We start from the raw sequence: 72,089 nt of genomic DNA, 5'->3' as shown, positions 1-72,089 counted from the left end.
AAAGTTGCTATACAAAAACAACTAAAAAGTACAAGCGAAAAAACGAAATCAAAGGAAGAGGCAAAGCCAAGATTTCGAAAACGCTTACTAAAAAGTTGCTATACAAAAACAACTAAAAAGTACAAGCGAAAAAACGAAATCAAAGGAAGAGGCAAAGCCAAGATTTCGAAAACGCTTACTAAAAAGTTGCTATACAACTAAAAAGTACAAGCGAAAAAACGAAATCAAAGGAAGAGGCAAAGCAAAGTTTCAAAGCGCTAGCTAAAAAAAGTTGTTATCCAAAAACAACTAAAAAAGCATAAAAGCGGAACAAAAAGTCAAAACGCGAATAAAACACCGCATAATAAAGCTAAAAAGTTACTACAAGTAGCTAAAAGCAAAAAGGTGTCCAAAGCGTTCACAGAAACCATCCAAAAGCAAAAGAGCCCACAGGCCGGGCAAAACCAAAAATAAAAACATTACAGAGGATCAAGGTCCTTTCCGGACTCCACATCAACAGAAGGCTGCGGAGGAAACATAGAAATCGGGACTGCATCAACGGCACCGTCATCCCGGCTTGAAACCTCCACACCAGATCCATCCCCGGCCAAAGGTGAAGTCGGGTCCGCAACCGGAACCTTAAGGTCGGACACCGGAACCTTGGGATCGGACACCGGAACCTCATCCTCATTGGGAGCAGGAACAATCTTTCCCTCCACAACAACGTTATCCGTACTAAATAAGCTCAGATCCAGGTCAGGAGCAAGAACCCGGACCTGAGCCTTCAAATTCTCGAACATAGCATCCATACCCTTAGCCACATGGCCTTCCAGCTCGTAAAAATCATCCTGAGCAGATTGCAACTTCTCCCTTGTCTCCACAAGCTCGGCATATATCCGAGTATAATTCTCCGTCGCCGCCTTCGCCATCTCCTCGGACGCTTTCGCTGCCGCCACAGCCGCGGTAGCTTTAGCTTTCTCCTTCTCCAAAGAGGCCTCCAGCTCTGTAATCCTAGCAGCCTTCAGCTCACTAATCTTCTCGAACTCGGACTGAGCCTTCTCAAGTCGGGAGCTGGTCGCGCCAATGGGGGATTTCTTGAACTCCCGGGCAATAGCAGCATGAAGACTGGCCATCCGAACACAACTCCGCGCCATATACTGAAAATGATGCTCCATAGACACGTCATCAGTAGAGATAAAAGTCTGAGGGAGAATATGCTGTTCAATCCAACCGAGAGCATCGAAATCCTTATCGTTAAAACCCGCAAGCCCTTGAGAGGTCTTCTGCTTCTTGGGAGGAGGACCCGAGAACGGGGGAGGAGAAGAAGTAGCAGGCCCGGAGGTCGGAGGGTCTTGACTTATAGCTCTGAACTGGGGAGTCGGAATAGTCTTCGACCGAGTCTGAACACCCACGGTAGTCTTCTGCGGAGAAGATCGGGCAGAAGCATCCCCAGCCTCGATATTTCGAGCAGCCACAGACTTCTTCGTCCGACGAAGGAACTTCATGGAATCCGCCTGAGAAGACATCTCTGCAGAAATAAAAGAAAAGGATTACCACAACAGAAATTCCACCAAAAACAAGCAAAACCAAAATACTAAAAAAGAAGAATCTCAGAGAGGTCGGGAAACTACCTAACTCGGAACGGAGAAGGCTTGGATCTCCCAACATTTTCTTCGTATCCAAGTGAGGTGCCCGACCCCATAAACTGCTAACCACACCCACAAAAGCCTGCTCAACCTCATCTAGACTCTCAAAAGTATACTTAGCAGACACTACATTCTCCTGCCAACAAAGAGGAAAAGAAGGCTCCCCACTCTCATCCAGAAAGAAAGGTCGGACGTCTCCAGTAGCCCGGTCCTTGAAATAAAAGTTCTTGAAATCATGAAAGGACTCATCATAAAGGGTACAAAACTTCCTCCCCTGGTTAGCCCTAAAAGAAACCCAAGACACCTTACCTCCACCCGACCCCGGCTTCGTCAACACAAACAAGTAGGAAAAAAGAGAAATAGAGGGAGCGACGCCCAAAAACTGACACAAAAGTTGAAACAGCTTTAAAAACGCCCAAGAATTTGGATAGAGCTGCGTAGGGGCAAGGTTACAAGACCACAACACCTCGGACTCCAGGTCGGTAAAAGGAAGTCGGACACTCAGCTTAGAGAAAAAACAATCATAAGCATAAAAGAAGAGCTTCTCGGAACTATCTAAAGGCGGGAAGCAAACTCTCTCCTCGGAATCCGGGGCTACTAGTTCATAATCCCTCTCAGACTCTCTATTCTCACATATGCTACAGTGCCTACAGAACCTAGCCAAATATTCAGAATCTACCACAGAAGGGACTTTTAGAGGAAGAGGGTCTACCCAACCAAGACCACTTGGAATCTTGGTCGACATCGCTTGAAGAACCTTTCGAGACATAAAACTCTTACCTACAAAGAAGAAATACAACAGCAAGCAAAAATCACATAAAGCAGACAGCGAAAACCCGTTCAGCCAAGCAAGAAACAAAAACCCAAAAGAAAATGCGGCAACCCGGAAACAAAGTACCAGAAAAACAAAAAGAGCCCCCCCCATATACAAACAAAGCAATGGCGGCGCCTCTTTTCGGGGCAACCCAGGCATAAAGAAAAAGAAACAAACAAAGAGCCACACGAAGAACAGAAGCATATGATCACAAGAAAATAGAAACAGGAGAACAAACCTGGAAGAAAGAAAACGAAGACGAAAGGGCTCCGAAGCAAGGAGAACGAAGCGGCGGCACAGAGGAAACCCCGGAAAGACGCACGGAAAGATTCGGGGAAGAAGAACAAAAAAGAAAGAAGAAGCGGTGCTCGAAAAAGAGATGGCGAAAACTTAGAAAAACAGGAAGGAACAGAATAAACGAAGAAAAAGAAGGGAGCAAATAAATAATGCCTTCACAGAGCCCGAACGGAAATCGAGGAGAAACGGTAAAATGTAATAAATGCAGGAACGGCCATTTTTGAAATTTGAAAAAACAACTATGCCCGAGCTCGACCTCCCAAAAAGGACGAACTCGGGCAGGGGCACTGTTCATACCCTGACCGAGCTCCTCCAACTCGGCAAATCTATGAAAAGGTCCGACCTCGTCCTAAGGCCCACACCTAGAGGTCGGACCTCGGACAATAAAGCAAGGAAGGCCCATCAAAAGGAACGCAGCCCAAAACCTAAAGGCCGAAAAGGCCTGGCAAAGGCGGTTCCGCAAAGATAGGGATAAAACTCCCGAAAGATAAGATAAGATAAGAATATCTTATCCAGGGAAGATCACAGCCAACTACTATAAATACACTGGAGCACCCAGGTATGAGATACATTCCACATTCTACACATATCTGCTTGGACCCATGCTAACTTAAGCATCGGAGTGTCATTGCAGGTACAACCACCAACCGCCAACACATCAAGCTCGGGTCCCTGACCCCCACCTCGGGCATCTCCAGACGACCGAGCTACACGTTTCAGGTAACCCCCGGAACAGGTACTATGAAGGAAATTCCGATTTGATATTCTTATTATTTTTGTCACTGTAGAATAACAGGGATAGAGAACCTCTTCACTACGATCTTGAGATTGAAAGAACTCTTCGACAACAAAGAAGACAATCTAGAAACGAATGAGTTGAAGAAGAGATTGAAGAAGTGGTTGAAGAAGGATTTTTCGGACCAAACATAGAAGATAACAACACTGTTAATGTCCCTCCACTCAGAAGAACTCTCGAATCTTACACTAATCCGAATCCAGGTTGTGGAAGTAGCATTGTGACATCTACTGTCAATGCCAACAATTTGGAACTAAAGTCGCAGCTTATTACATTGCTTCAGCAAAATTGTTAGTTCAGTGGGAGCCCGCAAGAAGAACCAAATATGTTTATATCTAATTTCCAGCAAATTTGTGACATGGTCAAGACAAATGACATCCTAGCTGAAGTTCACCAACTATTGCTCTTTCCTTTTGCTGTGAGAGACCGTGATAAGAAATGGCTATATAATCAGCGCAAGGAGAGTATAGCCACATGGGAGGATGGTGCACGAAATTGTGATCACTACTTTTCACAACTCAAATAATCCCTAGTAATGGCCCCAAAGACTTGGTGCTCAATACCATGGCATAAACACAACTTCGCACAACTAACCAGCAAGTGCACTGGGTCGTCCAAGTAATAAACCTTACGCGAGTAAGGGTCGATCCCACGGAGATTGTTGGTATGAAGCAAGCTATGGTCACCTTGTAAATCTTAGTCAGGCAGATTCAAATGGTTATGGATGATATATGAATAAAACATAAAGATAAGGATAGAGATACTTATGCAATTCATTGGTGAGAATTTCAGATAAGCGAATGGAGATGCTTTGTCCCTTCCGTCTCTCTGCTTTCCTACTGTCTTCATCCAATCCTTCTTACTCCTTTCCATGGCAAGCTGTATGTTGGGCATCACCGTTGTCAATGGCTACAGTCCTGTCCTCTCAGTGGAAATGTTCAACGCACCCTGTCACGGCACGGCTATCCAGCTGTCGGTTCTCGATCATGTCAGAATAGAATCCAGTGATTCTTTTGTGTCTGTCACTAACGCCCCACAATCGCGAGTTTGAAGCTCGTCACAGTCATTCAATCATTGAATCCTACTCAGAATACCACAGATAAGGTTTAGACCTTCCGGATTCTCTTGAATGCAGTCATCAATTCTAGTTTATTCCACGAAGATTCCGGTTAAAGAAATCCAAGAGATATCCACCCAATCTAAGGTAGAACGGATGTGATTGACGGTCACACGTTCATAGGTGAGAATGATGATGAGTGTCACGGATCATCACATTCATCAAGTTGGAGAACAAGTGATATCTTGGAACAAGAACAAGCTGAATTGAATAGAAGAACAATAGTAATTGCATTAATACTCGAGGTACAGCAGAGCTCCACACCTTAATCTATGGTGTGTCGAAACTCCACCGTTGAAAATACATAAGAACAAGGTCTAGGCATGGCCGTGAGGCCAGCCTCCCAATACATGATCAAAAGACTCCAAATGATCAAGGATCAAAAGATTCAAAGATCTCAAGATGAAAAATATAATAGTAAAGGGTCCTATTTATAGGGAACTAGTAGCTTAAGAATTACAAAGATGAGTAAATGACATAAAAATCCACTTTCGGGCCCATTTGGTGTGTGCTTGGGCTGAGCAATGAAGCATTTTCGTGTAGAGACTCTTCTTGGAGTTAAACGCCAGCTTTTGTGCCAGTTTGGGCGTTTAACTCCCACTTTGGTGCCAGTTCCGGCGTTTAACGCTGGGAATTCTGAGGGTGAATTTGAACGCCGGTTTGGGCCATCAAATCTTGGGCAAAGTATAAACTATCATATATTTCTGGAAAGCCCAGAATGTCTACTTTCCAACGCCGTTGAGAGCGCGCCGATTGGGTTTCTGTGGCTCCAGAAAATCCACTTCGAGTGCAGGGAGGTCAGAATCTAACAGCATATGCAGTCCTTTTTCTGTCTCTGAATCAGATTTTTGCTCAGGTCCCTCAATTTCAGCCAGAAAATACCTGAAATCACAGAAAAACACACAAACTCATAGTAAAGTCCAGAAAAGTGAATTTTAATTAAAAACTAATAAAAATATACTAAAAACTAACTAAAACATACTAAAAACATACTAAAAACAATGCCAAAAAGCGTACAAATTATCCGCTCATCACAACACCAAACTTAAATTGTTGCTTGTCCCCAAGCAACTGAAAATCAAATAAGATAAAAAGAAGAGAATATGCAATGAACTCCAAAAACATCTATGAAGATCAGTATTAATTAGATGAGCGGGGCTTTTAGCTTTTTGCCTCTAAACAGTTTTGGCATCTCACTCTATCCTTTGAAATTCAGAATGATTGGCTTCTTTAGGAACTCAGAATCCAGATAGTATTATTGATTCTCCTAGTTAAGTATGATGATTCTTGAACACAGCTACTTTATGAGTCTTGGCCGTGGCCCAAAGCACTCTGTCTTCCAGTATTACCACCGGATACATACATGCCACAGACACATAATTGGGTGAACCTTTTTAGATTGTGACTCAGCTTTGCTAGAGTCCCCAATTAGAGGTGTCCAGGGTTCTTAAGCACACTTTTTTTGCCTTGGATCACTACTTTATTTCTTTCTTTTTCTTTCTTTTTCTCTTTCTCCTTTTTTCGTTTTTTTTCGCTTCCTCTTTTTTTTTGTATTCACTGCTTTTTCTTGCTTCAAGAATCATTTTTATGATTTTTCAGATCCTCAGTAACATGTCTCCTTTTTCATCATTCTTTCAAGAGCCAACAATTTTAACATTCATGAACAACAAATTCAAAAGACATATGCACTGTTTTAAGCATACATTTAGAGAACAAAAGTATTGCCACCACATCAAAATAATTAATCTGTTATAAAATTCAAAATTCATGCAATTCTTCTCTTTTTCAATTAAGAACATTTTTAATTTAAGAAAGGTGTTGGATTCATAGGACATTCATAACTTTAAGGCATAGACACTAAGACACTAATGATCACAAGACACAAACATGGATAAACATAAGCATGAAAATTCGAAAAACAAGAAAATAAAGAACAAGGAGATTAAAGAACGGGTCCACCTTAGTGATGGCGGCTTGTTCTTCCTCTTGAAGATCTTATGGAGTGCTTGAGCTCCTCAATGTCTCTTCCTTGTCTTTGTTGCTCCTCTCTCATGATTCTTTGATCTTCTCTAATTTCATGGAGGAGGATGGAATGTTCTTGGTGCTCCACCCTTAGTTGTCCCATGTTAGAACTCAATTCTCCTAGAGAGGTGTTGATTTGCTCCCAGTAGTTTTGTGGAGGAAAGTGCATCCCTTGAGGCATCTCAGGGATTTCATGATGAGTGGGGTCTCTTGTTTGCTCCATCCTTTTCTTAGTGATGGGCTTGTCCTCATCAATGAGGATGTCTCCTTCTATGTCCACTCCAACTGAATAACAGAGGTGACAAATGAGATGAGGAAAGGCTAACCTTGCCAAGGTAGAGGACTTGTCCGCCACCTTATAGAGTTCTTGGGCTATAACCTCATGAACTTCTACTTCTTCTCCAATCATGATGCTATGGATCATGATGGCCCGGTCTAGAGTAACTTCAGATCGGTTGCTAGTGGGAATGATTGAGCGTTGGATAAACTCCAACCATCCTCTAGCCACGGGCTTGAGGTCATGCCTTCTCAGTTGAACCGGCTTCCCTCTTGAATCTCTCTTCCATTGGGCGCCCTCTTCACAGATATCTTTGAGAACTTGGTCCAACCTTTGATCAAAGTTGACCCTTCTAGTGTAAGGGTGTTCATCTCCTTGCATCATGGGCAAGTTGAATGCCAACCTTACGTTTTCCGGACTAAAATCTAAGTATTTCCCCCGAACCATTGTAAGCCAATTCTTTGGGTCCGGGTTCACACTTTGATCATGGTTCTTGGTGATCCATGCATTGGCATAGAACTCTTGAACCATTAAGATTCCGACTTGTTGAATGGTGTTGGTAAGAACTTCCCAACCTCTTCTTCGAATCTCATGTCGGATCTCCGGATATTCACTCTTTTTGAGTTTAAAAGGGACCTCGGGGATCACCTTCTTCAAGGCCACAACTTCATAGAAGTGGTCTTGATGCACCCTTGAGATGAATCTCTCCATCTCCCATGACTCGGAGATGGAAGCTTTTGCCTTCCCTTTCCTCTTTCTAGAGGTTTCTCCGGCCTTGGATGCCATAAATGGTTATGGAAAAACAAAAAGCAATGCTTTTACCACACCAAACTTAAAAGGTTTGCTCGTCCTCGAGCAAAAGAAGAAAGAAAAGAGTAGAAGAAGAAGAAATAGAGGAGATGGAGATGGCTTTGTGGTTCGGCCAAAGGGGGAGAAGTAGTGTTTAGGTTGTGTGAAAATGAAGGAGTGAAGATGGGTTTATATAGGGGTGGAGAGAGGGGTAGGGTTCGGCCATTATGGGTGGGTTTGGGAGGGAAAGTGGTTTGAATTTGAATGGTGAGGTAGGTGGGGTTTTATGAATGATGGATGTGAGTGGTGAAGAGAAAGATGGGATTTGATAGGTGAGGGGTTTTTGGGGAAGAGTGGCTGAGGTGATTGGTGAATGGGTGAAGAAGAGAGAGGGTGGTAGGGTAGGTGGGGATCCTGTGGGGTCCACAGATCCTGAGGTGTCAAGGAAAATTCAACCCTGCACTAAGTGGCGTGCAAAAATGCACCCTTTTGCCAATTCTGGCGTTAAACGCCGGGCTGGTGCCCATTTCTGGCGTTTAACGCCATGTTCTTGCCTTTTCCTGACGTTTAACGCCAGTCTGGTGCCCCTTTCTGGCGTTAAACGCCCAGAATGGTGCCAGACTGGGCGTTAAACGCCCAACTGCTACCCTTACTGGCGTTTGAATGAAGAGAATTTTTCACAACTCAAATAATCCCTAGTAATGGCCCCAAAGACTTGGTGCTCAATACCATGGCATAAACACAACTTCGCACAACTAACCAGCAAGTGCACTGGGTCGTCCAAGTAATAAACCTTACGCGAGTAAGGGTCGATCCCACGGAGATTGTTGGTATGAAGCAAGCTATGGTCACCTTGTAAATCTTAGTCAGGCAGATTCAAATGGTTATGGATGATATATGAATAAAACATAAAGATAAGGATAGAGATACTTATGCAATTCATTGGTGAGAATTTCAGATAAGCGAATGGAGATGCTTTGTCCCTTCCGTCTCTCTGCTTTCCTACTGTTTTCATCCAATCCTTCTTACTCCTTTCCATGGCAAGCTGTATGTTGGGCATCACCGTTGTCAATGGCTACAGTCCCGTCCTCTCAGTGGAAATGTTCAATGCACCCTGTCACGGCACGGCTATCCAGGTGTCGGTTCTCGATCATGTCGGAATAGAATCCAGTGATTCTTTTGCGTCTGTCACTAACGCCCCACAATCATGAGTTTGAAGCTCGTCACAGTCATTCAATCATTGAATCCTACTCAGAATACCACAGACAAGGTTTAAACCTTCCGGATTCTCTTGAATGCAGTCATCAATTCTAGCTTATACCACGAAGATTCCGGTTAAAGAAATCCAAGAGATATCCACCCAATCTAAGGTAGAACGGAGGTGATTGACAGTCACACGTTCATAGGTGAGAATGATGATGAGTGTCACGGATCATCACATTCATCAAGTTGAAGAACAAGTGATATCTTGGAACAAGAACAAGCCGAATTGAATCGAAGAACAATAGTAATTGCATTAATACTCGAGGTACAGCAGAGCTCCACACCTTAATCTATGGTGTGTAGAAACTCCACCGTTGAAAATACATAAGAACAAGGTCTAGGCATGGTCGTGAGGCCAGCCTCCCAATACATGATCAAAAGACTCCAAATGATCAAGGATCAAAAGATTCAAAGATCTCAAGATGAAAAATATAATAGTAAAGGGTCCTATTTATAGGGAACTAGTAGCTTAAGAATTACAAAGATGAGTAAATGACATAAAAATCCACTTCCGGGCCCACTTGGTATGTGCTTGGGCTGAGCAATGAAGCATTTTCGTGTAGAGACTCTTCTTGGAGTTAAACGCCAGCTTTTGTGCCAGTTTGGGCGTTTAACTCCCACTTTGGTGCCAGTTCCGGCGTTTAACGCTGGGAATTCTGAGGGTGACTTTGAACGCCGGGTTGGGCCATCAAATCTTAGGCAAAGTATGGACTATCATATATTGCTGGAAAGCCCAGGATGTCTACTTTCCAACGCCGTTAAGAGCGCGCCAATTGGGTTTCTGTGGCTCCAAAAAATCCACTTCGAGTGCAGGGAGGTCAGAATCCAACAGTATCTGCAGTCCTTTTTTAGTCTCTGAATCAGATTTTTGCTCAGGTCCCTCAATTTCAGCCAGAAAATACCTGAAATCACAGAAAAATACACAAACTCATAGTAAAGTCCAGAAAAGTGAATTTTAATTAAAAACTAATAAAAATATACTAAAAACTAACTAAAACATACTAAAAACATACTAAAAACAATGCCAAAAAGCGTACAAATTATCCGCTCATCAGAGGACTTAGTCACCAAGTTCCTAAACAAGTTCTTTCTACTTTAGAGGTTTACTAAGCTCAGAACCAACGTTCAAACCTTTAGATAGTATGCAGGAGAGTCCCTCTATGAAGCTTAGGAGAGATATAAGGAAATTCTCAGAAAGTGCCCTCAAGATATTTTTCTGACTGGGTCTAACTTCAGATATTTTATGATGGGATCATCCCGACCTCATGGATGTCATTGGATAATTCGGCTAGAGGATCTTTGCATATGAAGAAAACTACTAAGGAAGCATAAGAATTGATTGAGATGGTGGCAAACAATCAATACCTTTATTCTTTCGAAAGGTTACTGGCACGAAAAGAAGTTATGGAGTTAGATGCTTTGGATACCATTCTGGCTCAAAATAAAGTAATATCCCAACAAATCAATACAATTACTCAACACCTAGGAGGAATGCAAGTGTCAGCAATAAGCTCTCAAGAAAATTCTTATGGTGTCAGTAATGAATGTTCTCAAGGAGAATGGATGAAGTATGGACAACCCTCACTAGAGCAAGTAAATTACATGGACAACTTTCCAAGACCACCTCATAATGATCCCTTTCTAAAACCTATAACCCCGGATGGAGAAACCACCTAAACTTTGGGTGGAAAAACCAAAACCAGAGGCCTAACCAATTCAACAACACCCCTTAGCCTAATCACTTTAATCCCCAATAGAGCACTTTTAACAACCATCACCCAAACCCAAATAATCATCATGTGAACCACCAACAGCCACCTCCCTCACATTCAACCCCACAAGACTCTTAGAGGCTCTCTAACCCTGAAATAGTTTAGAAAAATTCATGGAAGGTACAAGGATTAGCTTCCAGAATCAAGAAGCCTTAATGAGAAATTTGGTGATACAAATGGGCCAACTTGCTCAAAGAACGGAGAAATCCACAAATGTCCTCCCTAGTGACATAATTTCTAACCCAAAGGAGGAGTGCAAGGCCATTAGTTTAAGAAGTGAAAGAGTAGTGGGAAAGATAGAGAATCCTTTGGGATGATCCATATTTGTTCAAGAGATGTTCGGATGGCATTATCCGAAGGTCTATTTTAGAGGAAGAGACTCCATAAATTCTCTAGCATTGCCATGGTTCTGAATATGGCAGACATTTTCATGGAAAAAGGACAGCAACAAAAGTCCTTCAGTGTGGATTTTACTGGCCCACACTCTTCAAGGATGCAAGAGAATTTGTGAAGCTTTGTGATACTTGTTAGAGAGTTGAGGCTCTGATGAACGGAAATTGTCGTGTCGGTAAAAAATTTCACAAATGAATTCTCGTTGCAAGTATAGTTCTAAACCAACAAACAATTCCTAAATCAAAAATTTAGTTTGTCACAAGTACAAACCCCAATAAAAATAACCGAAGTATTTAAACCTCGGGTTGTTGGTGCACGAAAATTACACTCACACTATGTAATTCCGCACAACTAACCAGCAAGTGCACTGGGTTGTCCAAGTAATACCTTACGTGAGTAAGGGTCGATCCCACGGAGATTGCCGGCTTGAAGCAAGCTATGGTTATCTTATTATTCTTAGTCAAGATACCAATAGGGTTCTTTAGTTTCAATTGTGAAAAGTGAAAGAGCATGAAATGAGTATTTGTTACGCAGTAATGGAAAATGTGTTGGAGTTTTGGAGATGCTTTGTCTTCTGAATCTCTGCTTTCTCCCTGTCTTCTTTTTCACGCATGCAAGGTTCCTCCTATGGCAAGCTGTGTGTTGGTGGATCACCGTTGTCAATGGCTACCATCCGTCCTCTCAATGAAAATGGTCCAAATGCTCTGTCACAGCACGACTAATCATCTGTCGGTTCTCGATCATGTCAGAATAAAATCCAGTGATTCTTTTGCGTCTATCACTATGCCCAACACTCGCGAGTTTGAAGCTCGTCACAGTCATTCAATCCCTGAATCCTACTCGGAATACCACAGATAAGGTTTAGACTTTTCGGATTCTCAAGAATGCTGCCAATTGATTCTAGCTTATACCACGAAGATTCTGATTAAGGAATCCAAGAGATATTCATTTAATCGAAGGTAAAACGGAGGTGGTTTTCAGGCACGAATTTATAGATTGAGAATGGTGATGAGTGTCACGGATCATCACCTTCATCATGGTTAAGTACTAATGAACATCTTAGAGAGAAACAAGCGTGTTTGAATAGAAAACAGAAATCATTGCATTAATTCATCGGGACGCTGCAGAGCTCCTCACCCCCAAGAATGGAGTTTAGAGACTCATCCCGTCAAAAAGTACAAAGTTCAAATCTAAAAAATGTCATGAGATACAAAATAAGTTTCTAAAAGTTGTTTAAATACTAAACTAGTAACCTAGGTTTACAGAAAATGAGTAAACTAATATAGATAGTGCAAAAATCCACTTCTGCGGCCCACTTGGTGTGTGCTGGGGCTGAGACTTGAGCTTCTCACGTGCCTGGGCTGTTTCTGGCGTTTAACTCCAACTTGCAACCTGTTTCTGGTGTTCAACGCCAGAATGCAACATGGAACTGGTGTTAAACGCCAGTTTACGTCATTTATCTTCGAGAAAAGTATGAACTATTATATATTTCTGGAAAGCCCTGGATGTTTACTTTCCAACCCAATTGAGAGCGCGCCAATTGGACTCCTGTAGCTCTAAAAAATTCATTCCAAGTGCAGGGAGGTCAGAATCCAACAGCATCAGTAGTCCTTTTTCAGCCTGAATCAAATTTTTGCTCAGCTCCCTCAATTTTAGCCAGAAAATACCTAAAATCACAGAAAAATACACAAACTCATAGTAAAGTCCAGAAATATGAATTTTGCCTAAAAACTAATAAAAATATACTAAAAACTAACTAAAACATACTAAAAACTACATGAAATTACCCCCAAAAAGAATATAAAATATCCGCTCATCAATCGTCTCTCAAAAAATTGCAGGGAAGTGTTCTTGTTATTGGCTATGAAGGAATGTTTTGTGGTTTTTGTAATAAGGTACAAGAAATGTAAATGGCAAAGTAAATAAACTAACAACTAAGAGTGCTCTTGGCAAGGAATGAGAACTAGAAGTCCTTTCCTCATTATCATCATCAATTGTGACAAGAATTGTCCATTGCTCCTACTTAGTTAACCTCTAACTATGAAGAAAAGTCAAGTGGATACAATCAACTTGAGTCCACAAGTCCTAGTCAAATCATAGTGAAAGACTAGCTTTAGTGGCATTCAAGTCAACTAGCAACTTCCAATTATCAATCAACAAAAGAGTTTGATAACTCAAGAATCTCCAATTACTCAACCCAAGCCAAGAGGAGAAAAATCTACTCTAACATCCTACCAAGCATTTTATCAAACACTTGGAAGGCATAAAAGGAAAGTATAATAAAATTTCAAGAATTGTAAATCTACAACTACCAATTTCAAGGAAATAATAATAATAAAGCAATTAAATAATAAGGGAACATGAAATATGAAATTGCATTAAATTGAAATTGAAATTGACAAGAGTGTTCATAACATAAACATAACCAAAATGAGAAATTAAAAAGTGAAAAGATAGAAATCAAGACAATAGAACAAGAAATTGTAAAGGAAAAGTAGATGAAAACATGAAATTAAACCTAGATTTAAGAGAGACTAACCTAACCCTAACCTAATTTCTAGAGAGAAGAGGGAGCTTCTCTCTCTCGAAAACTAACTAAAGGCTCATCATAACTACCATAAGTGCTCCCCCTTGTCCAATCTTCAATTCTGCATGAAATAGTCCTTCGAATCAGTTGGATTTGGGCCTGGGAAGCTCAAAAATCGCCCCCAGCATTTTCACTTTAATGAGGTCACGTGCGAGTAGTGACGCGTACGCATGGGTCACGCGTACAGGTGGTTGGTGCGGAATTTCTAACCACAGACTAACTGGCAAATGCACCGGGTCGTACCAAGTAATACCTCAGGTGAGCGAGGGTCGATCCCACGAGGATTGATAGACTAAGCAACAATGGTTAAGTGATTTACTTAGTTAGACAAACAAAAAATGGTGTTGAGAGTTCAAAAAGCATTAAACAGGAAACTCAGAATATCAGAAGACAGGCAATAAATAAGTTGGGAATAAAATATGGAGAAAGCAGTTAAGGCTTGAGAGTTATCTATTTTCCGGATTGACTTTTCTTATTAATTTATTTTAATCATGTAAGATTTAATTCATGGAAAACTATATGTGACTAAACCCTAATTCCTTAGACCTTTTTAGTCTCCTCTAACTCTCATCAATTGCCAATTCCTTGGTCAATTAATTCCAATTAGAGGGTGAAGTTTATTTCTAGTTATTATGCCACAAAAATCCTAATTACCCAAAGATAAGAAGATTATATGTCACGTAGCCCATTAAATCCAGATAATTAGAAATTTAGGAGAATATGTTTTCAAGCTGTTGTTCAAGTAAAGAGCTTTTCCAAGTTATACAAGAACTCAATTAGAAAGAGGGTCATACTTCCGTTCCACCCAATTTCATAAAATAAAGAACGAAAACAATTCTTGAATTATATGAATCAATACATGAATTAAAATAGAAAAAAACAAGCAACATAATCAATCCATACAATAGACAGAGCTCCTAACCTTAACAGTGGAGGTTTAGTTACTCATGGTTCAGAGTGAAAACTAGGATTCTGGTAAACTGTAAATTTGGGATGAGATGGAATAATTCTCCCGAAGAAAAGTTTTTTCTTTTTATATCTAATCCTAATTAATTTAAAATCTATTTTCTAAAACTAAAATAATATCTTTTTCTATTTTAAAATAAAAAAATAAAATTTTAAATCAAAATTAATTAAAGCAATCCACGCGTCTTCATTTGATGAATGGGGACAACTTGCTTCGTAGGGAGGCACGCTTAACTTGGCTTGACATTGCGCCTTACTTGAAGGATTCCTTGCGCCTTACTTGAGGTAAATAAGTATCAATTGCGTGTTGTGATTCTCCGTTGCGCCTAAATTGGGGGTTCATTGCGCCTTACTTGGTGAGTCACACCTATGGTTGCATGTTATTGTTGTTGTCTTGCGCCTAAGTTGAGATTTCTCAAGTTAGGTGCAGCCTTGGCCAAATTGGTGGGAGAGAAGTGTAAACTATTATATATCGATAGAAAGCTATGGAAGTTAGCTTTCCAACGCTACTAGAATCACGTCCATTGGACCTCTGTAGCTCGAGTTATTCAGATTTGAGTGCAGAGAGGTCAGGGTTGACAGCATCATTCGCCTTCTTCTCTTTTTCTGCAGATTCCATTAAATCCAGCCAAATGCTACCTAAAATAAACAGAATTGTACATGACTCAAAGTAATATCTAATGAGTGGATAATTTATACGCTTTTTGGCATTGTTTTTAGGTAGTTTTTAGTAGGATCTAGCTACTTTTAGGGATGTTTTTACTAGTTTTTATGCAAAATTCACATTTCTGGACTTTACTATGAGATTGTGTGTTTTTCTGTGATTTCAGATATTTTCTGGCTGAAATTGAGGGACCTGAGTAAAAATCTGATTCAGGCTGAAAAAGGACTGCTGATGCTGTTGGATTCTGACCTCCCTGCACTCGAAATGGATTTTCTGGAGCTACAGACTTCAAATGGCGCGCTCTCAATTGCGTTGGAAAGTAGACATCCAGGGCTTTCCAGCAATATATAATGGTCCATACTTTGTTCGAGCCAAGATGACGCAAACTGGCGTTCAACGCCAGTTCCATGCTGCATTCTGGAGTAAAATGCCAGAAACACATCACAAACCAGAGTTAAATGCCAAACAGATGTTACAACTTGGCATTTAACCCCAAGAGAAGCCTCTGCACGTGTAAAGCTCAAGCTCAGCCCAAGCACACACCAAAGTGGGCCCCGAAAGTGGATTTCAGCACTTAGACTTATTTCTGTAAACCCTAGTAGCTAGTCTAGTATAAATAGGACTTTTTACTATTGTAATTTCATCTGGGTATCTATCTTTGGATGCCTAGTCCTTAGACCAGGTCCTTTTCCCTAATTTCGAATTTCATATCATATTTTGTGGGCTGGCCATTCGGCCATGCCTGGACCACCATCACTTATGTATTTTCAACGGTGGAGTTTCTACATATCATAGATTAAGGGTGTGGAGCTCTGCTGTTCCTCGAGTATTAATGCAATTACTACTATTTTCTATTCAATTCATGCTTATTCTTATTCTAAGATATTCGCTGCACTTCAACATGATGAATGTGATGATCCGTGACACTCATCATCATTCTCACCAATGAATGCGTGACTGACAACCACTTCCGTTCTACCTTAGAATGAGCGTGTATCTCTTGGATTCCTTAATCAGGATCTTCGTGGTATAAGCTAGAACCCTTTGGCGGCCATTCTTGAGAATCCGGAAAGTCTAACCCTTGTCTGTGGTATTTCGAGTAGGATTCAGGGATTGAATGACTGTGACGAGCTTCAAACTTGCGATTGTTGGGCGTAGTGACAGACGCAAAAGAATCAATGGATTTTATTCCGACATGATTGAGAACTGACAGATGATTAGCCGTGCTGTGACAAGAGCATTTGGACCATTTTCACTGAGAGGATGGGAAGTAACCATTGACAACGGTGATGCCCTACATACAGCTTGCCATGGAAAGGAGTATGAAGGATTGGATGAAAGCAGTAGAAAAGTAGAGATTCAGAAGGGACAAGCATCTCCATACACTTATCTGAAAGTCTCATCAATGAATACATAAGTATCTCTATCTTTATTTTATGCTATATTTATTATTATTTTCGAAACCTTTATAACCATTTGAATCCACCTAACTGAGATTTACAAGATGACCATAGCTTGCTTCATACCAACAATCTCCGTGGGATCGACCCTTACTCACATAAGGTTTATTACTTGGACGACCCAGTGCACTTACTGGTTAGTTGTGCGAAGTTGTGACAAAGTGTGATTGACGTTTGAGAGCGCTACCAAGTTTTTGGCGCCATTGTTGATGATCACAATTTCGTGCACCAAGTTTTTGGTGCCGTTGCCTGGGATTGTTTGAGTTTGGACAACTGACGGTTCATCTTGTTGCTCAGATTAGGTAATTTTCTTTTCAAAAATTTTTCAAAAATCTTTCAAAAAATTTTTTATTTTGTTTTCGTTTTTCAAAAAAAAAATTTAATAAAATCATAAAAATCAAAAAATATTTTGTGTTTCTTATTTGAGTCTTGAGTCAATTTTTAAGTTTGGTGTCAATTGCATGTTTTAAAAACTTTTGCATCTTTCGAAAATTCATGCATGTGTTCTTCATGATCTTCAAGTTGTTCTTGGTAAGTCTTCTTGTTTGATCTTGATATTTTCTTGTTTTGTGTTTTTTGTTGTTTTTCATATGCATTTTTGCTTTCATAATGTCTAAGCATGAAAAATTTCTAAGTTTGGTGTCTTGCATGTTTTTCTTTTCTTGAAAATTTTTCAAAAATGAGTCTTGATGTTCATCTTGATCTTCAAAGTATTCTTGGTGTTCATCTTGACATTCATAGTGTTCTTGCATAAAATATTTGTGTTTTTCTCTCTCATGATTAAAAAATTCAAAAATAAAAAAAATATTTTTTCCTTATTGATGAGCGGATAATTTATACGCTTTTTGGCATTGTTTTTAGTATGTTTTTAGTATCTTTTAGTTAGTTTTTAGTATATTTTTATTAGTTTTTAATTAAAATTCACTTTTCTGGACTTTACTATGAGTTTGTGTGTTTTTCTGTGATTTCAGGTATTTTCTAACTGAAATTGAGGGTCCTGAGCAAAAATCTGATCCAGAGACTGAAAAGGACTGCAGATGCTGTTGGATTCTGACCTCCCTGCACTCGAAGTGGCTTTTCTAGAGCTACAGAAGCCCAATTGGCGCGCTCTCAACGGCATTGGAAAGTATACATCCTGGGCTTTCCAGAAATATATAATAGTCCATACTTTGCCCAAGATTTGATGGCCCAAACCGGCGCTCAAAGTCACCTACAGAAATTCCAGCGTTAAACGCCGGAACTGGCATAAAATTTGGAGTTAAACGCCCAAACTGGCATGAAAGCTGGCGTTTAACTCCAGAAAAGGTCTCTACACGAAATTCCTTCATTGCTCAGCCCAAGCACACACCAAGTGGGCCCGGAAGTGGATTTTTCTGTCATTTTCTTATTTCTGTAAACCTTAGGTTACTAGTTTTACTATTAATAGGATCTTTTGACATTGTATCCGCACCTTATGACCTCATAACATTTTAGATGTTTCATTGTGTACCTTCCACAGCATGAGCCTCTAAACCCCATGGTTGGGGGTGAGGAGCTCTGCTGTGTCTTGATGGATTAATGCAATTACTACTGTTTCTTATTCAATCATGCTTGCTTCCATTCTAAGATATCACTTGCTCTTAACCCGGATGAATGTGATGATCCGTGACACTCATCATATTCTCAACTATGAACATGTGACTGACAACCACCTCCGTTCTATCTTAGATTAAGTAGATATCTCTTGGGTTCTTTAATCGGAATCTTCGTGGTATAAGCTAGAACTGATGGCGGCATTCAAGAGAATCCGGAAGGTCTAAACCTTGTCTGTGGTATTCTGAGTAGGATTCAATGACTGGATGACTGTGACGTGCTTCAAACTCCTGAGGGCGGGGCGTTAGTGACAGACGCAAAAGAATCACTGGATTCTATTCCGGCCTGATTGAGAACCGACCGATGATTAGCCTATGCTGTGACAGAGCATCAGGGACGTATTTTCACTGAGAGGATGGGAGGTAGCCATTGACAATGGTGAAACCCTACACACAGCTTGCCATGGAAGGAGACTTGCGTGTATGAAGAAGAAGACAGTAGGAAAGCAGAGATTCAGAGGATGGAGCATCTCCAAAGCCTCAGCCTATTCTCCATTACTGCAAAACAAGTACCTTTTTCATGTTCTTTTACTTTTTACAATCAATCCTGATAATTTCTGATATCCTGACTAAGATTTACAAGATAACCATAGCTTGCTTCAAGCCGACAATCTCCGTGGGATCGACCCTTGCTCACGCAAGGTATTACTTGGACGACCCAGTGCACTTGCTGGTTAGTTGTGCGGAGTTGCAAAAGTGTTATTGCAATTTCGTGCACCAAGTTTTTGGCGCCGTTGCCGGGGATTGTTCGAGTTTGGACAACTGACGGCTTATCTTGTTGCTTAGATTAGGACTATTTTTATTGGTTTAGAGTCTTTTAGTTGAGCCTAGTTTCATATCCTAAGTTTGGTGTCAATTGCATGCTTTTGTGTTTTTCTCTTAATTTTCGTTTTGCATGTTCTTAGTCCCTTTTTGATTCATAAAAATTCTAAGTTTGGTGTCCTCTTTGTGTTTTTCTCTCAAAATTTTCGAAAATTTAGTGTTTGATTTTCTAAAAATTTTAAGTTTGGTGTCTTTTTGTGTTTTTCTCTTTCCTCTTTTTAAAAACCAAATCTTTTTCATAAAAATTTTTCAATCATATCTTTTTAATTGCTGTTTTCAAAATCTTTTTTTTACTAATTGATTCAGTTCTCAATTTGCCTTGATCTCATTTTCCTTTTGATTTTCGAATTCTCTATTTTATTTTCCTTTTGTTTTATTTTATTTTATTTTAATTTTTTCGGTTATTTCAAAAAAAAAATAAAAATAAACAAAATTCATCTCTTTGCAATCATCATCATTTCCCTTTTGTCCATTATGGACTCAAGTGGAATTAATCAGTCCAAGAGGACTCTGGGGTCTTATGCTAACCCCATTACAGCTGCATATGGGAGTACCATCTGTATACCTCCCATCAAAGCAAGCAGCTTTGAGCTAAATCCTCAACTCATTATCATAGTGCAGCAAAATTGCCAGTATTCCGGTCTTCCACAGGAAGAACCTACTGAGTTTCTGGCACAGTTCTTACAAATTGCTGACACAGTACATGATAAAGAGGTAGATCAGGATGTCTACAGACTATTACTGTTTCCATTTGCTGTAAAAGATCAAGCTAAAAGGTGGTTAAATAACCAACCTACAGCAAGCATAAAGACATGGAAACAGTTATCAGACAAATTCCTGAATCATTTCTACCCTCCAAAGAGGATGACACAGCTAAGGCTGGACATCCATGGCTTTAAACAAGAGGATAATGAATCCCTTTATAATGCCTGGGAGAGGTATAGAGGTATGCTTAGAAAATGTCCCTCTGAAATGTTTTCAGAGTGGGTACAGTTAGACATTTTCTACTATGGGCTTACAGAAAAAGCTCAGATGTCTTTAGACCACTCAGCTGGTGGATCTATACACATGAGGAAGACAATTGAAGAAGCTCAAGAGCTTATAGACACTGTTGCTAGAAACCAATATTTGTACTCTAGCAATGAGTTCTCTTCAGAAGAGGAAGTCATGACAGTAGTCACTGACTCTAATCCTCAAGAACAGATAATGGAGCTTAATCAACAACTACTCCTGATGACTGAACAGTTAGCAGAATTTAAGGAGATGCTCCATGAAACTAAAGTTGCTAACAAAAGCATAGAACTACAGTTGAATCAAGCAAAACAGCAAATATCTAAACATATAACAGAGGAGTGTCAAGTAGTTCAACTGAGGAGTGGGAAGACCTTGAATAACAATGCTCAAAAGAGTAAAATGCGAAACAAGGAACAAATGACAGAGGACAACCAAACCACTGTTCAAAATCCCTCTGAGGACAGTAAGAGCCCAGAGAGGAATTTTATTGGCGTTCAAACGCCAGAAAGGGAAGGAAAGCTGGCGTTAAACGCCCATTCCTTGCCCAGTTCTGGTGTTCAAACGCCAGAAAAGGGGGAAAAGCTGGCGTTAAACGCCCATTTTCCACCCAATCCTGGCGTTCAAACGCCAAGGGAAGATCAGACACCTGAGAGTGCTGACAGTAATCCCTCTAAAAAGGCTTCTTCAACCACTTCTGTAAGGAATAAACCTGCAGCATCTAAGGTTGAAGAATATTAAGCCAAGATGCCTTATCCTCAGAAACTCCGCAAAGCAGAACAGGATAAGCAATTTGCCCGCTTTACAGACTATTTAAGGACTCTTGAAATAAAGATTCTGTTTGCAGAGGCACTTGAGCAAATACCTTCTTATGCTAAGTTCATGAAGGAAATCTTAAGTCATAAGAAGGATTGGAGAGAAACTGAAAAAGTATTTCTCACTGAAGAATGCAGTGCAGTCATTCTAAAAAGCTTACCAGAAAAGCTTCAAGATCCTGGAAGCTTTCTGATACCATGCACATTAGAAGGCACTTGTACCAAGACAGCCCTATGTGATCTTGGAGCAAGCATCAATTTAATACCTGCATCCACTATCAGAAAGCTTGGGTTGATTGGAGAAGTCAAACCAACCAGGATATGCCTCCAACTTGCTGATGGCTCCATTAAATACCCATCAGGCATAATAGAGGATATGATTGTCAAGGTTGGGCCATTTGCCTTTCCAACTGACTTTGTGGTGCTGGAAATGGAGGAGCATAAGAGTGCAACTCTCATTCTAGGAAGACCTTTCCTAGCAACTGGACGAACTCTCATTGATGTACAAAGAGGGGAAGTAACCCTCAGAGTCAATGAGGATGAGTTCAAGTTGAATGCTGTAAAAGCTATGCAGCATCCAGACACACCAGAAGACTGCATGGGCGCTGACATTATTGACTCTCTGGTAGAAGAGATCAATATGGCTGAAAGCCTAGAATCAGAGCTTGAGGACATCTTCAAAGATGCTCAACCTGATCAAGAAGAACTAGAGGAAGCAAAGGAATTTTCGAAAATTCCTCAGGAGGAGGATAAGCCTCCTAAGCCTGAACTCAAACCACTACCATCATCCCTGAAATATGCATTTCTGGGAGAGGGTGACACTTTTCCAGTGATTATAAGCTCTGCTTTAAATTCATAGGAAGAGGAAGCACTGATTCAAGTGCTAAGGACACACAAGACAGCTCTTGGGTGGTCCATAAGTGATCTTAAGGGCATCAGCCCAGCTAGATGCATGCACAAGATCATGTTGGAGGATAATGCCAAACCAGTGATCCAACCACAGAGGAGGCTAAATCCAGCCATGAAGGAGGTGGTGCAGAAAGAGGTCACTAAATCATAGTTGTAAGAACCGAACCGGTGATCGAACCGGTCAAGTTACTGGTTCACTGGTTTATTGGTTCAACCGATAAATCGTTGGTTGAACCGGTAAAACCGATTTCACGTAAATAAAAAATATAAAATACTAAAAATAGTCATAAACTTAATAAATTCAAAATATATATCTTTAGTTCTTCACCAACATTTTAAAAACAATCAAGTTTCAAAGTCTAAATATAACTAATACAAAGATAAACATGAAATTAGTTAGTACTAGTACATTAGTATCTTAATTAAACACAATAAGAATAAACATGGAATTGGTGTCTCACTGGCAGTGAGTCTTTATCTATTATTATATAATTTATTAAAAAAAGTCACAAAAGAAATATAATTTATTAAAAAAATGATATTAATAGATATCATATAATCATGAAAAAAATAAACTGTGAATAATAAAAAATTTTTATTTATCTTTTTAATTTGTATATATTTAATAAAATTTATAGTTAAATAAAATATAATTGATTTAAAATTAAGTGATTTTATAATTAAAATAAATTGAATATAAATAAAATAAAAGATTGCTATATGTATTATAATTTGTCCATAAATCTTCAAAAGACATTGCAGCTGGGTGGTGGAATCATTCTCGTTGCATGCTAAGCTCAAGGGTTCGAAACCCATGGTGGCCATTTTGGAAAATTTTTCAAAATTCATAAGGCATAACACTTGGCAAGACATGGAGCGTATGGAGTACGGTGGAATGCAGGTGCGCCGATGCGTCATAAATTTCCCTTCAACTGCCACCCACGCGGTTCGATCCGGTCTGGTTTCACCGGATTTGACCGGTTCGTACCGGTTCTTTGCCTTGAACGGTCCTAAACTTGGACCGGACCGGTATGAAGTCCGGTTCACCGGTTTTCCGGTCGAACCGGCCGGTCCGGTCCGGTTTTGACAACTATGCACTAAATTATTGGAGGCTGGGATTATTTATCCTATTTCTGATAGCCCCTGGGTGAGCCCTGTCCAAGTTGTTCCCAAAAAGGGAGGCATGACAGTGGTTCATAATGAAAAAAATGAACTGGTTCCTACAAGGACAGTCACAGGGTGGCGTATGTGTATTGACTACAGAAGGCTCAATACAGCCACCAGAAAGGATCATTTTCCTTTACCATTCATAGACCAAATGCTAGAAAGACTAGCTGGTCATGACTATTACTGCTTTTTGGATGGCTATTCGGGCTACAATCAAATTGCAGTAGATCCCCAAGACCAAGAGAAAACAGCATTTACCTGCCCTTCTGGCGTGTTTGCCTATAGGAGAATGCCTTTTGGTCTGTGCAATGCACCTGCAACCTTTCAGAGGTGCATGCTCTCTATCTTCTCAGTATATGGAGACTCATTCAGCTCCTGTCTTAACCACTTATCACTTGTCCTGAAAAGATGCCAAGAGACTAACCTAGTTTTAAACTGGGAGAAATGTCACTTTATGGTGACTGAAGGAATTGTCCTTGGGCACAAAATTTCAAGCAGGGGAATAGAGGTGGATAAGGCAAAGGTAGAGGTAATTGAAAAATTACCACCACCTGCCAATGTTAAGGCAATCAGAAGCTTTCTGGGGCATGCAGGATTCTATAGAAGGTTTATCAAGGATTTTTCGAAAATTGCTAAACCTTTGAGTAACCTGTTAGCTGCTGACACGCCATTTGTGTTTGAAACACAGTGTTTGCAGGCATTTGAGACCCTGAAAGCTAAACTGGTCACAGCACCAGTCATCTCTGCACCAGATTGGGCATTACCATTTGAATTAATGTGTGATGCCAGTGATCATGCCATTGGTGCAGTATTGGGACAAAGGCACAACAAAATTCTGCATGTCATTTATTATGCTAGCCGTGTTCTAAATGATGCACAGAAGAATTACACAACCACAGAAAAAGAGTTGCTTGCAGTGGTCTATGCCATTGACAAGTTTAGATCCTACTTAGTGGGATCAAAGGTGATTGTGTACACTGACCATGCTGCTCTTAAATACTTACTCACAAAGCAGGATTCAAAACCCAGGCTTATAAGATGGGTGTTGCTTCTGCAAGAGTTTGATATAGAAATAAGGGACAGAAAAGGGACAGAGAACCAAGTGGCTGATCATCTGTCCCGGATAGACCCAGTAGCTGGGACGTCCCTCCCTTCTACTGAGATCTCTGAGACTTTCCCAGATGAGCAACTCTTTGCCATTCAGGAAGCTCCATGGTTTGCAGATATTGCAAACTATAAAGCTGTGAGGTTCATACCCAAATAGTACAGTTATATGCAGAGAAAGAAACTAATTTCAGATGCCAAGTACTATCTTTGGGATGAACCATATCTCTTTAAGAGATGTGCTGACGGAGTGATCCGTAGGTGTGTACCCAGAGAAGAAGCACAAAGGATCCTATGGCACTGCCATGGATCACAGTATGGGGGACATTTTGGAAGTGAGCGAACAGCCACTAAAGTTCTCCAGTGCGGCTTCTACTGGCCTACTCTCTACAAAGATTCCCGAGAGTTTGTGCGTAACTGTGACAGTTGCCAAAGAGCTGGTAACCTGTCTCACGGATATGCCATGCCTCAACAAGGGATATTAGAGATAGAATTGTTTGATGTATGGGGAATTGATTTCATGGGACCATTCCCACCATCATACTCAAACACTTATATTCTGGTGGCAGTGGATTATGTATCTAAGTGGGTAGAAGCAATTGCTACACCCCTAATGATACCAAAACCGTACTGAAATTCCTCCAGAAAAATATTTTCAGCAGGTTTGGCGTCCCCAGAGTGCTAATCAGTGATGGGGCACTCATTTCTGCAATAAACAGCTATACTCTGCTATGGTTAGATATGGAATCAGCCATAAAGTGGCAACTCCGTATCATCCACAGACAAATGGGCAAGCTGAAGTCTCTAACAGAGAGCTAAAAAGAATCCTAGAACGGACTGTGATAGCCCGAAGAAAGGATTGGGCAAAGAGCTTGGATGATGCTCTGTGGGCATACAGAACAGCATTCAAGACTCCTATTGGAACCTCTCCATACCAATTGGTGTATGGGAAGGCCTGTCATTTGCCTGTGGAACTGGAACACAAAGCCTACTGGGCGACCAGATTCCTAAACATGGATGCACAGTTAGCTGGTGAAAAAAGATTACTCCAGTTAAATGAGCTAGAGGAGTTCAGACTCAATGCCTTTGAAAATGCAAAAATTTATAAGGAAAAGGCAAAGAAATGGCATGACAAGAGATTGTCAACCAGAGTCTTTGAGCCAGGACAAAAAGTTCTGCTCTTCAACTCTAGGCTCAAACTGTTTCCAGGAAAACTCAAATCCCAGTGGAGGGGTCCGTATGTGATTACAAGAGTATCACCATATGGATATGTTGAGCTTCAGGATATTGATTCTGACAAGAAGTTCATTGTTAATGGACAGAGAATCAAGCACTATCTTGAAGGAAATTTTGAGCAGGAATGCTCAAGACTGAGACTTGAGTGATTCTTAGCAGAAGTCTAGCTAAAGACAGTAAAGAAGCGCTTGCTGGGAGGCAACCCAGTCATTAGGAAGGCATATGATTAGTTCTTACAGAGGCAAGTATCAAAAATGAAGGAATTCACAGAGTTACAGAAGGATTCAGCTCAAAAAGCAGAGAAAATAAGCTTACTGGCGAAAAAATGCCAGTAAGGGGCATTTTGGGCGTTAAACGCCAGAATGGGTACCATTCTGGGCGTTTAACGCCAGGAATGGTGCCATTTTGGGCGTTAAACGCCAGAATGGGCACCATTCTGGGCGTTTAACGCCAGGTGTGCAGCATCCTGGGCGTTTTGGAAAAACGCCCAGTGACAAAGGATTTCTGGCGTTTAACGCCAGCCAGGGCACCTGGCTGGGCGTTAAACGCCCAAAAGGGGTAGCAAATGGGCGTTAAACGCCAGAATGAGTGCTATTCTGGGCGTTTAACGCCAGAAAGGTGGGGGGACCACATTTTTGTTTTCAACTCAATTTTTTTAAACTTTCCTCTTTTTAACCATACTCTTCTACATAAATGCACTTCAACCTTTCATCATTCACTTTCAAATCTTCACAAATCAAAACCATTCTTCAAATCTATTTCAAATTAATCCCAAATCTTCTTCAAAAACTCACCCTTTTCTCAATTTCTCCCCATATCTTCTCAAATCTTCTTTCTAATTTTTATTTTTTTTTCGAAATCTCTTCTCCCCTCCCTTATAAATACACGCTTGTTCCCCCTCTTTTCACCACACCATTCAAATTTCCTCTTCCTCCCCCTCTCTTCTCTCTTTTCTTTTGCTTGAGGACAAGCAAACCTCTAAGTTTGGTGTGCTTTTCCGTGATCATTAAGCCAAGATTCATCAATATCATGGCTCCTAAGGGAAAACAAACCAATTTAAGAGGCAAGAAAGAGAATAATCCAAAGAATCTTTGGAATCAAGAGAAGTTCTTAACTAAAGAACATGAAGACCATTATCACAAAATAATGGGTCTGAGGTCAGTGATCCCGGAAGTTAAATTTGATCTGAAAGAAGATGAATATCCGGGGATCCAAGAGCAAATTCGAAACATAGAATGGGAAGTTCTAACCAATGCTGAGACAAAGGTTGGAAGGAACATGGTTCAGGAATTCTACTCAAATCTGTGGCTGATAGATAAGCAGAGAATGACTGGAACCGCTTACCATACCTACAGAACCATGGTCAGAGGGAAAGTTATGTACTTCCATCTGGACAAAATAAGAGAAATCTTCAAGTTGCCTCAATTGCAAGATGATCCTGATTCCTTTAATAGGAGGATGGTGAGAGTAGATAAGGGGTTGGATCAAGTTCTAGAGGACATATGCCTCCCTGGAACTAAGTGGATAACCAATTCAAAGGGTGTCCCAAACCAACTCAAGAGGGGAGACCTCAAACCAATTGCAAGAGGTTGGCTAGACTTTATTGGGTGTTCCATATTGCCCACTAGCAACCGTTCTGAGGTCACCATCAAGAGAGCAGTGATGATTCATTGCATTATGCTTGGAAAAGAAGTGGAGGTGCATCATGTGATTGCTTGTGAGATCTACACAATTTCAAATAAGAATTCCACTGAAGCCAAATTGGCCTATCCAAGCTTGATTTCCTTGCTCTGTAAAGAGGCTGGGGTGAAGATGGGAGTAGATGAGTTCATACCCATTGAACACCCAATCACCAAGAAGTCAATGGAAGGACAAGTGCAAGACAACTCCATCAAGAGGAGGGCGCAGGAATTCCTCCCTGAATTCCCAAGAATTGACTACTGGTCCAGCCTAGAAGCATCTATCACCAAGTTGCAAGAGACTATGGAGCAACTGAAGGAAGAACAGCAGAATCAGAACTGCATGCTCTGCAAATTGCTGAAGGAACAAGAGAAGCAGGGGCGTGAACTCCAAGAGTTGAAACGCCAAAAGCTCTCATCCCAAGCTGAGGGAGCATCCACTTCTCAAAATCAAGGTTGTTGAGTCCTAACTCTGTGAAAACCTCTATCATTAGGAGCCTATTTTTTCGTTTTTGTTCTTGTTTTTCTATTTTTATTTTTAGTCTCATCTTATATCTATATTTGAGTCTTGTTCTTAGTTCATAATTAATAAAATTTATGCCTTAAAGTTATGAATGTCCTATGAATCCATCACCTCTCTTAAAAGAAAAATGCTTTAATCACAAAAGAACAAGAAGTACAGGATTTCGAAATTTATCTCTGAAACTAGTTGAATTAGTTTGATGTGGTGACAATACTTTTTGTTTTCTGAATGAATGCTTGAACAGTGCATATGTCTTTTGAATTTGTTGTTTTTAAGAATGTTAAATTTGTTGGCTCTTGAAAGAATGAGGAGAAAGAGAACTGTTATTGAGGATCTGAAAAATCATCAAAATGATTCTTGAAGCAAGAAAAAGCAGTGAATACAAAAAAAAAATTTCGAAAAAAAAGAGAGAAAAAGAAAAAAAAAAGAAGAAAAAAAAAGAAAAGGAAAGAAATAAAGTTGTGAACCAAAGCAAAAAAGAGTGTGCTTAAGAACCCTGGACACCTCTAATTGGGGACTTTAGCAAAGCTGAGTCACAATCTAAAAAGGTTCACCCAATTATGTGTCTGTGGCATGTATGTATCCGGTGGTAATACTGGAAGACAGAGTGCTTTGGGCCACAGCCAAGACTCATACACTAGCTATGTTCAAGAATCAATATACTTAACTAGGAGAATCAATAACACTATCTGAGTTCTGAGTTCTTATAGATGCCAATCATTCTGAACTTCAAGGGATAGAGTGAGATGCCAAAACTGTTCGGAGGCAAAAAGCTACTAGTCCCGCTCATCTAATTGGAGCTATGTTTCTTTGATATTTTGGAGTCTATAGTATATTCTCTTCTTTTTATCCTATTCTGATTTTCAGTTGCTTGGGGACAAGCAACAATTTAAGTTTGGTGTTGTGATGAGCGGATAATTTATACGCTTTTTGGCATTGTTTTTAGTATGTTTTTAGTATCTTTTAGTTAGTTTTTAGTATATTTTTATTAGTTTTTAATTAAAATTCAATTTTCTGGACTTTACTATGAGTTTGTGTGTTTTTCTGTGATTTCAGGTATTTTCTGACTGAAATTGAGGGTCCTGAGCAAAAATCTGATCCAGAGACTGAAAAGGACTGCAGATGCTGTTGGATTCTGACCTCCCTGCACTCGAAGTGGATTTTCTGGAGCTACAGAAGCCCAATTGGCGCGCTCTCAACGGCATTGGAAAGTAGACATCCGGGACTTTCCAGAAATATATAATAGTCCATACTTTGTCCAAGATTTGACGGCCCAAACCGGCGCTCAAAGTCACCTACAGAAATTCCAGCGTTAAACGCCGGAACTGGCATAAAATTTGGAGTTAAACGCCCAAACTGGCATGAAAGCTGGCGTTTAACTCCAGAAAAGGTCTCTACACGAAATTTCTTCATTGCTCAGCCCAAGCACACACCAAGTGGGCCCGGAAGTGGATTTTTCTGTCATTTTCTTATTTCTGTAAACCTTAGGTTACTAGTTTTACTATTAATAGGATCTTTTGACATTGTATCCGCACCTTATGACCTCATAACATTTTAGACGTTTCATTGTGTACCTTCCACAGCATGAGCCTCTAAACCCCATGGTTGGGGGTGAGGAGCTCTGCTGTGTCTTGATGGATTAATGCAATTACTACTGTTTCTTATTCAATCATGCTTGCTTCCATTCTAAGATATCACTTGCTCTTAACCCGGATGAATGTGATGATCCGTGACACTCATCATATTCTCAACTATGAACGTGTGACTGACAACCACCTCCGTTCTATCTTAGATTAAGTAGATATCTCTTGGGTTCTTTAATCGGAATCTTCGTGGTATAAGCTAGAACTGATGGCGGCATTCAAGAGAATCCGGAAGGTCTAAACCTTGTCTGTGGTATTCTGAGTAGGATTCAATGACTGGATGACTGTGACGTGCTTCAAACTCCTGAGGGCGGGGCGTTAGTGACAGACGCAAAAGAATCACTGGATTCTATTCCGGCCTGATTGAGAACCGACCGATGATTAGCCTATGCTGTGACAGAGCATCAGGGACGTATTTTCACTGAGAGGATGGGAGGTAGCCATTGACAACGGTGAAACCCTACACACAGCTTGCCATGGAAGGAGACTTGCGTGTATGAAGAAGAAGACAGTAGGAAAGCAGAGATTCAGAGGATGGAGCATCTCCAAAGCCTCAGCCTATTCTCCATTACTGCAAAACAAGTACCTTTTTCATGTTCTTTTACTTTTTACAATCAATCCTGATAATTTCTGATATCCTGACTAAGATTTACAAGATAACCATAGCTTGCTTCAAGCCGACAATCTCCGTGGGATCGACCCTTGCTCACGCAAGGTATTACTTGGACGACCCAGTGCACTTGCTGGTTAGTTGTGCGGAGTTGCAAAAGTGTTATTGCAATTTCGTGCACCACTTATTTTACTCATAAATTTCGAAAATTTGAGTTGACTTAGTAAAAAATTTTTAAAATTTAGCTATTTCTTATAAGTCAAGTCAAATTTTCAATTTTAAAAATCCTATCTTTTCAAAACTTTTTCAATAATCAAATATTTTTCATTTTTTTATTATTTTCGAAAATTTAAAATTATTTTTCAAAATCTTTTTCTTATCTTTATTTCAAAATTTCGAAAACTTTACTAACAATTAATGTGATTGATTCAAAAAATTTAAAGTTTGTTACTTTCTTGTTAAGAAAGGTTCAATCTTTAAATTCTAGAATCATATCTTTTAGTTTCTTATTAGTCAAGTAATCAATTTTAATTTTAAAAATCAAATCTTTTTCAAAATATCTTTTTCAATCATATATTTTTAATCATATCTTTTCAATCATATCTTTCTCAAAAAAAAAATTGATTTCAAAATATCTTTTCTAACTTCTTATCTTTTCAAAATTGATTTTCAAATCTTTTTCAACTAACTAATTGACTTTTTATTTGTTTCTTATCTTTTTCAAAATTACCTAACTACTTTTCTCTCTCTAATTTTCGAAAATCATCTCCCTCTTTTTCAAAATTCTTTTAATTAACTAATTATTTCAAATTCTAATTTTGATTTTATTCCTTCTCTTAGTTTTCGAATTGTAACTTTAATTTAAAAATAAAAACAAAAATATTTTTCTTTTATTTTAAGTTAATTTTCAAAAACTCCTCTCTCTCATCTCTTTCTATTTATTCATTCATTTACTAACACTTCTCTTCATCTTAAAATTCAAACCCACTCTTCCTCTCTGAGTTCGAATTTTCCTCTTTTCCTTCTTCTATTCTTTTCTTCTTCTACTAACATAAAAAAATCTCTCTACTGTGGTAAAGAAGATCCCTATTATTATTTTTTGTTCCCTTCTTTTTCATATGAGCAGGAGCAAGGACAAGAATATTCTTGTTGAAGCAGATCCTGAACCTGAAAGGACTCTAAAGAGGAAACTAAGAGAAGCTAAATTACAAGAATCCAGAGACAACCTTACAAAAAATTTCAAAAAGGAAGAGGAGATGGCAACCGAAAATAATAACGCAAGGAGGATGCTTGGTGACTATACTACACTTACTTCCAAATTTGATGGAAGAAGCATCTCAATCCCTGCCATTGGAGCAAACAATTTTGAGCTGAAACCTCAACTAGTTGCTCTAATGCAATAGAACTGCAAGTTCCATGGACTTCCATCAGAAGATTGATAAACCCCATTTGTAGGGTTTATCTTGTATTGATTTTAGGGGATTTTATAACCTTTTACCCACATTTATCCATTGAAATATCATGGTTTTATAACTTCTCCTTTAATTGTGCTTAAGAGTGAAAACATGCTTTTTAGGTCTTAAAATACATAAATTCAATTCACCTTGATTCCATTAGATGCCTTGATATGTCTGTTAAGTGATTTAATATTTAGGAGGCAAAGATTGGATCAAGGGAATGAAGAAAGAAAGCATGAAAAGTTGGAGAACTCATGAAGAAATGAAAGAACCGGAAAGCTGTCAAGCCGACCTCTTCGCACTTAATCGACCATAACTTGAGCTACAGAGGTCCAAATGATGCGGTTTCAGTTGGATTAGAAAGCTAACATCCGGGGCTTCGAAACGATATAAGATTTGCCATAGTTGCTATATGTATAAAGATGCGTACGCGCACTGTACACGCACGCGCCGTTGGTGCACGTGATCACTTCATGCAAACTCGTGGCTAGCGAATTTACAAGCCTTGTGGGCCAAATCCAACTCATTTCTAATGCTATTTAAGCCAAGGATTGAAGGGGGAATGAGGACACTTTTCATACTTTAGATACTTTTGACCATTAGCTTAGTTTATGAGTTTAGAGTTAGTTTCTAGAGAGAGAAGCTCTCTCTTTTCTCTAGAATTAGGATTAGGATTAGGATTAGTTCTTAGATCTAGGTTTTAATCTTTGCTTTCTTCCACTTCTATCTCTCAATTCCTTGTTGCTACATTCATCTTCTTCTACTCTTTTGTTGTAATTTCCTTTATGTTGTTCTTATATTTTGTTGTAGATCTAGTATTGTTCCTTCTACATTCTCCCAATTCAATAAGAGGTAATTCATACTAAATGTGTCTTCTTTGCTTTTCTATTATTGATCTCTTATTTTTGTAGTTGTAGATTCCTTTAATTCTTGCATTTAATAATGATTACTTCTATTGCACTTTATGTGTTTGTTGAAATGTCTCTTTTAGTTTTAGTGTAGATTTTGTTCCTCTTGGCCTAGGTAGAGTAATTAGTGACACTTGAGTTATCTAATTCCTTTGTTGATTGATAATTGGAGAGATTGCTAATTGGTTTGGAGTGCACTAAAGCTAGTCTTTCCTTGGGAGTTGGCTAGAACTTGTGGCTCAAGTCAATTCATCCACTTGACTTTCCTTTATTTAGTAAGGGTTAACTAAGTGGTAGTAATGAACAATTCTCATCACTTTTGAGAAGGATAACTAGGATAGGACTTCTAATTTTCATACCTTGCCAAGAGCCTTTTATAGTTGTTAGTTTATTTTCATTGCCATTTACTTTCATGCCTCTTATCAAAACCCCAAAACAACTCAAACCAATAACAAGACACTTTATTGTAATTCATAGGGAGAACGACCCGAGGTTTGAATACTTCGGTTTATAAATTTTAAGGGTTTGTTTTAGTGACAAACAACTTTTTGTATGAAAGGATTAGTGATTGGCTTAGAAACTATACTTGCAACGAGAATTCATTTGTGAATTTTAAACCATCAAAAATCTAATCATCAAAGATCCCTATCAGTTTTTAACTGAATTCTTGCAGATCTGTGAGACTGTTAAGACTAATGGGTATTTCCTGAAGTCTACAGGCTCATGCTTTTCCCTTTTGCTGTAAGAGACAGAGCTAGAACATGGTTGGACTCAAAACCTAAAGATAGCCTGGACTCTTGGGATAAGCTGGTCACGGCCTTCTTGGCTAACTTCTTTCCTCCTCAAAAGCTGAGTAAGCTTAGAGTGGATGTTTAGACCTTCAAACAAAAAGATGGTGAATCCCTCTATGAAGCTTGGGAAAGATACAAGCAGATGACCAAAAGGTGTCCTTCTGACATGCTTTCAGAGTGGACCATTTTGGATATATTCTATTATGGTCTATCTGAGTTCTCTAAGATGTCACTGGACCATTCTGCAGGTGGATCCATTCACCTAAAGAAAATGCCTACAGAAGCTCAAGAACTTATTGACATGGTTGCAAATAACCAATTCATGTACACTTCTGAGAGCAATTCTGTGAGGAATGGGACGCCTCAGAGGAAAGGAGTTCTTGAAATTGATGCTTTGAATGCCATATTAGCTTAGAACAAAATGTTGACTCAGCAAGTCAACATGGTTTCTCAAAGTCTGAATGGATGGCAAAATACATCCAACAGTACTAAAGAGGCATCTTCTGAAGAAGAAGCTTATGATCCTGAGAACCCTGCAATGGCAGAGGTGAATTACATGGGTGAACCCTATGGGAACACCTATAATTCCTCATGGAAAAATCATCCAAATTTCTCATGGAAGGATCAACAAAAGCCTCAACAAGGCTTTAATAATGGTAGAAGATACAGGCTTAGCAATAGCAAGCCTTTTCCATCATCTTCTCAGCAAGAGACAGAGAATTCTGAGCAGAGTCCCTCTAAATTAGCAAACATAGTCTCTGATCTGTCTAAGGCCACTTTAAGTTTCATGACTGAAACAAGGTCCTCCATCAGAAATCTGGAGGCACACGTGGGCCAGCTGAGTAAGAAAATCACTGAAACTCCTCCTAGTACTCTCCCAAGCAATACAGAAGAGAATCCAAAAAGAGAGTGCAAGGCCATTGATATTGTCTGTATGGCCGAATCCAAGGAGGAAGGGGAGGACGTGAATCCCAATGAGGAAGACCTCATGGGACATCCCCCAGACAGAAAGGAGTTCCCTATTGAGGACCTAAAGGAATCTGAGGATCATATAGAGACCATAGAGATTCCATTAAACTTCCTTCTGCCATTCATGAGCTCTGAGAACTATTCTTCCTCTAAATAGGATGAAGATGTAACTGAAGAGCAAGTTGCTCAATATCTAGGAGCCATCATGAAGCTGAATGCCAAGTTGTTTGGTAATGAGACTTGGGAAGATGCACCTTCCTTGCTCATTAGTGAACTAGATACATGGGTTTAGCAAACTTTACCTCAAAAGAAACAAGATCTTGGTAAATTCTTAATATCCTGTACCATAGGCACCATAACCTTTGAGAAGGCTCTGTGTGACCTGGGGTCAGTTATAAATCTTATGTCACTCTCTGTAATGGAGAAACTGGGGATCTTTGAGGTACAGGCTGCCACATTCTCATTAGAGATGGCAGACAAGTCAATAAGACAAGCTTATAGATTGGTAGAGGACGTGTTAGTGAAGGTTAAAGGCCTTTACATCCCTGCTGATTTCATAATCTTAGACACTGGGAAGGATGAGAATGAATCCATCATTCTTGGAAGACCCTTCCGAGCCATAGCAGAAGTTGTGATTGATGTTGACAGAGGAGAGCTAGTCCTTTAATTGAATGGGGACTATCTTGTATTTAAAGCTCAAGGATCTTCCTCTGCAACCATGGAGAGGAAGCTTGAAAAGCTTCTCTCAATACAGAGTCAAACAAAGCCCCCACAGTCAAACTCTAAGTTTGGTGTTGGGAGGCCACAACCAAACTCTAAGTTTGGTGTTGAACCCCCACATTCAAACTCTAAGTTTGGTGTTGGGAGGTCCCAACAATGCTCTGAACATCTGTGAAGCTCCATGAGAGCTCACTGTCAAGCTATTGACATTAAAGAAGCGCTTATTGGGAGGCAACCCAATTTTTATTTATCTATATTTCTATTGTTCTTTTATGTTTTATTAGGTTTATGATCATGTGGAGTCACAAAATAATTACAAAAATTAAAAATAGAATAAAAAATAGCAGAAGAAAAAGCACACCCTGGAGGAAGAGCTTACTGGCGTTTAAACGCCAGTAAAAAGCATCTGGCTGGCGTTCAACGCCAGAACAAAGCATGAATCTGGCATTGAACGCCAGAAACAAGCAGAAATATGGCGTTTAGATGCCAGGAGTGCACCCTGAGGAAAGCTGGCGTTTAACGCCAACAACAAGCATCAGGCTGGCGTTAAACGCCAGAAACATGCTACATTTGGGCGTTTAACACCAGCAACAAGCATCAGGCTGGCGTTAAATGCCAGAAACATGCTACATTTGGGTGTTTAACGCCAGAAACAAGCTTTAGTCTGGCGTTAGATGTCAGGATTGCATATAGGGGGCATTTTACACGCCTAAAGGTTGTAGGGATGAGAAATCCTTGACACCTCAGGATCTGTGGACCTCACAGGATCACCTCAGGATCTGTGAACCCCACAGGATCCCCACCTACCTTCTCCCTCTCTCTCACACCTTTTCATAACACTCTTCCCCAAACATCATTCACCAATCACCTCAATCACTCTTCCCCATCACCTCTTCACTACTCACATCCATCCACTCTTCCCCATAAACCCTACCTACCTTCAAATTCAAAATCTTTCCCACCCAAACCCACCCTAAATGACCGAAACCTATACCACTCTCCCTCTCCTCCATCTCTTCTTCTTCGTCTTCTATTCCTTCTTCTTTTGCTCGAGGACGAGCAAACATTTTAAGTTTGGTGTGGTAAAAGCATGGCTTTTTGTTTTTCCATAACCATTTATGGCACCTAAGGCCGGAGAAACCTCTAGAAAGAGGAAAGGGAAGACAAAAGCTTCCACCTCTGAGTCATGAGAGATGGAGAGATTCATCTCAAGGGTCCATAGCTCAGTAGTAGAGCATTTGACTACACATCAAGAGAGCCTACTCATGGACCTCAACAAGAGCATGAGGAATTCCCTCATCAAGAATTCCCTGAGATACCTCAGGGGATACATTTTCCTCCACACAACTATTGGGAGCAACTAAGGATAGGAACACCAAAATCACTAGGGATGGAGCAACAAAGGCAAGGAAGAGACATAGAGGAGCTCAAGAACACCATTGGTCCTTCAAGAAGAAGGCGCCACCATCACTAAGGTGGACTCATTCCTTAACTTCCTTGTTCTTATCTCTCTGTTTTTCGAATTTTATGTTTTATGTTTGTCTATGTTTTTAGTCTTTACTACATGATCATTAGTATTTAGTACTTATGTCTTAAGGCTATGAATAATTTCATGAATCCTTCACCTCTCTTAAATAAAAAATGTTTTTAATACAAAAGAACAAGAAGTACATGAGTTTCAAATTCATTCTTGAAATTAGTTTAATTATATTGATGTGGTGACAATACTTTTTGTTTTTTGAATGAATGCTTGAACAGTGCATATTTTTTATCTTGTTGTTTATGAATGTTAAAATTGTTGGATCTTGAAAGAATGATGAACAAAGAGAAATGTTATTGATAATCTGAAAAATCATAAAATTAATTCTTGAAGCAAGAAAAAGTAGTGAAGAACAAAGCTTGCGAAAAAAAAGAAGTGGCAAAAAAAATATAAAATATAAAAGAAAAAGAAAAAGCAAGCAGAAAAAGCTAATAGCCCTTAAAACCAAAAGGCAAGGGTAAAAAGGATCCAAGGCTTTGAGCACCAATGGATAGGAGGGCCCAAGAAAATAAAATCCAGGCCTAAGCGGCTAAATCAAGCTGTCCCTAACCATGTGCTTGTGGCATGCAGGTCCAAGTGAAAAGCTTGAGACTGAGTGGTTAAAGTCGTGATCCAAAGCAAAAAGAGTGTGCTTAAGAGCTCTGGACACCTCTAACTGGGGACTTTAGCAAAGCTGAGTCACAATCTGAAAAGGTTCACCCAGTCATGTGTCTGTGGCATTTATGTATCCGGTGGTAATACTAGAAAACAAAGTGCTTAGGGCCACGACCAAGACTCATAAAAGTAGCTGTGTTCAAGAATCAACATACTTAACTAGGAGAATCAATAACACTATCTGAACTCTGAGTTCCTATAGATGCCAATCATTCTAAACTTCAAAGGATAAAGTGAGATGCCAAAACTGTTCAAAAGCAAAAAGCTACAAGTCCCGCTCATCTAGTTAGAACTAATATTCATTGATGTTTTGAGATTTATTGTATATTATCTTCTTTTTATCCTAATTGATTTTCAGTTGCTTGGGGACAAGCAACAAATTAAGTTTGGTGTTGTGATGAGCGGATAATTTATACGGGTTTTGGCATTGTTTTTAGGTAGTTTCTAGTAGGATCTAGCTACTTTTAGGGATGTTTTCATTAGTTTTTATGAAAAATTCATATTTCTAGACTTTAGTATGAGTTTGTGTGTTCTTCTGTGATTTCAGGTATTTTCTGGCTAAAATTGAGGGACCTGAGCAAAAATCTAATTCAGGTTGAAAAAGGAGTGCTGATGTTGTTGGATTCTGACCTCCCTGCACTCGAGATGAATTTTCTGGAGCTACAGAACTTCAAATTGCGCGCTCTCAATGGCGTTGGAAAGTAGACATCCAGAGATTTCCAGCAATATATAATAGTTCATACTTTTTTTGAGTTTAGATGATGCAAAATGGCGTTCAACGCTAGTTCCATGCTGCATTCGGGAGTAAAACGCCAGAAACACGTCACAAACCAGAGTTAAATGTCAAAAACACGTTACAACTTGGCATTTAACTCCATGAGAAGTCTCTGCACGTGTAAAGCTCAAGCTTAGCCCAAGCACACACCAAAGTGGGCCCCGGAAGTGGATTTCTGCATTTAGACTTATTTTTGTAAACCCTAGTAACTAGTCTAGTATAAATAGGATATTTTACTATTGTATTACACGACTTTGGATTGATCTTTAGTCAGTGTATGCGATTTTAGATCTTCAGGGGGGCTGGTCATTCGGCCATGCCTGAACCATCACTTATGTATTTTCAACGGTGGAGTTTCTACACACCATAGATTAAGGTGTAGAGCTCTGCTGTACCTCGAGTTTTAATGCAAAGTACTACTGTTTTATATTCAATTCATGATAATTCTTACTCTAAGATATTCGCTGCACTTCAACCTGATGGATGTGATGGTCCGTGACAATCATCATCATCTATTCTTATGAACGCGTGCTTGACAACCGCTTCCGTTTTACCTTAGACCGAGCGGGTATCTCTTGGATTCCTTAATCAGAGTCTTCGTGGTATAAGCTAGAATTATTGGCGGCCATTCTTGAGAATCCGAAAAGTCTAAACCTTGTCTGTGGTATTCTGAGTAGGATTCAGGGATTGAATGACTGTGACGAGCTTCAAACTTGCGATTGTTGGGCGTAGTGACAGATGCAAAAGAATCAATGGATTCTATTCCGACATGATCGAGAACCGACAGATGATTAGCCGTGCTGTGACAAGAGCATTTGGACCATTTTCACTGAGAGGATGGGAAGTAGCCATTGACAATGGTGATGCCCTACATACAGCTTGCCATGGAAAGGAGTAAGAAGGATTGGATGAAAGTAATAGGAAAGCAGAGATTCAGAAGGAACAAAGCATCTCCATACACTTATCTGAAATTTCCACCAATGATTTACATAAGTATTTCTATCTTTATTTTATGCTTAATTTATTATAATTTTTGAAAACCATTATAATCATTTGAATCGGCCTGACTGAGATTTACAAGATGACCATAGCTTGCTTCATACCAACAATCTCCGTGGGATCGACCCTTACTCACGTAAGGTTTATTACTTGGATGACCCAGTGCAATTGCTGGTTAGTTGAACGGAGTTGTGAAGAATGTGAGTGAACCATAGTAGTGTGCACCAAGCTTTTGGAGCCATTGCTAAGAATTGTTCAAGTTATGAAAAAGAGTAAATCACAATTTTGCCTATCAGTCACCCAAGATAGAAAATCCCGCCGCCGACGACGACGGCGACCTCCCCACACTTAGAATAAATCATCATCCTTGATGCTATGACTGAGATTGGGTGAGAGGGTCGACGTCCGCATCTGGTTGAGGCTAAGGCTGTGGCTCCCCAGAGGTCTACTGTGTCCCTGTGGGAACCTGAGTCTGTGTCGATGCCTCTGGCAGCTGAGCCTGTTGAGCCTATTCCTCCTGCTCCTTCTGCTCCTCCTTAGAAAAAGTGACGGAACCAGAGGGCATTTTGACGCCTAGTGATGCGAGCATCTGAGTCACGCGTTGATAACATCATTTGTTGCGATGTTCACTCTACTCCATGAATCCAATGAGATGCTGCACAAGTCGGTACGTCGGCTGGGGTGCTGATGGTGGTGGTGCTGTTGGTGGTGCTACTGGTGGTCCAGGTGCTGCTGCTGAAGAGGAATATGGCCTAGGAGTTGCAACTGCAGAAGCTCACCCAAGTCCCCCACGGAATAACTCGCTCTTTTCCGTGGACTGTGGGTGGTGACTCATCATCTGGAAGCCATGAAACTCCAGCCCGCTGAGTGATAAACCCATATTTCATGAGATATTTTGTGCTTAATTTGAGTGATTTATACAATCCCTCACCTACTTATTCACATTAATTGCATGGTTTTACTTTCCCTTCCTTATTATGTCATATTGTGAAAAACATGTTTCCTAAGCTTTGAAAATTAATTATTTTAATTACCTTTATTTTCATTCGATGCCGTGATTAGTGTGTTGAGTAGTTTCAGATTTTCTAAGGTAGAATGACTTAAAGGATGAAAAAGGAAACATACTAAAAGGAAAGGAGAAAGCAAAACGGAGCTTTAAGGAAACTGGTATCCACGCGATCGCATGGACGACGCGATCGCGTGCCAAGCACGAATCAGCAGCGACGCGGCCGCATGACTGACGCGACCGCGTGCCTTAAGCAGAACGCACACGACATGGTTGCATGACTGACACGACTGCGTGGCAAGGAAAAGCTCCGAATGACGCGACCGCGTGACCCACGTAGACGCGTGACAGAGGCCACGCACCAGAAAATTACAGAACACGCCCCAGCGAGTTCTAAACCCCTTTTTGGCCCAAATCCAAGTCCAGAAAGCATAGACCAGAGGTTATCAAGTGAGGGAACGCATCCATTCATAATCATGCCTCTCATAATTTACTTTTCATGTTTTAGATGTAGTTTTGGAGAGAGAGGTTCTCTTCTCTCTCTCTCTCTTAGGATTTAGGACTTCTCTTTCTAGAGTGACTCTCGATCCAGGTTTAATATTCCTTTTTCTATTTAAATCTCTCTTTTATATTTTGATTATTCTGAAGCTTTTATTATGTTTGATTGATGTTGCCCAATTGGCTGTTGATGACATTTTTATTTAATGATATTTGAGGTATTTCAGTTTACTATTGATCTCTTTGATTTATGTTATTGATGCTTCCCATCTGAGGATATTTTCACTCTAGCAATTTTACTTTTTCCCCTTTTTGGTTCTGATTAAGAATTTAGTTACTCAACAGTTATTAAACTCAACGTAATTAATAATCGTTATCTTGCTAATTGAGCTGAACCTGAATAATCCCAACCTTTTCTTAGGAAATAATTAGGATTCAAAGGTCAATTTAATTAGTCCCTTGACTTTCCTTTGCCTTGGTAAAGGTTGACCAAGTGGAGTTTAGATTCAACTTTTATTATAGTTGAGAGAGATAACTAAGTTAGACCTCTAAATTCCATTATCTTGCCAAGAGTTGTTTTACAGTTATTATTTATTTTTAATTGCCATTTAATTCACTCCTTATTTAAATTACTTGCTTCTCACCTTCTAACCCCGATTACAACCTTTATAACCAATAATAAGAACATACTTCCTCGCAGTTCCTTGAGAAGACGACCCGAGGTTTGAATACTCGGTTAACAATTTTTAAAGGGGTTTGTTACTTGTGACCCCCAAAACGTTTGTATGAAAGGACTTTTGAAGGTTTAGAAACTATACTTGCAACGAGGATTTATCCGCAAATTTCTAGACCACGCAAAAGTCCTCTCATCAAAATGGCGCCGTTGCCGGGGAACTGCTAACATGTGCCTTATTATTGGTTATTGTAAATATTTTTCTTTTGCTTGTTTATTTATTTTCGTTTTTCCTTTTTATCTTTATTTGCTACTATGAACTCTCACCCCTCTCGCTTTGAGTTTGGTTCTAATATTGTTAAAGGAAATAGAAGTTATAGCAGGAATGTGCATCAAGGTCAGACCAATCAAGGATGGATGGAACCAAGAGGATCTAATCAACCCTTTTGGCAGCAACACCCTCCGAGATATCCTGGACAAAGACCATTCTACCGTGCATACCCAGCTGAAAGACATGGTGGACAACCTTGTAACTACCAACAAGCCCCACCCCGTGCATACGAACCGTCCTTTCAACATAACCTCGAACCACCACACTCACAAGCTTCTCTTCACCATTCGCCATCATATGATCCTTCCTTACCCCAATACCAATCCAATCGTTCCCAGTCATCACTACTTCCCTATGTATCATGTCTAAATCCAGCAAACCGCGAAGCAGAGGATCGCCTAAAAGAAACAATAACTAAATTTCAAACAACCATTCAACAACTGGAGCACGCACTAATCCAATGGGCCACTAAACGCTCAAATATACAAGGATCAACCACAGCTCCATGTGGACAACGCGATGAAGAGCGTAGCATGAAAGAAATACTAGAGACTCCAGTGGACAAGGAAGAGAATGAATTTGTACTAGAACAATTAGAAGAAGCTGTCATTGTTCAAGAAGAAGAGTTGGTTGAAGATCTAGGCGATGCTGCACTTCCTTGGGAATCCAGAATTGAGGAAAACTCCGTCCAAGATGCCACAGTTGATGCTAAGGAGGATACCGTACAATCTCCAAGGCAAGTCGTTTACGAAGAATCAGACGGAGTAATCCAAGAAGAAATTTTTCTAGATGATGATGATCACGAGTCCTGTTCTCTCAGTGATGAACTTGCATCTGCAAGTTAATTTCTTGAGACAGAAGAATCTTCTCCAAGTGAATACGAAAATGATGCAGAGGTAGATTTCTCTCAACCTCCAATCTATGACTCGAGTGATGAGGAAGACACAGAAGAATTTGACTCGGACACAGATACAATTGAGGATTCTTGCAAGGATGTGGAGGAATTCACAGAAGAGCATAAGGGGGTAAAACTTACAGAACCACCAGAAACACCTATCCCAAGGCCACTACCACCTAATACAAGCTTCAAGTGGGTACAATCCTTAACTTATGACTTTACTTATTCACTTGAATATGGTTTACTTGAAATAGATGGCCAGCTTAGAGCTCTCTACGGCTTTAAGAGTAAGAGGGAAATGGCTCGTACTCAGAGCTGGTGCATGGTGCACGAAATTGTGATCATCAATGGCGCCATTAACATGGTACGCTCATTGCAATCTCAACTCTTTATCACAACTCCGCACAACTAACCAGCAAGTGCACTGGGTCGTCCAAGTAATAAACCTTACGCGAGTAAGGGTTGATCCCACGGAGATTGTTGGTATGAAGCAAGCTATGGTCACCTTGTAAATCTTAGTCAGGCAGACTCAAATGGGTATAGATGATGAATAAAACATAAAGATAAAGATAGAGGTACTTATGTAATTCATTGGTAAGAACTTCAGATAAGCGAATGGAGATGCTTTGTCCCTTCCGTCTCTCTGCTTTCCTACTGCCTTCATCTAATCCTTCTTACTCCTTTCCATGGCAAGCTTATGCAAGGGTTTCACCGTTGTCAGTGACTACCTCCCATCCTCTCAGTGGAAATGTTCAACGCACCCTGTCACGGCATGACTATCCATCTGTCGGTTCTCAATCAGGCTGGAATAGAATCCAGTGATTCTTTTGCGTCTGTCACTAACGCCCCGCCCTCAGGAGTTTGAAGCACGTCACAGTCATTCAATCATTGAATCCTACTCAGAATACCACAGACAAGGTTAGACCTTCCAGATTCTCTTGAATGCCGCCATCAGTTCTTGCCTATACCACGAAGACTCTGATCTCACGGAATGGCTGGCTCGGTTGTCAGGCGAGCGCTCGGTTGTCAGGCGATCAACCATGCATCGTGTATCGGGAATCCAAGAGATATTCACCCAATCTAAGGTAGAACGGAGGTGGTTGTCGGTCACACGTTCATAGGTGAGAATGATGATGAGTGTCACGGATCATCACATTCATCAAGTTGAAGAACAAGTGATATCTTGGAACAAGAACAAGCTGAATTGAATAGAAGAACAATAGTAATTGCATTAATACTCGAGGTACAGCAGAGCTCCACACCTTAATCTATGGTGTGTAGAAACTCCACCGTTGAAAATACATAAGAACAAGGTCTAGGCATGGCCGTGAGGCCAGCCTCCCAAAGAGGGTTCAATCATCAAAACATGATCAAAAGATTCTAAGATTGAAAGATGAAAATACAATAGTAAAAGGTCCTACTTATAGAGAACTAGTAGCCTAAGGTCTACAGAGATGAGTAAATGACATAAAAATCCACTTCCGGGCCCACTTGGTGTGTGCTTGGGCTGAGCATTGAAGCATTTTCGTGTAGAGACTTCCCTTGGAGTTAAACGCCAGCTTTGGTGCCAGTTTGGGCGTTTAACTCCCATTCTTGTGCCAGTTCTGGCGTTTAACGCTGGAAATTCTGAGGGTGACTTTGAACGCCGGTTTGGGCCATCAAATCTTGGTCAATGTGTGGACTATCATATATTGCTGGAAAGCCCAGGATGTCTACTTTCCAACGCCCTTAAGAGCGTGCCAATTGGGCATCTGTAGCTCCAGAAAATCTACTTCGAATGTAGGGAGGTCAGAATCCAACAACATCTGCAGTCCTTTTCAGTCTCTGAATCAGATTTTTGCTCAGGTCCCTCAATTTCAGCCAGAAAATACCTGAAATCACAGAAAAACACATAAACTCATAGTAAAGTCCAGAAAAGTAAATTTTAACTAAAAACTAATAAAAATATACTAAAAACTAACTAAATCATACTAAAAATATACTAAAAACAATGCCAAAAAGCGTACAAATTATCTGCTCATCACAACACCAAACTTAAATTGTTGCTTGTCCCCAAGCAACTGAAAATCAAATAAGATAAAAAGAAGAGAATATGCAATGAATTCCAAAACATCTATGAAGATCAGTATTAATTAGATGAGCGGGGCTTTTAGCTTTTTGCCTCTGAACAGTTTTGGCATCTCACTCTATCCTTTGAGATTCAGAATGATTGGCTTCTTTAGGAACTCAGAATCCAGATAGTGTTATTGATTCTCCTAGTTAAGTATGATAATTCTTGAACACAGCTACTTTATGAGTCTTGGCCGTGGCCCAAAGCACTCTGTCTTCCAGTATTACCACCGGATACATACATGCCACAGACACATAATTGGGTGAACCTTTTCAGATTGTGACTCAGCTTTGCTAGAGTCCCCAATTAGAGGTGTCCAGGGTTCTTAAGCACACTCTTTTTGCCTTGGATCACAACTTTATTTCTTTCTCTTTCTCCTTTTTTTTCGTTTTTCTCCTTTTTTTTGTATTCTCTGCTTTTTCTTGCTTCAAGAATCATTTTTATTTTTCAGATCCTCAGTAACATGTCTCCTTTTTCATCATTCTTTCAAGAGTCAACATTCATGAACCACAAATTCAAAAGACATATGCACTGTTTAAGCATACATTCAGAAAACAAAAGTGTTGCCACCACATCAAAATACTTAATCTGTTATAAAATTCAAAATTCATGCAATTCTTCTCCTTTTCAATTAAGAACATTGTTTATTTAAGAAAGGTGATGGATTCATAGGACATTCATAACTTTAAGGCATAGACACTAAGACACTAATGATCATAAGACACAAACATAGACAAACATAAGCATGAAAATTTCGAAAAACAGGAAAATAAAGAACAAGGAGATTAAAGAACGGGTCCACCTTAGTGATGGCGGCTTGTTCTTCCTCTTGAAGGTCTTATGGAGTGCTGAGCTCCTCAATGTCTCTTCCTTGTCTTTGTTGCTCCTCTCTCATGATTCTTTGATCTTCTCTAATTTCATGGAGGAGGATGGAATGTTCTTGGTGCTCCACCCTTAGTTGTCCCATGTTGGAACTCAATTCTCCTAGGGAGGTGTTAATTTGCTCCCAATAGTCTTGTGGAGGAAAGTGCATCCCTTGAGGCATCTCAGGGATCTCATGATGAGAGGGGTCTCTTGTTTGCTCCATCCTTTTCTTAGTGATGGGCTTGTCCTCATCAATGAGGGTGTCTCCTTCTATGTCAACTCCTACTAAATAACAGAGGTGACAAATGAGATGAGGAAAGGCTAACCTTGCCAAGGTAGAGGACTTGTCCGCCACCTTATAGAGTTCTTGGGCTATAACCTCATGAACTTCTACTTCTTCTCCAATCATGATGCTATGAATCATGATGGCCCGGTCTAGAGTAACTTCGGACCGGTTGCTAGTGGGAATGATTGAGCATTGGATAAACTCCAACCATCCTCTAGCCATGGGTTTGAGGTCATGCCTTCTTAGTTGAACCGGCTTTCCTCTTGAATCTCTCTTCCATTGGGCGCCCTCTTCACAAATGTCAGTGAGGACTTGGTCCAACCTTTGATCAAAGTTGACCCTTCTTGTGTAAGGATGTTCATCTCCTTGCATCATGGGCAAGTTGAATGCCAACCTCACATTTTCCGGACTAAAATCTAAGTATTTCCCCCGAACCATTGTAAGCCAATTCTTTGGATCCGGGTTCACACTTTGATCATGGTTCTTGGTGATCCATGCATTGGCATAGAACTCTTGAACCATTAAGATTCCGACTTGTTGAATGGGGTTGGTAAGAACTTCCCAAACTCTTCTTCGGATCTCATGTCGGATCTCCGGATATTCACCCTTTTTGAGTGAAAAGGGGACTTCGGGGATCACCTTCTTCAAGGCCACAACTTCATAGAAGTGGTCTTGATGCACCCTTGAGATGAATCTCTCCATCTCTCATGACTCGGAGGTGGAAGCTTTTGCCTTCCCTTTCCTCTTTCTAGAGGTTTCTCCGGCCTTGGATGCCATAAATGGTTATGGAAAAATGAAAAGCAACGCTTTTACCACACCAAACTTAAACGGTTTGCTCGTCCTCGAGCAAAAGAAGAAAGAATAGAGGAGAAGAAGAAGAAAATAGAGGAGATGGAGGAGGTTGTGTGGTTCGGCCAAAAGGGGGAAGAAGTAGTGTTTAGGGTGTGTGAAAATGAAGGAGTGAAGATGGGTTTATATAGGGGTGAAGGGAGGGGTAGGGTTCGGCCATTATGGGTGGGTTTGGGAGGGAAAGTGGTTTGAATTTGAATGGTAAGGTAGGTGGGGTTTTATGAAGGATGGATGTGAGTGGTGAAGAGAAGATGGGATTTGATAGGTGAAGGGTTTTTGGGGAAGAGGTATTGAGGTGATTGGTGAATGGGTGAAGAAGAAAGAGGGTAGTGGGGTTGGTGGGGATCCTGTGGGGTCCACAAATCCTGAGGTGTCAAGAAAAAGTCATCCCTGCACCAAATGGCATGCAAAAATATGTTTTGAGCCAATTCTAGCGTTAAACGCCAGGCTGGTGCCCATTTCTGGCGTTTAACGCCAGGTTCTTGCCCTTTCCTGGCGTTTAACGCCAGTCTGGTGCCCCTTTCTGGCGTTAAACGCCCAGAATGGTGCCAGACTGGGCGTTAAACGCCCATCTGCTAGCCTTACTGGCGTTTAAACGCCAGTAGGTTCTTCCTCCAGGGTGTGCTGTTTTTCTTCCTGTTTTTCATTCTGTTTTTGCTTTTTCAATTGATTTTGTGACTTCTCATGATCATCAACCTACAGAAAACATAAAATAACAAAGGAAAATAGATAAAATATAACATTGGGTTGCCTCCCAACAAGCGCTTCTTTAATGTCAGTAGCTTGACAGAGGGCTCTCATGGAGCCTCACAAATGCTCAGAGCAATGTTGGAACCTCCCAACACCCAACTTAGAGTTTGAATGTGGGGGTTCAACACCAAACTTAGAGTTTGGTTGTGGCCTCCCAACACCAAACTTAGAGTTTGACTGTGGGGGCTCTGTTTGACTCTGCTTTGAGAGAAGCTCTTCATGCTTCCTCTCCATGGTGACAGAGGGATATCCTTGAGCCTTAAACACAAAGGATTCTTCATTCACTTGAATGATCAGTTCACCTCCATCAACATCAATCACAGCCTTAGCTGTGGCTAGGAAGGGTCTGCCAAGGATGATGGATTCATCCATGCATTTCCTAGTCTCTAGGACTATGAAATCAGTAGGGATGTAATGGTCTTCAATTTTCACCAGAACATCCTCTACAAGTCCATAAGCTTGTTTTCTTGAATTGTCTGCCATCTCTAGTGAGATTCTTGCAGCTTGCACCTCAAAGATCCCTAGCTTCTCCATTACAGAGAGATGCATGAGGTTTACACTTGACCCTAAGTCACACAGAGCCTTCTTGAAGGTCATGGTGCCTATGGTACAAGGTATGGAGAACTTCCCAGGGTCCTACCTCTTTTGAGGTAATTTCTGCCTAGACAAGTCATCCAATTCTTTGGTGAGCAAAGGGGGTTCATCCTCCCAAGTCTCATTTCCAAATAACTTGTCATTTAGCTTCATGGTTGCTCCAAGGTATTTAGCAACTTGCTCTTTAGTGACATACTCATCCTCTTCAGAGGAGGAATACTCATCAGAGCTCATGAAAGGCAGAAGCAAGTCCAATGGAATCTCTATGGTCTCATTTTGAGCCTCAGATTCCCATGGTTCCTCATTGGGAAACTTAGTGGAGGCCAGTGGACGTCCACTGAGGTCTTCCTCAGTGGCGTTCACTGCCTCTCCTTCCTCTCCAAATTCGGCCATGTTGATGGCCTTGCACTCTCCTTTTGGATTTTCTTCTGTATTGCTTGGGAGAGTACTAGGAGGGAGTTCAGTAACTTTCTTGCTCAACTGTCCCACTTGTGCCTCCAAATTCCTAATGGAGGACCTTGTTTCAGTCATGAAACTTTGAGTGGTTTTGATTAGATCAGAGACCATGGTTGCTAAGTCAGAGTGGTTCTGCTTAGAATTCTCTGTCTATTGTTGAGAAGATGATGGAAAAGGCTTGCCATTGCTAAACCTGTTTCTTCCACCATTATTGTTGTTGAAACCTTGTTGAGGTCTCTGTTGATCCTTCCATGAGAGATTTGGATGATTTCTCCATGAAGAATTATAGGTGTTTCCATAGGGTTCTCCCATGTAATTCACCTCTTCCATTGAAGGGTTCTCAGGATCATAAGCTTCTTCTTCAGATGAAGCATCCTTAGTACTGCTTGGTGCATTTTGCATTCCAGACAAGCTTTGAGAAATCAAATTGACTTGTTGAGTCAATATCTTGTTCTGAGCCAGAATGGCATTCAGAGTATCAATCTCAAGAACTCCTTTCTTCTGACTTGTCCCATTGTTCACAGGATTCCTTTCAGAAGTGTACATGAATTGGTTATTTGCAACCATTTCAATTAGTTCTTGAGCTTCTGTAGGCGTCTTCTTCAGATGAAGAGATCCTCCAGCAGAGCTATCCAAAGACATCTTGGATAGTTCAGAGAGACCATCATAGAAAATACCTATGATGCTCCATTCAGAAAGCATGTCAGAAGGACATTTTTTGATCAATTGTTTGTATCTTTCCCAAGCTTCATAGAGGGATTCTCCATCCTTCTGTCTGAAGGTTTGGAATTCCACTCTAAGCTTACTCAATTTTTGAGGTGGAAAGAACTTAGCCAAGAAGGCATTGACTAGCTTTTCCCATGAGTCCAGGCTTTCTTTAGGTTGTGAGTCCAACCATGTCCTAGCTCTGTCTCTTACAGCAAAAGGGAATAGCATAAGTCTGTAGACCTCAGGGTCAACCCCATTAGTCTTGACAGTGTCACAAATTTGCAAGAATTCAGCTAAGAACTGATGAGGATCTTCCAATGGAAGTCCATGGAACTTGCAATTCTGTTGCATTAGAGAAACTAATTAAGGCTTAAGCTCAAAGTTGTTTGCTCCAATGGCAGGGATAGAGATGCTTCACCCATAGAAGTCGGGAGTAGGTGCAGTAAAGTCACCCAGCACCTTCCTTGCATTGGTTGCATTGTTGTTGTTTTCGGCTGCCATGTCTTCTTCTTTGAAGATTTCTGTTAGGTCCTCTACAGAGAGTTGTGCCTTAGCTTCTCTTAGCTTTCGCTTCAAGGTCCTTTCAGGTTCAGGGTCAGCTTCAACAAGAATGCTTTTGTCCTTGTTCCTGCTCATATGAAAGAGAAGAGAACAAGAAAATGTGGAATCCTCTATGTCACAATATAGAGATTCCTTGAGGTGTCAGAGAAGAAGAAAATTAGAAGGAAGAGGTAGAAGAATTCGAACTTAATCAGATAGAGTTCAAATTGTGCATTGAGAAGGAGTGGTACTCCATAAATAGAAGGATGTGAGAAGAGAGGAAGAAATTTTCGAAAATTAAGTAAAAGATTTTGAAAACATTTTGAAAAACTTTAATTGATTTTCGAAAACCAGGAGTGGGAAAGAAATCAAGTAATTTTTGAAAAACATTTTGAAATTAGAATTTAAAAAGATATGATTGAAAACTATTTTTGGAAAAGATGTGATTAAAAAGATATGATTGAAAAGATATGACTTGAAAAACAATTTAAAAAGATTTTTAAAAATTAATAACTTGGCTATCAAGAAAAGATATGATTCAAACATTAAACCTTTCTCAACAGAAAAGGTAGCATACTTGAAATGTTGAATCAAATCATTAATTGATAGCAAGTATCTTTGAAAAAGGAAAGAAATTGATTTTGAAAAAGATTTGATTGAAAAGATATGATTTGAAAAAGATTTGATTTTGAAAAACTTTGAAAACTTGGAAAAAATTGATTTGAAAACAAAATCCTCCCCCCTGTGCCATCCTGGCGTTAAACGCCCAGAATGGTGCACATTCTGGCGTTTAACGCCCAATGCACTACCTTTTTGGGCGTTAAACGCCCAACCAGGCACCCTGGCTGGCGTTTAAACGCCAGTCTGTCCTTCTTCACTGGGCGTTTTGAACGCCCAGCTTTTTCTGTGTAATTCCTCTGCTGCATGTTCTGAATCTTCAGTTCCCTGTACTATTGACTTGAAAATAGAACCAAGATCAAACAAACAATGCATGCAAGACACCAAACTTAAAATTAGACACTAGACTCAAACAAGAAACATAAAATATTTTTGGTTTTTATGATTTTGAAATTTTTTTTTGGATTTTTCGAAAATTATATGGAAATAGAAAATAAAGGTTTCAGAATTCTTAATTTGGATTCCAGGAATCATTGCAATGCTAGTCTAAGACTCCGGTCTAGGAATTAGACATGGCTTCACAGCCAGCCAAGCTTTCAAAGAAAGCTTCGGTCCAAAACACTAGACATGGCCAATGGCCAGCCAAGCCTTAGCAGATCATTGCTCCAATAGCAAGATTGATAGAAATCTTCAAGCTCTTGTGATGATCAGTTGAAACCTCGGTCCAATAAGATTAGACATGGCTTCACAGCCAGCCAGACTTCAACAGATCATCATGAAACTCTAGAACTCATTCTTAAGAATTCTGAAAAATACCTAATCTAGGCAACAAGATGAACCGTCAGTTGTCCATACACGAAACAATCCCCGGCAACGGCGCCAAAAACTTGGTGCACGAAATTGTGATCATCAATGGCGCCATCAACATGGTACGCTCATTGCAATCTCAACTCTTTATCACAACTCCGCACAACTAACCAGCAAGTGCACTGGGTCGTCCAAGTAATAAACCTTACGCGAGTAAGGGTCGATCCCACGGAGATTGTTGGTATGAAGCAAGCTATGGTCACCTTGTAAATCTTAGTCAGGAAGACTCAAATGGGTATAGATGATGAATAAAACATAAAGATAAAGATAGAGGTACTTATGTAATTCATTGGTAAGAACTTCAGATAAGCGAATGGAGATGCTTTGTCCCTTCTGTCTCTCTGCTTTCCTACTGCCTTCATCCAATCCTTCTTACTCCTTTCCATGGCAAGCTTATGCAAGGGTTTCACCGTTGTCAGTGGCTACCTCCCATCCTTTCAGTGGAAATGTTCAACGCACCCTGTCACGGCACGGCTATCCATCTGTCGGTTCTCAATCAGGCCGGAATAGAATCCAGTGATTCTTTTGCGTCTGTCACTAACGCCCCGCCCTCAGGAGTTTGAAGCACGTCACAGTCATTCAATCATTGAATCCTACTCAGAATACCACAGACAAGGTTAGACCTTCCGGATTCTCTTGAATGCCGCCATCAGTTCTTGCCTATAACACGAAGACTCTGATCTCACGGAATGGCTGGCTCGGTTGTCAGGCGAGCGTTCGGTTGTCAGGCGATCAACCATGCATCGTGTATCGGGAATCCAAGAGATATTCACCCAATCTAAGGTAGAACGGAGGTGGTTGTCGGTCACACGTTCATAGGTGAGAATGATGATGAGTGTCACGGATCATCACATTCATCAAGTTGAAGAACAAGTGATATCTTGGAACAAGAACAAGCTGAATTGAATAGAAGAACAATAGTAATTGCATTAATACTCGAGGTACAGCAGAGCTCCACACCTTAATCTATGGTGTGTAGAAACTCCACCGTTGAAAATACATAAGAACAAGGTCTAGGCATGGCCGTGAGGCCAGCCTCCCAAAGAGGGTTCAATCATCAAAACATGATCAAAAGATTCTAAGATTGAAAGATGAAAATACAATAGTAAAAGGTCCTACTTATAGAGAACTAGTAGCCTAAGGTCTACAGAGATGAGTAAATGACATAAAAATCCACTTCCGGGCCCACTTGGTGTGTGCTTGGGCTGAGCATTGAAGAATTTTCGTGTAGAGACTTCCCTTGGAGTTAAACGCCAGCTTTGGTGCCAGTTTGGGCGTTTAACTCCCATTCTTGTGCCAGTTCCGGCGTTTAACGCTGGAAATTTTGAGGGTGACTTTGAACGCCGGTTTGGGCCATCAAATCTTGGGAAAAGTGTGGACTATCATATATTGCTGGAAAGCCCAGGATGTCTACTTTCCAATGCCGTTGAGAGCGCGCCGATTGGGTTTCTGTAGCTCCAGAAAATCCACTTCGAGTGCAGGGAGGTCAGAATCCAACAACATCTGCAGTCCTTTTCAGTCTCTGAATCAGATTTTTGCTCAGGTCCCTCAATTTCAGCCAGAAAATACCTGAAATCACAGAAAAACACACAAACTCATAGTAAAGTCCAGAAAAGTGAATTTTAACTAAAAACTAATAAAAATATACTAAAAACTAACTAAATCATACTAAAAACATACTAAAAACAATGCCAAAAAGCATACAAATTATCCGCTCATCAGTGCACAAGGTTCAATAAAGTTCCACGCTTCACCTAGAAGTACACGGATTGGTATCGTGCTCAATTGCATGGATCACGAAGAACGTTTGGTTACCATGGTGAGATTCTACTCTTTAAACCGCCCGGATGGAAACAAGTAGATCAAGACGGAGGCGGATTTAAAAGCAAGGCTTGGAATCCTGGAGTTTATTCTGACATTTATCACCCCGAGAACCTAAAAATCTGTTTGAAGCTGCTCAGAAGCTTCACATGCCTAGTTTGGTACCCTGGAGGCTATTGGCATTCCAAGCACTGGTGGAGATTTTTGGACGAATTTAAACATAAGCCACCCTAACCGGAAGCTCCTCCAATGTCCAACTTAAGGACTCTAACTAAAAGTGCTAGGTGGGAGACAACCCACCATGGTATGGTCGTTTCTTTTTCAGTTTATTTCATCATTATTTGTTTTTATTTTTATTTCCTTTTCATTTTACTTTAGTAAACCTGAAATCATGCATAGCACTCATATTAATCACTGCATTCTGCATTGTTCATGCATATAAAAAAAAAATTTCGCTACGCTACGCGATCGCATTAGCGACGCGTCCACGTCGCTTGGAGAGAAAGGAAAATTAAAAGTGAACAGAGAGTCACGCAGGAGCGTGGTTGGAGGCGTGCTAATGGCACATATCGACTCACGCGACCGCGTCGCTGACGCGTCCGCGTCGAATGGGAAGTATGGCCTCCCACGCGACCGCGTACCCCACGCGGCCGCGTGCCCTGCATTTTCGACGTAAAAGGGTGCACAATGCCATATTGTGCGAGAGTGGTGCTGGAAGCACAATCCTTGTCACGCGACCGCGTTGCTGACGCGGCCGCGTCAATTATTTTCTGATGCACACTCACTCACGCGATCGCGTCACCCCAATTTTGGCAAATAAATTAATTTGAACAGAGAGTTGTGCTAGCGCGAGGCTGCACTCGCGCCAGCAGCGCAACACGGGTCACGCGACCGCGTGACTGACGCGATCGTGTCGTCTTACCTGACGCGCACCCACGCGAACGCGTGCCTTCCACGGCCGCGTCGCATGCGCCGCACAGCTCACCCTAAAATTGCCACATATCTTATCTTTCTCTCCTCCAAATCCTAATTTTTCTTCTCCTTTCTTATTTACTTCCTCTTCCCTTCTTTCCCTTCTCATTTTTCTTTTTCTTTTTATTTTATTTTTATTTATTTGCATATTTCATTCATTACATTTTAATTTTGTGCACATTTTTATTTTTCCATTGGTGTTAAAAATTTTTCTTATTCAACTGTTGCTTCTTTTCTTTAATTTATTTTGGTAACTTGTATTACACTGTGGAATGATATTAATTGGATGCCAATGCCAATCTTTTATGATACTTCCACTACCCACACTCCTCCCCTATGTTACAAATTTTGTACCACTGGCATGCCATGGCTTCTATTGTTTTCTCACGTACATGCTGAAGCTTCCATGTAAATGAGACCATTATCGTTTGGCATTACCCGACCCATATTTCATTTATTTTCTATCTTTATTTTTGGGTTACTTTTCTTTCCTTTTTTCTTTCAGGATGGCCACCAGGAAGGGAACGGAAAAAAGTTTACATGGGGAGACAAACAAGTCCATCTGCAAAATCTTGAAGAATAGCATCAGTTGGAACAACCCGTCCACCTGCACATCTCAGCATGCACCGAGGACGGTGCAATCTTTAAGTGTGGGGAGGTCGATACCGATCTCCATGGGTTAGTACTTTCTTGTCTCAAACACCAATGTTTAAATTTTCTTTGTAGATTAGTTGTTGCATTTGCATATTTGTTTGATCTTTGCATATTTTACCACTTGGTTAAAGTAATATTTTCTTTTTCAAGAAACCTTTTAGAGCATTTTACTAATTTGAATAAAATTTAATGTTACACTTGCCTGAAGAAATATTATTTTGGAACATGGTTTAAACCTTGAACACACAAAACCAGTGAGATTTTGAGCCTATTCGATTGGTTGCATTTTATCAACCAATATTTTATTTTTGGTGTGTGTTTTTCTCTCTAAAATTGTGATCTTTGTCTTGCTTGATTCTATATTTCCATTGTTTAATGTATGCATACACTTATATGATTGAGGCCTTCTTTCACTGAGCTTACATACCCATATGGCCTTAACCTTTTCATTATCTATTGCAAACCAATTTTGAGCCTATTTTACCCATTTGTTCTTTATTTTAGCACATCATTAACTCTAAGCGAAAAATAATAATGTCCTTAATTTGAATCCTTGGTTAGCTTAGACTAGTGAGAATGCTTATGAATTAAGTGTGGGGAAGAGTGGGTTTGGAAACATCTGGTTTGAGAATTGAGTATATTAGAATTTTCTGAAAATGTGAAAAAAAAATGTTTAGGACATGTTCATGCATTCAATAAATTAATCATATGCATTAAAATATATATATATATATATATATATATATATATATATATATATAAAAGAGCAAATAAGAAAAAGGGGACAAAATGCCCCAAAGTAAGTAGTGAAGGCAATGCATATGTACTGTACTTAAAATTAGAATGCATGAATATGTGGAAAACATGGTTAATGGATGGCTAGATGTTGTATTATGATTACATGGATTGTTTAAGTTAGGTGGGAAAGTTTCAGTTAATTAAGGATTCAAATTTTAGTCCACTTGGCCAAATACAATCCTACCTTGACCCTAACCCCATTACAACCCTTAAAAGACCTCTTGATTTGTGTATTGGTGCATTAAATTTTTGTTGATTGTTAGATGAAGAGCAAGCTATAGAAAGCAAGATTAGTAGAGAATTGAGAGAATTGACCCTAGACACTTGAAAGTTAGAATGATATACACTACCAAGGGTTCAGTGCTCAATTCTATGTTCCCTACTTTCATGAGCTATCTTCTTCTTGCAAGTTATTTGTATTGTATTTTGTGATTTGAATTGGTGAAATGCAGTTCATATTTGTCTTGAAGAACTTATTTATTTTTAACCAAGTAGGTAGGAACATTTTGCATTTAGTTGCATTTAATTTAGGTTACATTGCATTCCATCACTTTAACTTTAATTATTTACCTTGGATTTAGCATGAGGACATGCTAGTGTTTAAGTGTGGGGAGGTTGACAAACCCATATTTCATGAGATATTTTGTGCTTAATTTGAGTGATTTATACAATCCCTCACCTACTTATTCACATTAATTGCATGGTTTTACTTTCCCTTCCTTATTATGTCATATTGTGAAAAACATGTTTCCTAAGCTTCGAAAATTAATTATTTTAATTACCTTTATTTCCATTCGATGCCGTGATTAGTGTGTTGAGTAGTTTCAGATTTTCTAAGGCAGAATGACTTAAAGGATGAAAAATGAAACATACTAAAAGGAAAGGAGAAAGCAAAACGGAGCTTTAAGGAAACTGGTATCCACGCGATCGCATGGACGACGCGATCGCGTGCCAAGCACGAATCAGCAGCGACGCGGCCGCATGACTGACGCGACCGCGTGCCTTAAGCAGAACGCACATGATGCAGTCGCATGACTGACGCGACCGCGTGGCAAGGAAAAGCTCCGAATGACGCGACCGCGTGCCCACACGGACGCGTGACAGAGGCCACGCACCAGAAAATTACAGAACACGCCCCAGCGAGTTCTAAACCCCTTTTTGGCCCAAATCCAAGTCCAGAAAGCATAGACCAGAGGTTATAAAGTGGGGAAATGCATCCATTCATAATCATGCCTCTCATAATTTACTTTTCATGTTTTAGATGTAGTTTTGGAGAGAGAGGTTCTCTTCTCTCTCTCTCTCTTAGGATTTAGGATTTCTCTTTCTAGAGTGACTCTCGATCCAGGTTCAATATTCCTTTTTCTATTTAAATCTCTCTTTTATATTTTGATTATTTTGAAGCTTTTATTATGTTTGATTGATGTTGCTGATGAGCGGATAATTTATACGCTTTTTGGCATTGTTTTTAGGTAGTTTTTAGTAAGTTCAAGCTACTTTTAGGGATGTTTTCATTAGTTTTTATGTTAAATTCACATTTCTGGACTTTACTATGAGTTTGTGTGTTTTTCTGTGATTTCAGAAAATTTCTGGCTGAAATTGAGGGACTTGAGCAAAACTCTGAAAAAAGGCTGACAAAAGGACTGCTGATGCTGTTGGAATCTGACCTTCTTGCACTAAAAATGGATTTTCTCGAGCTACAAAACTCCAAATGGCGCGCTCTCAACGGCGTTGGAAAGTAGACATCCAGAGCTTTCCAGCATTATATAATAGTCCATACTTTATTCGGAAATTGACGACGTAACTTGGCGTTGAACGCCAAGTACATGCTGCTGTCTGGAGTTAAACGCCAGAAACACGTCATGATCCGGAGTTGAACGCCCAAAACACGTTATAACTTGGAGTTCAACTCCAAGAGAAGCCTCAGCTCGTGGATAGATCAAGCTCAGCCCAAGCATACACCAAGTGGTCCCCGGAAGTGGATTTATGCATCAATTACTTACTCATGTAAACCCTAGTAGCTAGTCTAGTATAAATAGGATAATTTACTATTGTATTAGACATCTTTTGACAGTTTAATCTTTTGACAGTTTAATCTTTTGACTGTTTAGTCTTTGATCATTCGGTCTTTTGATCATTCAAGGGGCTGGCCATTCGGCAATGCTTGAACCTTTCACTTATGTATTTTCAACGGTGGAGTTTCTGCACACCATAGATTAAGGGTGTGGAGCTCTGCTGTACCTCAAGTTTCAATACAATCACTATTATTTTCTATTCAATTCTCTTTTATTCTTATTCCAAGATATACGTTGCACAACACTTTGATGAATGTGATGATCCGTGACACTCATCATCATTCTCACCTATGAACGCGCGTGACTGACAACCACTTCCGTTCTACCTTAGGCCGGGCGCATATCTTTTATATTCCCCAACAAAATTTTCATGGTATAAGCTAGATAGATGGCGGCATTCATGGGGATCCGGAAAGTCTAACCTTGTCTGTGGTATTCCGAGTAGGATCCCGGGAATCCGGAAAGTCTAACCTTGTCTGTGGTATTCCGAGTAGGATTCTGGTATTGAATGACTGTGACGAACTTCAAACTCCTAAAGGCTGGGCGTGATGACAAATGCAAAAGAATCAAGGGATTCTACTCCAACCTGATTGAGAACTGACAGATGATTAGCCGTGCTGTGACAGAGCATTTGGACCATTTTCACTGAGAGGGTGGGATGTAGCTATCAACAAGGGTGATGCCTCCAGACGATTAGCCGTGCAGTGACAGCGCATAGGACCATTTTCCCGAGAGGATTAAAAGTAGCCATTGATGATGGTGATGCCCTACATACAGCTTGCCATGGAAAGGAGTAAGAAGGATTGGATGAAAGCAATAAGAAAGTAGAGATTCGAAAGGATTCTAGCATCTCCACACACCTATCTGAAATTTCCACTATTGATTTACATAAGTATTTCTATCCCTTTTTATTTTCTATTTATTATTAATTTTCGAAACCCATAACCATTTAACCTGCCTAACTGAGATTTACAAGGTGACCATAGCTTGCTTCATACCAACAATCTCTGTGGGATCGACCCTTGCTCACGTAAGGTATTACTTGGATGACCCAGTACACTTGCTGGTTAAGTTGAACGGAGTTGTGGAAAGAAAGTGCTGAGTTAATTTTTATGCACATGCCAAAGAGCCATTATTGTTGATCACAATTTCGTCCACCAAGTTTTTGGCGCCGTTGCCGGGGATTGTTCGAGTATGGACAGCTGACGGTTCATCTTGTTGCTCAGATTAGGTAATTTTCTTTTCAAAAACTATTTCAAAATTTTTCTTTTCTTTTTCGTTTTTCCAAAAATATTTTCGAAAAAAATTAATAAAATCATAAAAACAAAAAATATTTTGTGTTTCTTGTTTGAGTCTTGAGTCAACTTTTAAGTTTGGTGTCAATTGCATGCTTTAAAAATTTTTCTTGCATTTTTCGAAAATTCCATGAATTTATAGTGTTCTTCATGATCTTCAAGTTGTTCTTGATAAGTCCTCTTGTTTGATCTTGATGTTTTCTTATTTTGTGTTGTTTGTTGTTTTTCATATGCTTTTTTCGTTTGTTAGAGTCCATGCATTAAAGAATTCTAAGTTCGGTGTCTTGCATGTTTTCTTTGCATAAAAAATTTTTCAAAAATATGTTCTTGATGTTCATCATGATCTTCAAAGTGATCTTGGTGTTCATCTTGACATTCATAGTGTTCTTGCATGCATCTTGTGTTTTGATCCAAAATTTTTATGTTTTGGGTCATGTTTGTGTTTTTCTCTCTCCTCATTAAAAATTCAAAAAAAAAATATCTTTTCCTTATTTTCTCAATTTTTGAAAATTTGAGTTGACTTAGTCAAAAATTTTCAAAATTAGTTGTTTCTTACAAGTCAAGTCAAAATTTCAATTTTAAAAATCTTATCTTTTCAAAATCTTTTTCAAAAAAGTCATATCTTTTCCATTTTTTTTATTATTTTCGAAAATTTTAAAAATTATTTTTCAAAATCTTTTTCTTATCTTTTATATCATATTTTCGAAAATATGCTAACGATTAATGTGATTGATTCAAAAATTTAAAGTTTGTTACTTTCTAGTTAAGAAAGGTTCAATCTTTAAATTCTAGAATCTTATCTTGTAGTTACTTTCTAGTTAAGTCATTTTAAAAATTAAATCTTTTTCAAAATATCTTTTTCTTAAAATTTTTATCTTATCTTTTTATCTTATCCTTTTCAAAATTTTATCTTTTTCAAAATTTGATTTCAAAATATCTTATCTAACTTCTTATCTTCTTATCTTTTTCAAATTTGATTTTAATATCTTTTTCAACTAACTATTTGACTTTTTGTTTGTTTCTTATCTTTTCAAAATCAACTAACTACTTTTCCCTCTTTAATTTTCGAAAATATCTCATCTCCTTTTCAAAAATTCTTTTTAATTGTTTTAAATTTTAATTCCAATTACATCTTATCTCTAATTTTCGAAAATTACTAACCCCTTTTTTTTAAAATTATTTTCGAAATTCTCCCTCTCTTTTCTTATTCTATTTAATTATTTAATTACTAACACTTCTCTTCACCTCTCTCCATCCAAATATCCGAACCCACTCTTCTACATTCTTCCCCTCTTTTCATCTTCTACTAACACAAAGGAATCTCTATACTGTGACATAGAGGATTCCTCTTCTTTTCTTGTTTTCTTCTCTTTCATATGAGCAGGAACAGGGAAAAAGGCACTCTTGTTGAAATTGATCCTGAACCTGAAAGGACTCTAAAAAGGAAACTAAGAGAAACTAAATTACAACAGTCCAGAAACAACCTTTCAGAAATTTTCGAACAAGAAAAGGAGATGGCAGCCAAAAATAATAATAATGCAAGGAGAATGCTTGGTGACTTTACAAAGCCAACGTCCAAATTTGATGGAAGAAGCATCTCCATTCCTGCCATTGGAGCCAATAACTTTGAGCTGAAACCTCAGCTAGTTGCCTTAATGCAATAAAACTGCAAGTTTTATGGACTTCCATCTGAAGATCCTTACCAGTTTTTAACTGAGTTCTTGCAAATTTGTGAGACTGTTAAGACAAATGGAGTTGATCCTGAAGTCTACAGACTCATGCTTTTCCCTTTTGTTGTAAGAGACAAAGCTAGAATATGGTTGGATTCACAACCTAAGGATAGCCTGGACTTCTGGGATAAGCTGGTCACAGCCTTCTTGGATAAATTCTTTCCTCCTCAAAAGCTGAGCAAGCTGAGAGTGGATGTTCAAACCTTCAAACAAAAAGATGGTGAATCCCTCTATGAAGCTTGGGAAAGATACAAGCAGCTGACCAAAAGATGTCCATCTGACATGTTTTCAGAATGGACCATATTAGATATATTCTATTATGGTCTATTTGAATTTTCGAAAATGTCATTGGACCATTCTGCAGGTGGATCTATTCACCTAAAGAAAATGCCTAAAGAGGCTCAAGAACTCATTGACATGATTGCAAACAACCAATTCATGTACACTTCTGAGAGGAATTCCGTGAATAATAGGATACCTCAGAAGAAAGGAGTTCTTGAAATTGATGCTCTGAATGCCATATTGGCTCAGAACAAAGTGTTGACTCAACAGGTCAACATGATCTCTCAAAATCTGAATGGATGGCAACATGCATCCAACAGTACTAAAGAAGCAGCTTCTGAAGAAGCTTATGATCCTGAAAACCCTGCCATGGCAGAGGTTAATTACATGAGTGAACCTCATGGAAACACCTATGACTCATCATGGAGAAATCATCCAAATTTCTCATGAAAGGATCAACAAAAGCCTTAACTGAATCCCTCTTGAAACAAAAATGAAGATGTCAAGCTAATGACAATAAAAGAGCGCTTGTTGGGAGGCAACCCAACCTGAGGTAGTTTCTTTTCATAGCTTGTTTTCAATAAAAATGTTGAACAATTGGTATGTATTGCAAGGAGCTAAGTTTGGTGTTGCACACCAAAACAATTTGAGGGAGAATGAGAAATTTCTAAGTTTGGTGTTCCACCAAAAATATCAGTTAAAAACACATTCTCATCTCTTGCATGATTCTAGCTCCAAGCAAGCAAACATATTATTCAACTGTTAAATTGTTTTAGCTTTTGTTTCATTTAACCTATAGCAAGGATACATGGTTTCACTTATGGTTAATTTGGTACATCTGAGACAGTGGCAAAACAATTAAGTTTGGTGTTCATACACCAAAAATCAATTCAAGAGCCACACTCAGTATTATGCTTACTAACCATGTAATTAAGGGCTTGAGAATCAAGCAACTTTGAGAACTATGCAGGATATAAGCCAATATTTGAAGACATTATGCATTGTAACTCAAAGAGGACATAGCAGAAAGAAAACTCAAAGGGCTGCAACTTCAAAGGTTGTATCTGAACTTAATCCTTGCTGCTATGTGATGTTTCAATTCTGGAAGCCATTGTATTTCTTGCTAAAGTGTTCATTTAGCTACAAGTGAAATTGTTTGTGAAAAATGATGAGTCTGCATAATGCTTGTATCCATCACTTAGCTTTAAATATTGTCTTGTTTCCCATATGCTTGAATAAAAGAGTTTGGTTTGAATTGAAAGAGAAAATCCAATGTTGCATGAGTATGAATGGAAGTTGGTGGTGGCACATGTGTTTGATTAAATGCATAACTCATGAAATAAGTGTTGCATAATATCATTCTCATTCAATTGTGAGTTAGCTTGCTGTTACAAAGACTTCTATCTATAATGAAACAACCCTTGGTAACAAAAACAGAAAGAAAAGGAAGAAAGAAAAAGCCAAAATGGCAAGAAAACAAAGAATAAAGGTTGGACACCAATGGTTTGGACCCTAGGACAAATGCCTGTGGTGTTCTTGTACTGAGATCTGCTTGGATGAGTAAATTCTAAGGGGTATTTTGAAACCCGGTCACTTAGATCAACTGATTTGGGATGGCCAATTGAAAATCCACAATAAAGAGCAACTTAGATACAAAGCACTTAGTGATCCAAAGAGATGCTGGGCATCAATGATCCTAGGAAGAATTAGTGAGCTAAGTGTCTGTGGTGGAAAGATGTTGAGCAAAATAAAAGAAAATGAAGCCAAAGGCTAAGCTGCAACATTTAACACCAAACCTCTAAAAGAATAAAAAGCTTGTTAAAGCATTGTAAGCCAAAAAAAGTTACCAAGGGAGTAATCAAAAGGTGAGTCTTATGACAGCAAGTTTAGCAAACCTTTGATGCAAAATGTGTATTATACAGCAGCAACAATAAGTGAGTATCATTGTCTGCATAAATGCCCCATAAATTGAAGTTCTGCTATCTGCATAATAAGGATTTGTGTTCTTTTCTTATTCATATCATTTACTCTTAGTTTTGATGCTTGCTTGGGGACAAGCAAGGTTTAAGTTTGGTGTTGTGATGACAAGTCATCATATACCCATTTTTCAAGCTAATTTCACTTGTTTTGTTAGCATTTATGCACTTTCTTGCATCCTAAGTTAGTGATTTGGAGTGAAAATGCATAACTTCTATAAATCAAGCAACCACTATGAAATTAATGATAAATCATGAGGTTTAAGCTAATTTTAATTGCATTTTAATTGATTTATAAGCCTCTTGAATTTAGTGATACTTTGAGTGGTTGTTTGGTTTATTTTAGGTGAAGAAAAGAAAAGAAAATGAAAAGCGTGGCCTAAGAAGCGTGACAAAAGAAAAGGGAAGCATGGCCAAAGAAGGGAGAAGCGTGCCGCATCACAATGGAGGAAGCAACCTTGCCCTCCACAAGGGCAGAATGCCCTCTAGGAGGGCAGCATTAAGTGACCGAACCAAGAAAGGCAACTCTGCCCTGCCCACTCCAAAGGGCAGAGCACAAAATAATGCCTTGGAACCAAGAGAAGCAATTTCTGCCCTGCCCTTGTGGAGAGCAGGATCGGGCTCCATGAGGAAAGAAATCCAATGAAAAATAGCTCCCATGCATGCTACAAGGTTCGAACCAAGAACCATGAGGAAGCCAAGCCTTGAAACCAACTAGCGTGCCAAGAAATCAAAAGAAAAAGTGGCGTTTTTGCAAGCTCCCAGGATCGAACCCGAAGCGTGAAGGAAGGACCCTGCCCTGCCCTTGGCACGGGCAGGGCGGCAATTGAACTTGGCGCATCAACAAGCACCAACGCGCGCACCAATTCCTTCCTTGGCACGATCCTGGCGCGCGCGTCCCATCCCTGGCGCACCAACCCGTTTCTGCCCTGCCCTTGGCGCGGGCAGGGCAGCCTCCCACGCACCAGCGATCCTGGCGCGCGCGTCCCATCCATGGCCGCACCAACTTCTTGTGACTAGCATCAATTTTCTGCCCTGCCCTTCACAAGGGCAGGGCAGCCTCCTGGGAGTGGATTTTTTTGGGCCAAAATTCAAATTAAAAATTAATTTGAATTCATTTCTTCACCAATCCAAAAGCCCATCCAAATCCCAAAATCCAAGAATAGAAAGTGTATAAATAGTAGTTAGTTTGATGTAATTAGGACTTTTAGCTACTTTTATGCTCACTTTTGAATTTTTACTTTTACCTTGGCTTTTGAATTTTCATTTTCACATTCCTTTGGAGCTTTGACTCTCTTGGAATTGTTCTGGAGAGAATTGGCCGAGACTTCAGAGGATCAAGGGAGAGTTGATTGATCTCCTTCCTCAATTCCCTTGGGCAATTCTACTCTTCTGTTTTCTGAGTTGTGGATGTGTGAAATTGGGGAAATTCTGTCCCAATTCCCATTCTAGCTCTGTTTAAATTTGCTTTCTGCATAATTCACTTTAAATTCTGTTCTTCTACTGCTTCATCTTTAATTTTCTGTCAATTGCTTAGTTCATTCAGATCTGGGAAGGAAATTGGGTTTTAGGCTCTGCTACCTAAGCCCTTGGGATCCTGAGATCACTTTTGGTTCCTCTATGAACCTTACTGCACTTTAATTTCCTTGCTGTTTAAATTTCTGCTTGCATCCAATTCAATTTCTGCTACCTTCTTTACTGCAATTTACTTCTTCTTGTTTAGATCCTGCAATCCCATTCCTCAATTCCCCTTTACATTCAGCAATTTATCTTTCTTGCCATTTAAGTTACTGCAATTTAAGTTTCTTGCACTTTAAGTTCCAGTCATTTACTTTCTTGCTCTTTAAGTTTCTGCACTTTTACTCTTCTGTTCTTTATTTTACTGCATTTCTCCCTTCCCCCTTTACATTTACTGTCATTTAATTTCTGATAAACACAAATCACTCAACCAACACTTGATTCGCTTGACTAAACCACCCACTAAACTAAAATTGCTCAATCCTTCAATCCCTGTGGGATCGACCTCACTCATGTGAGTTATTATTACTTGATGCGACCCGGTACACTTGCCGGTGAGTTTTGTGTTGGATCGTTTTCCACACATCAAGTTTTTGGCGCCGTTGCTGGGGATTGAAATAGATTGACAATGATTAAGTGAAGTGGAGGTCTAGATTAAGCACTTTTTCTTTTCTGTCATTCTAATTCTTACTAACACACTAACTGTTTGAATTTTTGCTTAAACTAACCAACCAAAACCTCATTCTAGCAATAGATTGAAGTTTTGTTAACTCTCTGGGTTTGTGCGTTTGTTGATGTGTGTTTGTATGTCAGGTATAGGGAGATCCTCTCCTATCAATTCTGAAATTGATCCAAGGACTCTTCGGAGAATAAGAAGAGCAGAAAGAGGGAAGAATATTGTTGGAGAAGAAGAAGAATCTGAGGAGGAATTCCAAGATATGGAAGGAGATACTAGTCAACCAGGAGGAGGAGCTAACAATGACCAACAGAGAAGAGTCTTGGCTTCATACACATTTGCAAATGCTAGGCATTGTGGGAGTAGCATTCTTCCTCCCAATGTCAATGCAAACAACTTTGAACTCAAGCCACAACTCATAACTCTGGTGCAAAACAATTGTTCCTTCGGAGGAGGACCTTTGGAGGATCCAAACCAACATTTGTCCACCTTTTTGAGAATCTGTGATACAGTGAAGACAAATGGTGTACCCCTTGATAGCTACAAGTTGCTACTCTTCCCATTCTCTCTTAGAGATAAAGCCACTCAATGGCTAGAGACTTTTCCAAAAGAAAGCATCAACACTTGGGATGACTTGGTGAGCAAGTTCCTTGCTAAATTCTATCCACCTCAAAGAGTCCTATGGTTGAAGACAGAGGTTCAAACCTTCACTCAATTGGAGGCCGAGAGCTTATATGAAGCATGGGAGAGATACAAGGCTCTATTGAGGAAGTGTCCACCAGAGATGTTCACTGAGTGGGACAAGCTACAAAACTTCTATGAAGGCCTCACTCTTAAAGCTCAGGAGGCTCTTGATCACTCTGCTGGAGGCTCTCTACAACTCATGAAAACCACAGAGGAAGCTCGAAACCTCATTGATATGGTGGCCAACAACCAATATTTCTTTGCTCATCAAAGACAACGCCAACCATCACAGAGAAGAGGAGTCATGGAGTTGGAAGGAGTTGATTCAATCTTAGCTCAAAACAAGATGATGCAACAACAGATTCAACAACAATTTGAGCAAATGGCTAAGAGAATTGATGGCTTGCAAGTGGCAGCAGTGAGCACCACAAGCCAACCTCCAAACACTTGGGTACAAAGTGAAGAAACTCAAGAGGAGCAACAACAAGAGCAGGTTCAATACTTGCACAACCAGAATCAGGGAACAAATGAAGTTTATGGAGAGACTTACAATCCATCTTGGAAGAATCATCCAAACCTCAGATGGGGAGACAACCATAATCAAAACCAACAACCATGGCAAAGAAACACAGGCCAAAACAATTGGAAAAACACAAACCACAACCCCCAGCCAACTACTAACCAAAATTCATACAGAAAACCACAAAACAACTACCCAAATTCTAACCAATACCCAACCAATAATCACCCAACTAACCAAAACACTTACCTTCATCCACCAACACCCCAAAACCAACCCATCACACAAGATTCACAGAGAATCACCAATCTAGAAGTACTCCTGGAGAAACTAATGAAGAGCCAAGAATTGACAAACAAAAATCAAGAAGCTACCATGAAGAACTTAGAGAGGCAAATTGGCCAAATCTCTAAGAAGATCTCTGTTGAGAAACCATCAAGTTCACTACCTAGTGATACCATTCCCAACCCAAAGGAAGAATGCAAGGTGGTGCAACTAAGAAGTGGAAGGGTGTTAACAGACAGCAACCAAGGAGCAACCAAAGAGCTCATGGAAGATAACACTGAAGCCATCAACAAGGATAAGATAAGCAAGAATGCTCCAGAAAAACTCACAGAAGAAGATAACAAGCCACAGAATTTGAAGAACGGAAAGAATATCTTGGAAGAACCAAGTCCAAAACAGCATCAAGTGGTGAAGAGCTCAACACCACCACTGCCGTACCCACAACGATTTCATAAGGAAACAAAGGATCAGCACTTCCATAAATTTCTTGAGACTTTCAAGAAATTGGAAATTAACATACCTTTGGCAGAAGCTTTAGAGCAAATGCCCCTGTATGCTAAGTTTCTAAAAGAGCTCATCAACAAGAAGAGAGATTGGAATGAGAAGGAAACGGTGATGCTTAATGAGGAATGTAGTGCCGTGCTCCAAAAGGGAATCCCACCAAAACTCAAGGATCCAGGGAGCTTTGTAGTGTCATGCACTATAGGCAAACTATCCTTGGATAAAGCTCTTTGTGATCTAGGAGCTAGTATCAACTTAATGCCTTTGTCCATGATGAAGAAGTTGGCAATAGAAGAACTCAAACCCACCAAGATGTCACTGGTTATGGCAGACAGATCAATCAAGATACCAAATGGAATTGTGGAAAATTTGTTAGTAAAGGTTGGGAAGTTTATCTTCCCTGCAGATTTTGTAATTCTAGATACTGATGAGGAAGGCAACAATTCAATCATCTTGGGCAGACCATTTCTAGCAACTGCAAGAGCCATCATAGATGTGGAAAAAGGAGAAATGATTTTCAGAGTACACAATGAGCAGATGATCATCAATGTTTTTAAGTCAATGCAACACCCTCCAGAGCAGGAAGATCATTTAAGGGTGGATATGATAGAGAGCTTGGTGGAAGAAATGCTAGACAATGATCAGCATGAGCAAGAAAAGGACAATCAAGAAACAATAGAGGAATATGTGGCTGAGGCTTTCATAAACAAAGAAGTGGAACCAAGCAAGAAAGAAGAGGTGCAAAAGCAAGAACTGAAGCCATTACCCTCTCATCTCAAATATGCATTTCTCGGGACTTCAGAAAACCTCCCGGTTATCATCAATTCATCCTTGACAAAGAAAGAAGAAGGAGAGCTTCTTGATGTTCTCAGAGCCCACAAGGATGCCTTAGGGTGGACCATTGACGACTTGAAAGGCATCAGCCCCACAGTATGCATGCATAAGATTCTTTTGGAAGACAATTCTAAAGCTGTAATTCAACCTCAAAGAAGACTAAATCCTGCAATGAAGGAAGTTGTCCAAAAGGAAGTGATGAAGTTATGGAATGCAGGAATCATATATCCCATTTCCGATAGCTCATGGATAAGCCCAGTCCAAGTGGTACCAAAGAAAGGAGGGATGACAGTTATTACTAATGAGAAGAATGAACTCATTCCCACCAGAACAGTAACAGGATGGAGGATGTGTATTGACTATAGAAGATTGAATGATGCCACACGCAAAGATCACTTCCCACTTCCTTTCATTGATCAAATGCTTGAGAGGTTGGCTGGCCATGCTTACTATTGCTTCCTTGATGGCTATTCTGGGTATAATCAGATAGTGGTGGATCCAAAAGACCAAGAGAAGACTTCATTCACATGCCCTGTTGGAGTTTTTGCTTATAGAAGAATGCCATTCGGATTATGCAACGCCCCAGCCACTTTTCAAAGGTGTATGCTTTCCATTTTCTCAGATATGGTTGAAAAATTTTTAGAGGTTTTCATGGATGACTTCTCTGTTTTTGGTGATAATTTCAAGACTTGCTTAAACCATCTAACTCTTGTTTTGAAACGGTGCCAAGAAACTAATTTGGTTTTGAATTGGGAGAAGTGCCATTTCATGGTACCTGAGGGGATTGTTCTTGGTCATAAAGTTTCAAGAAGAGGAATAGAGGTTGACAAGGCAAAAGTGGAAATAATAGAAAAACTCCCCCCACCAACTAATGTGAAATCTGTCAGAAGTTTCTTGGGGCATGCAGGTTTTTATAGAAGGTTTATTAAAGATTTTTCTAAAATAGCCAAACCTTTGAGTAATCTTTTGATGATTGATCAACCTTTTGTTTTTGATAAAGATTGCCAGCATGCTTTTGAAACTTTAAAACAGAAACTCACAACAGCACCAATTATCACACCTCCTGATTGGAACTTACCATTTGAACTCATGTGTGATGCAAGTGAGATTGCAATTGGTGCTGTACTTGGACAGAAGAAGGGAAACTTGCATCATGTCATATATTATGCAAGTAAAGTATTAAATGAAGCCCAAAAAAATTACACCACAACAGAGAAGGAATTGTTAGCTGTGGTTTATGCATTTGATAAGTTTAGATCATACTTGATAGGATCTAAAATTGTGGTTTATACTGATCATGCTGCTCTCAAGTATTTGATGTCAAAACAGGATGCTAAACCAAGGCTTATCAGATGGATTCTACTCTTACAAGAATTTGACATTGAGGTGAGGGACAGAAAAGGCACTGAAAATCTAGTTGCTGATCATTTGTCAAGGCTGCCACCAGAGACAATTCAAAAAGCTTCATTACCTGTGAATGAAAGCTTTCCAGATGAACACCTCATGCAAATCCAACAAACACCATGGTTTGCTGATATAGCAAACTACAAAGTAGGGAGAAAGATACCACAAGAATTCACTAAGCAACAAGTGAGGAAACTAATCAATGAAGCAAAGAAGTTCTTGTGGGATGAACCCTATTTGTTCAGAAGATGCTCTGATGGAATAATCAGGAGATGTATTCCTAAAAGTGAAACAAAAGATATATTATGGCATTGCCATGGCTCAGCTTATGGTGGACACTTTGGTCCAGACAGAACAGCAGCAAAGATTCTACAAAATGGTTTCTATTGGCCAACCATCTTCAAAGATGCAAGGGAGTTTGTCCACCAATGTAATGAATGTCAAAGAGCAGGAGGACTAACAAGAAGGAACGAAATGCCACAAAACTTCATTTTGGAAGTAGAATTGTTTGATCTTTGGGGCATTGATTTCATGGGACCCTTTCCTCCCTCCTATTCATTTAGATATATCTTAGTAGCAGTGGAGTATGTTTCAAAATGGGTGGAAGCCATAGCCACAACTACCTGTGATGCACAAGTTGTTCTTCAATTTTTGAAGAAGCATATCTTTACTAGATATGGAGTACCCAAGGGTCTCATCAGTGATGGTGGTGGCCATTTTTGTAATAGACAGATGGAGAAACTCCTCCACAAATATGGAGTTATTCATAAGGTAGCCACACCATATCATCCCCAAACTAATGGTCAAGCAGAATTGGCAAACAGGGAGCTAAAGAAGATCCTAGAAAAAACAGTTGGAAGCACAAGAAAGGATTGGGCTAGGAAGTTGGAAGATGCACTTTGGGCATACAGAACAGCTTTTAAAACTCCTATAGGGAAATCTCCATTTCAACTGTTATATGGCAAAGCTTGTCATCTCCCTGTAGAGCTTGAGCACAAAGCCTTTTGGGCCACTAAACTTCTAAATTTGGATTCTGAAGCAGCAGGAGAGAAAAGATTGTTGCAGCTGAACGAGCTAGATGAGTTTAGGCTGGAAGCCTATGAAAACACCAAGATATACAAGGAGAAAGCTAAGAGATGGCATGACAGGAAAATTTTGAAGAAGGAGTTCAAACCTGGACAACAAGTACTCTTGTATAATTCACGGCTCAAGATGTTCCCTGGCAAGCTCAAGTCTAAATGGACTGGTCCATACTTGGTGACCAAGGTTTTTCCTTATGGAAGCATCGAATTACTAGATGAAGCAACAAAGAATCAATTTACTGCAAATGGACATAGAGCAAAATTGTACCTAGGAGGGCAATGGAACAAAGAGAAAGAGGTCCAGAACCTGAATCCCTCTTGAAACAAAAATGAAGATGTCAAGCTAATGACAATAAAAGAGCGCTTGTTGGGAGGCAACCCAACCTGAGGTAGTTTCTTTTCATAGCTTGTTTTCAATAAAAATGTTGAACAATTGGTATGTATTGCAAGGAGCTAAGTTTGGTGTTGCACACCAAAACAATTTGAGGGAGAATGAGAAATTTCTAAGTTTGGTGTTCCACCAAAAATATCAGTTAAAAACACATTCTCATCTCTTGCATGATTCTAGCTCCAAGCAAGCAAACATATTATTCAACTGTTAAATTGTTTTAGCTTTTGTTTCATTTAACCTATAGCAAGGATACATGGTTTCACTTATGGTTAATTTGGTACATCTGAGACAGTGGCAAAACAATTAAGTTTGGTGTTCATACACCAAAAATCAATTCAAGAGCCACACTCAGTATTATGCTTACTAACCATGTAATTAAGGGCTTGAGAATCAAGCAACTTTGAGAACTATGCAGGATATAAGCCAATATTTGAAGACATTATGCATTGTAACTCAAAGAGGACATAGCAGAAAGAAAACTCAAAGGGCTGCAACTTCAAAGGTTGTATCTGAACTTAATCCTTGCTGCTATGTGATGTTTCAATTCTGGAAGCCATTGTATTTCTTGCTAAAGTGTTCATTTAGCTACAAGTGAAATTGTTTGTGAAAAATGATGAGTCTGCATAATGCTTGTATCCATCACTTAGCTTTAAATATTGTCTTGTTTCCCATATGCTTGAATAAAAGAGTTTGGTTTGAATTGAAAAGAGAAAAATCCAATGTTGCATGAGTATGAATGGAAGTTGGTGGTGGCACATGTGTTTGATTAAATGCATAACTCATGAAATAAGTGTTGCATAATATCATTCTCATTCAATTGTGAGTTAGCTTGCTGTTACAAAGACTTCTATCTATAATGAAACAACCCTTGGTAACAAAAACAGAAAGAAAAGGAAGAAAGAAAAAGCCAAAATGGCAAGAAAAACAAAGAATAAAGGTTGGACACCAATGGTTTGGACCCTAGGACAAATGCCTGTGGTGTTCTTGTACTGAGATCTGCTTGGATGAGTAAATTCTAAGGGGTATTTTGAAACCCGGTCACTTAGATCAACTGATTTGGGATGGCCAATTGAAAATCCACAATAAAGAGCAACTTAGATACAAAGCACTTAGTGATCCAAAGAGATGCTGGGCATCAATGATCCTAGGAAGAATTAGTGAGCTAAGTGTCTGTGGTGGAAAGATGTTGAGCAAAATAAAAGAAAATGAAGCCAAAGGCTAAGCTGCAACATTTAACACCAAACCTCTAAAAGAATAAAAAGCTTGTTAAAGCATTGTAAGCCAAAAAAAGTTACCAAGGGAGTAATCAAAAGGTGAGTCTTATGACAGCAAGTTTAGCAAACCTTTGATGCAAAATGTGTATTATACAGCAGCAACAATAAGTGAGTATCATTGTCTGCATAAATGCCCCATAAATTGAAGTTCTGCTATCTGCATAATAAGGATTTGTGTTCTTTTCTTATTCATATCATTTACTCTTAGTTTTGATGCTTGCTTGGGGACAAGCAAGGTTTAAGTTTGGTGTTGTGATGACAAGTCATCATATACCCATTTTTCAAGCTAATTTCACTTGTTTTGTTAGCATTTATGCACTTTCTTGCATCCTAAGTTAGTGATTTGGAGTGAAAATGCATAACTTCTATAAATCAAGCAACCACTATGAAATTAATGATAAATCATGAGGTTTAAGCTAATTTTAATTGCATTTTAATTGATTTATAAGCCTCTTGAATTTAGTGAT

General features: G+C 39.6%; 2 non-coding genes across 2 annotated transcripts; one reads left to right on the top strand and one right to left on the bottom strand.

Annotated features, from left to right (window-relative positions):
• Window positions 1-33,212: 33,212 nt before the first annotated feature.
• Window positions 33,213-33,320, bottom strand: LOC130964499 (small nucleolar RNA R71). Its single transcript, XR_009080590.1, has one exon. It is a non-coding gene; the product is annotated as a small nucleolar RNA R71 (small nucleolar RNA).
• A 15,496-nt stretch (window positions 33,321-48,816) lies between these two features.
• On the top strand, window positions 48,817-48,924 carry LOC130964197 (small nucleolar RNA R71). The gene has a single exon (XR_009080301.1). It is a non-coding gene; the product is annotated as a small nucleolar RNA R71 (small nucleolar RNA).
• The last annotated feature ends 23,165 nt before the right edge of the window (window positions 48,925-72,089 follow it).

The sequence above is a fragment of the Arachis stenosperma genome, chromosome 2, assembly GCF_014773155.1.
Source record: "Arachis stenosperma cultivar V10309 chromosome 2, arast.V10309.gnm1.PFL2, whole genome shotgun sequence".
NCBI lineage: Eukaryota > Viridiplantae > Streptophyta > Magnoliopsida > Fabales > Fabaceae > Arachis > Arachis stenosperma.
The sequence above is the reverse complement of the archived record's forward strand: the minus strand, read 5'-3'. Positions and strand labels throughout refer to the sequence as shown.